At 36.7% G+C, this 56,349-nt stretch overlaps 4 protein-coding genes and 1 long non-coding RNA gene across 6 annotated transcripts; 4 read left to right on the forward strand and 1 right to left on the reverse strand.

Annotated features, from left to right (window-relative positions):
* The first annotated feature begins 5,690 nt into the window (after positions 1 to 5,690).
* Positions 5,691 to 7,385, forward strand: LOC147381150 (B3 domain-containing protein REM8-like). Of its 2 annotated transcripts, none has more exons than XM_086430792.1 (4): positions 5,691 to 5,836; positions 5,942 to 6,278; positions 6,630 to 6,688; positions 7,032 to 7,385. In XM_086430792.1, the coding sequence occupies exons 1-4, from the start codon at positions 5,765 to 5,767 to the stop codon at positions 7,287 to 7,289; spliced, it is 726 nt and encodes a 241-aa protein (XP_086286918.1). In that variant the 5' UTR covers positions 5,691 to 5,764; the 3' UTR covers positions 7,290 to 7,385. The 2 variants fall into 2 exon arrangements, with proteins under 2 accessions (XP_086286918.1, XP_086286919.1); XM_086430793.1 differs by having other exon boundaries at positions 5,942 to 6,269.
* A 6,522-nt stretch (positions 7,386 to 13,907) lies between these two features.
* On the forward strand, positions 13,908 to 29,647 carry LOC147381151 (B3 domain-containing protein REM8-like). Its single transcript, XM_086430791.1, has 4 exons — positions 13,908 to 14,228; positions 16,087 to 16,417; positions 16,985 to 17,100; positions 29,301 to 29,647. The coding sequence occupies exons 1-4, from the start codon at positions 14,142 to 14,144 to the stop codon at positions 29,553 to 29,555; spliced, it is 789 nt and encodes a 262-aa protein (XP_086286917.1). The 5' UTR covers positions 13,908 to 14,141; the 3' UTR covers positions 29,556 to 29,647.
* Positions 29,648 to 31,213: 1,566 nt separating this feature from the next.
* Positions 31,214 to 33,736, forward strand: LOC147381152 (uncharacterized). The gene is made up of 3 exons (XR_015174744.1): positions 31,214 to 31,735; positions 33,346 to 33,372; positions 33,456 to 33,736. It is a non-coding gene; the product is annotated as an uncharacterized LOC147381152 (long non-coding RNA).
* A 1,625-nt stretch (positions 33,737 to 35,361) lies between these two features.
* On the reverse strand, positions 35,362 to 36,513 carry LOC147381153 (protein FAR1-RELATED SEQUENCE 5-like). Its single transcript, XM_086430789.1, has one exon. It carries the CDS (start codon positions 36,511 to 36,513, stop codon positions 35,362 to 35,364), a length of 1,152 nt encoding a protein of 383 aa, XP_086286915.1.
* A 9,039-nt stretch (positions 36,514 to 45,552) lies between these two features.
* LOC147381154 (B3 domain-containing protein REM8-like) lies at positions 45,553 to 48,391 on the forward strand. The gene is made up of 4 exons (XM_086430787.1): positions 45,553 to 45,688; positions 46,235 to 46,299; positions 47,721 to 48,014; positions 48,287 to 48,391. Exons 1-4 carry the CDS (start codon positions 45,553 to 45,555, stop codon positions 48,389 to 48,391), a joined length of 600 nt encoding a protein of 199 aa, XP_086286913.1.
* The last annotated feature ends 7,958 nt before the right edge of the window (positions 48,392 to 56,349 follow it).

Raw genomic sequence — 56,349 nt, forward strand, 5'->3', positions numbered from 1 at the left:
ATACCTAACAAAATCAATTGGGGTTTGTTTGATTGCACGGAAAATTAAGGAAAAATTGAAGTTCCATAGAAAATGACAATTTTTCAGTGCTTGACGCATCAAAAACTCAAAATTTGAGCCAAAAATGATTTGCCAACGCCCCCCTGATTTTTCTTAACTAACAGCAAATCATTTTCTTATCCCATCCCCCTTCGAAAATGATTTGCTAGTGTATATTCTCAAGGCATGGATGGTTGCGCGATATTTACCTTGATACCAACAATGGATTCTTCAAGAAACCAAACTCTTAAGAAGAAAACATTAGAAAATTAGATTTTGGAGTATTTGTTTATAATATAATTGAAATTTAGAAGAAACAGATAATATTAGTTGGCCTTAAAAAGAAAGTGGAAAAAAAAGACTTGTATTTAGATTTTAGTTTTAGTTAAAATACACATTCAGTTTTATATGCGCATGATTAACATTTAATTAGACTACTATTATTATAAATCTTTACTATTATAATGAGAGAAAGTAGAGTAGAAATTGTTTGATACCAAAATTTGAGTGGTTATAAATACCCTCACTTTTATATTTACATTTACTTATAAGAATTCATGATCATTTATGGTAAAACAACAAAAAAATTGCAATCTTTGTTGATCCTAAAATCACAGTTAGTTAATTTTCAAGTTACTGAAATATCCTTTTTACATGTAATAGTAAATAAAAAAAAACATTTAATTAATATATTAAGTAATAAATAAATCCTTCTAATTCATGTGCATTTGCATTGGGGTGTACATTTTACCCGAAATCTAGATCGAAAAAACAGATCGAACCCGAATCAACCTGGTCCGAATCGAAATCGAAAAAATTCAGTTCAAGTTCAGTTTGACCCCTTGAAAACCGGATGGAATGAAAACTCGACACTCAAAACCGAACCCAAATTGATAGAAAACTGAAAAATTTTAAAAATAAATCTGAAATATTTTCCACTCACCCCACCTTCTATCTTTATAGTTATACAATTGGCAACAAAGTATTTATTTTATAGTAGTGAATAGTTATCCTTCAACAGAAAGTTTCTTCATATATAGGATTGTACAATAGATTACAAAGTAATTATTTTATTGTAGTAAATAGTTACCAAATAAAAAGCAAAATGTTCTATCTTTATATTTTAAACTTTCTATATATACGATGGGCAATAGAATAATTATTTTATAATAATAAACAATCACCAGTTAAAAAAGTTTGTTTCTAGCTTTATATTTTGTACAATTGGCCACAACAAAACAACAATTTTATGGTAATAAATTTTCATCAAGAAGAAAATAACATTAAATAATAATTAAAAAAATAGAGGTTTTTAAAATATATTTTAATGGAATTGAACACCGGAAGAAAATGCAAAATTTCCAGGTTAAGTTCGGTTTTGGTTTGGGGTTTTGAATGAAAACTCAGGTCAAAACCACCGAGCCCCCAAATTTTTTATTTGGTTTTGGGTTTCGCAAAATCCAAACCGAATCTGAAAAATTGATTCCATTCGATTCGGGTAAACCAAATGTACACCCTAACATTTGCCACCTTCTAGTAAACAAAATAAACTCACAAGTCAACTAAGCATAAAAAACACTTCACTTGGTAAAACTTTTAGAGTTGTGGTAGAGTAACATTACAACGTTTCACACATTATTTGATGTGGAGGTGCCCACAAAACCATTGATGCTTCTCACTCTTATCTTGATGAAAAGCATATACGGTTCTCTATATGCATTCACATTAGCAATATGTGAAACAATGTAAATTTCAATGTTACTTCAGCATTTTCCAAGATTTTAACTCTTACTAAGGGTCATTTTGTTCAAATGAATTACCACATTAACAATCCAACACCATGGCTTTCTAAATTTTATGTAAAATCTGTTTTTTTTTTTAAAATTATAAATCTTTTGGACTTGATCCAAGGTAAGGGTGTAAATCTTAACACGACACGTGAACACGACTTAAAAATGACATGAAATTAGGGGATTTAAATCAAGCTTAATTGGGTTTGGGGTTGTAATAGTATCAACCCATCTAATACAATTACTATTAAATGGGATGGGTCTAGGTTAGGGGCATCAATCCACTTAACTCGTTTTATTCTATCATTAACGTGTCATTTTAAATACATAAAAAATTATTTAATAATTTTTTAAATTACCTAATTTTTGTGATAAAACTTAGTTTATGTTTTGTGATGCTTAATTTATATTGGTAGTAGGGGTGTCAATGGGTACCCATATAATCGAAATCAAACTGGAGCCATAATCGAAAATCCCGATTTTGATTCCCTTTCTATTGGAACCGATTAGAGTCGGGTTTAAAATGGAACCGAATTGACAGGAACCAAAACCGTTAGGTTCTATCCAATAGGTACCCGTAGGTAACCGAGACTGATTTATTTTGTCATTTCTTTTCATACTATAGATGATTTAAGAGATTTTTAATTTAAAATAAATGTACGTTATATAAACTTTTTCAAATTTTCATATAAATTATTGATTGAAGCTTAAAGTGAGTTCTCTTCTAAAAATGTATTACTGTTAACTAACATAAATTTTTATTTTTGAAAAAAAATCATTAATTTGTATCTTTACTTTATAACAAATTATAACTAAGTTAATAATTTTGTTGATAATATGTTAATTATTTCAAAGGAAAAAAGGTTTACACTAATTTGAAGTACTTTTTTTCTCCTCAATTCTTGAGAATGTGATTTTTTGACAGTTCTATTTGAATCCGAATTGGAACCGACAAGAATCGGAATTGAAATAAATATAATGGTTATGGCTCTACATTTCTTACGAGTTAGGAATTGAACTAGAACCGACTCATTGACACTCATAGTTGGTAGATATTGATTAATGGTTGTGCAACTTTATTTTAAGAAATGGTATTTTATTTTGGGACAATTATCCAAAGACCTATTTTTCAAAAATATGTACCAAAGAGTCCATTTTGAAAAAAATTATAGACTCTTCAATACTCATTTTTATCAAATATTAGTCTAAAAAGAATTTTTAAAGCGAAAATACCATAATTACCCTTTCAACGAATTTTGAGGTTTAAAGAAACATGCTTATTTAAGAATATTTGAAGTAATCCTATATTTTAAAATTAATGACATGCACCTTGATTATCGTCATCTCTTATATATCAGATGAAAACAACAAAGAAGATCTAAATGAAAAAAAAAAAAAAAAAAATTCTTATTTTCTTTTTCTAAAACTAGTGATTTTTAACTAACATAGATAATTCTTTTTCTAAAACTAGTGATTTTTAACTAACATAGATAATGACTAGTTTGATCTATGTATACTAGATTTATTAAAAAATTATAAATAATTAAAACATTATTTGAAAACTCAACTTCAATTTTCATCAAACTGATTCAACTTAAAAAACTAGCAAGTCTACTTAAACTAGTCAAATAAAATTATATTGAATTTATAAATATTTTAATAAATAAAAATATATTTATATTTTATTTTCACAAAAATATTAATAAACAAATAAATGGGTTAAGTTTTTTATTTGATTGGTATATTTTTAGATTAAACCACTTTGTAAAGTTGTTAAAAGGGTATTTTGAGAATTTTTCTTGAAAAATCTTCAAAAGATTCTTATTAGGTGAATATTTTATTTAGTGGGACTTAAATGGTGTGTATGATTTTCTATGGGACTAATCGGTACATATCCTAAAAAAAGAGTCCAGTGACAATCATGTCCTTTTTATTTTTGGTGGGGGGGAAATATAACTTATTTTTTCCAATAAATATGTTGTATAAGAGTCAGATCATATATACTTATTTATAAATGGGTTGGGGTTGGGTTAAAGTTTTTGACACGATTATTAAATGAGTTGGATTCAGGTTTGGTAAATTTTTATGATACCCTTACCTTAACACGATACGATCACAAAACCATTGCCACCCTTAGTGTAGCACTAACAATGATCCAATTTTATCCGCTATCTGGTCCAATTCAATTCGAAAAAATTGGGTTCGAATCTAAAATTAGGATTTTTAGATCGGATTAAAAATAGTAGATCCTGTTGGTTTTGGATCAATCCTAATTTAATCCGAAGAAATTATAAAAACCATTATGTTTTGAATCGTGATAATATGACGTGCTAGGTGGCATACTCAATTGACTCCATGACGTGACAAGTTCGGGAATTGTAGATTTGTACGCCACGGGATACACGATTACACTTCCCCATAAAAAAGTGTATCTTGAGACATATAGATCTACGATTCTTGAACTTGTCCAGGTCTGAGAGTCGATTGAGTATGCCAGAGATCTTTATGGGTTGGGATTCACGGTTCTCTCAGGATATATATTTTATGGGGAAGTGCAATTTTATATCTTGAGGTGTACAGGTCTACAATCCCCAAACTTATCACATCAAGAGAGTCGATTGAATATGCCACGTGGGGTGGTCAGATTATCACAATTCTTCTACTTTTTTCCCCCCCTCATCATCCTCAACTTCTCCCACCAAGTGATTGTTTGCTCACAGACCAACACCATTGTGACATGTGGCATTGATGACATAAATAATAAGAAAGAAATTTCTCTCTCTTGCCCATGGTAAAAAGTCAAATTTCCTAATAAGATCATCTTGTGGCATTCAAAAACATGATGCAATATAAAATTGTTGTAGAGGATGAAATTCTATGAATTTATAAAAAGAAAAAATTAAATAGTTTTTTTTTCAAATTTATTTTAATTTTAAATTTGGGTATTTGATAGCTGTCCATTTTCAACACTATTGATCAAGTTCCATTTTTTTTTTTTTTCATCATTTTTTTATCACGAAGGTTTTCATGAAATCTAAAAGGTTGTGGTGTTGATTGCCAATATCATAATCCATGTGAGTCCCACGGTAGTTTTTAAGATTTGAAATCTAAAAATAAAGATTTCTGCGCAGTGGATGTGTGGGCAGTAAAAAGAAATTTCCTTCTTATTATTACGTCATCAGCGTCACATGTCAAACCAGTGGTGCTTTGTGAGCAAATTTTGCTTACAGCGTTGTGAGCAAACAATCACTCCCTCTCCCACCTAATTTCTCTCCTCTCTCTCTCTCTCTCTCTCTCTCTCTCTCTCTCTCTCTCTCTCTCTCTCTCTCTCTCCCATTCTCTCTACATGGTTGGAATTTAAGATTTCCATTGAAGCTCTTTCTAAATCTGAAACGATACCAACATATCCGCCATTTAAAACTCCGTTAGAGTTCGATCTAGATTGAGATCTAGGTATGGATCCATGGCAAACGCGTCGAGAATATTGTTAAGAGATCTGCTAGGGAGAACCTACTTCCATGTTGACCATCTCTCTCTCTCTCTCTTGATTTTGTTCGCCTATAGAATTTTGGCCTCTATAACCCAGAAGAATCGGATCATGAAGTGAGCCCAAAGAGAGTGAAATCCTTATTTAGTAAGGCTTGTCATACTCATCTTACAAGCCATCGTACGGAAGGAGAACCAATGCATTGGCGTGAATTTATTATGGTCAATGTCTCATAACTCATAAGAGAAAGAAACCCAATGCCATTGGCCGTGAATTTATGATCAATGTCTCATAACTCATAAGAGAAAGAAACCCAATGTCATTGGCCGTGAACCAGTGATGTCAGTGTCACACTGTCATGAGAGAGAGAGAGAGAGAGAATGTTAAGTAGTCTTCATGAATCTGAAGCGCTAGCTAGCTCTTCACCTCTGGAGAGAAAGAAGAAGGGATGGAGAAGACATCAACAAGAATCCAACGACACTTCTTTAAGCCCATACTTTCTCATTCCACCTTACAACTTGTGAGTCTCTGTCTCCATTGTTTATTTATTTTTTACTTTTTTTTTTTTTTTTTTTCATTTGGGCTTGAAAATCAACTAAGAAAACGCAACAATGTTTTATTGCAGTCAATCCCCAAGGGATTTCTGAAGTACTTAGATGGAGAGAAGTGTAATGGAGAAGTGATCTTGAAGAGTAATAGAAGCACTAATGGAAAATCATGGCGTGTGAAGATGAATAAATTTCGATTTGAAGAGGGGTGGAATGATTTCTTCAAAGATCATGATCTACATGAAATGGATTTACTTGTGTTTGGTTACGAAGGTGGAATGGTGTTCAATGTCATGGTGTTTGATGCTACTGCATGTGAGAGAGTATATCCACCGTTGGATTTCAAAGGGAGTGATCAGAAAGAAGAACTAGTAGACAAGAAGCAACCTATGAAGAGTTTTGGATGTAAGTTTGGTAGGTATTTCTTTAAGAGAGATTCTATTGCTAGAGACTAACTTTTACTAATAGCACCGTAATCCATATGATAACAAACAAGAAAGAATTATTACAAATCTTTGTCTGCTCTTAGTAGTAGTTGGTGTGGCAATAGAAACTCTCTTCTTTAATTGATTTTTCTTTAGGACTATCAATGGACTGGGCCTCGTTGTGCCATAAACTTAGCCCAAATGTTCCAGAATGGGCTGGGCCAAGCTTGGCCCATTGAAAGCTATAGCCCTAGTTGAAAGTCATTTTGAAGTTTAGATTATGCCTTGGATGCATGAGAATGTTGTTGTTGATAATTTATGTCATTAATGTGTTTTGTAGGTTCAATTGCTACTCCTCAGTTCACGTCAAGTATCCGTAACAGCAGTAGAGCTTTCATGGTGAGTTAAATTTCTAGTGGGTTGGAATGGCGAAGTTTTAATTTGTGCGTTTTATTTATATAATTTTAGACACATGGTTTAACATCAAATCGAGATTCGTTAACAAAAAATGGTGCTAAGCTAATGAGAGCTTATATTGCCGCACAAACTTTTACTAATGGGACTCCAAAATGTGCTCTAATTCTTAGGTGATTTACATATTAATTGGGGTGGTGTTAGCACAAGTTGGTATGGTAATAGAATCTCTCTATCAAAGTAGGCTTTGATAATTTCACAAATTTAAATTGAGTACAAGAAGGCATTAGTGTTTGCTTGATATAATGGTAATGTTGTGTGGATACAGTACTTCCCGAGAAAATTCTCGAGTTCCAATGGTCTCATAGGAGGACGACGCATAATGTCCCTTATAGATCATGAAGGTCGGTCTTGGGAGGTGATTTTGAGGGACAATAGTGCTGGTCAAGCTTGCATTGGATGTGGTTGGCGTGATTTTTCAGATGCAAATGCCCTAAAAAAGGGAGATAGTTGCACTTTCAAGCTCATATCAGCAGGGTTGAAACCTGTAATGGAGGTTACTATCTCCCGCTTAAATACAACATGAAACTACTTTCTTTTATTGTGTAAGACTTATGTATTTTGCCATGTAGAAAGCAATGACAAAAGTTTTAAATTTTGTGAACATTTGGACCTTTTTAAAGAGAATTATAGGTTTTTAATTTGTTCTATCTTAAGATTTGGGTCCCCTGGCTGATAAGGTTGTCAGCTTCTCGTATTCAAAAGGGCTTCTAGTTGTTAATTTTGGTGTTTGTTGAACTCTTTTTAGTTGATGATTTTTAGTACTTCTAGACTGTGTTTATGATATTAATTTAATATCACCAAACAACCGACTGCAAATCTTTGGAAGTGATACAGAGAAAAGTGCTTCCATAGGAGCACTTTCCTTGGAAGTGATACGAGTAACATCTTGTACGTTTTTTTATTAACCGTATATTACCAACTTAGTTAATTGAATGAGTTCCTTTCTTATTTTCTTTGATCCATGATTGAGGATATACCCATGGGTGGATTAACAGTGGTAACAATTATACTACAATTGAAATAGTGTAGGTAAAATACCCCAAATGTAGGGTTGTAGCAAAATAATAAAATCTTGAGAGTTCGAGGTCGATCAACAGGGATTATATAAAAATTGAAATAAAACTTAGATGAGGTGAAAGAAGAAGTGGCTTAAACTATGAAAAAGATGAATTTTCCCACCTTTATATGGAGTAAAAATTAAATGATTTAAAATAAAATTAAAAAAAATTAAGACATTGAGGATCCACTCAAAAATCACAATTTATTCATTTAATCTTTTTTTCCGATTAAGTTCGAATAAAGATTCTCCTTAACTGGATGATATAACAATTAAATTTGAAACTATTTTCTAAAATATTTTGAAAAATATAAGATTGTCACGTGTTGTACATTCACATATTACAAGGATTTTTTAAGCAATCAATATAACAATCATTGTAAACACTCCATTTTCGCACTCGCCTGATTAATCAACTCGTCAATCCGATTGTAACGGTTCCCAATGATGGATGAATATTTTAATATTTTTTATTTGTTATTAGATATGTTTCAGAAATTCGATTAAGGTATTTCAAGTAAGTAAAACTTTAGAAATCACATTACGTTAGGAAAATATGACCCAAAAACTTAGAAATCATCATTGTGAGACAAAAAAAAAGTTTTACGTGAAAAATTACTTAAAAATGATCAAATTATCAAAATACCCCTAATATCAAAACCTCCCTAAAGCCTACGTTATGTTTAAAAAATCCTTGCGAACACATAAAATAGTAAATTAAAACCATATAAACTGTTTCGCTAATTTTCACCAAATTTGACAAAATTATGAAAATACCCCTCATAGGGTCCGCGACCATTTCATGCCAAAAACCCATAAATGACACAAACTGATACTCTCATTGAATTCCTTATGAAAAACTAATTTTAAAATATCTCAAAATATTGAAAAATGACTTCAAAACAAAAAAGCCCTCTTTGAGGGCAAAACGATAATTTTTCAACTTTAAAATTTTAAAATTTTGAAATTAATAATTAAAATATTAATGAATGTAAAGTGAAACCTTAATAAATTGAATTTAAAATTTTAAATAAATAAAATCAATTAATTAAGCCCACAGGCCAAATTTTAAGTGGTGGCCCACTTATTTAAGTGGGGCCCACCTGATATTTATTAGAAGGCCCCTCCATTTAGGGTCCCAAAGAATTAAAATATAATCAGGGGGGTTCTCCAAAAAAATTAAAAAATATTCTTTCATTGTACGTAAGAATAAAAACACTAATTAACTTTATCTTAAAGAGACTTAGTCAAGTTGAAAAACTTCAAAAAAATTCTATAAATAAGAGCCTCTACAATCGAATCTCGCAGGTCAAGAAAAATCTTAGGAAAGAGAGACAAAAAATTCTCCTAGCCTTTCCAAAATCCTAAATCTGAAGTCCTAAATCCTTATTTAACACTCAAAAATCCATAAAAAACATTTATAAACCCTCTAAAGACCTAGAACATCCGACAAATACTCAGATATAAGAGGGGAATATCTCATCTCGAAGATCGAAAGCTGATCCAATGATGGAGATAAAAGCAGGAATACTCATACGAGGAACGTACTTTGCCAGTACTGAGGGAATCGACCGTCACAATCACCCAGGTAAATATTTATTTATTTATTTTATTGTTTAGGTTATTTTTTTTAGCAATATAATTTTTGGGAAAAATAGATATCGACATTTGCTGGGTGGGATTGGTGCCTAACACCTTCCAATCCCGTAACGTGATCCCCGGACCCATAATTTCATTTTCGTAGATTAATGTTATTTATCGATTTTGAGTCATGTTTTGATTCCTAAATTGTAAAACTAGGTGGTGACTCCTAAATACTAAAAAAGTGAATCCGTAACTTGCGGATCGAGGGCGCTTTCAATTATTTACAATGAATTAAGAAAAATTTTCAAACTTTAAATATAACGATTGTATACAAAAACTCAAAAAGAATTTATAGATATAGAATTAATAAAAAATAATTTAAATACATTAAATCAATCCAAAAATAATATAAACATATTAATCCATCAATATTGATCGAAATAAAATTACAATTTTTGAATTTCATCACTAATCCTAGATAGGATTTTAGCCAACAATTTCTATAGACGAGTCCATCAAAATTATTGAATAAAAAAATAAAATAAATAAATTAAAGAGGACGAGATATTAGAGATGAAAATTGGAGAAAATGAAAATAATGAAAAATTTAGAGAAATAAATAATGGTAAGGAAATGAAAAAATAATAGAAATAAATTAAAATAGAAGTTAAGAGATGCAGGAGGAAAGAGAATTTAACATGTGGAGGAAAGATAGAGAAATAGAAATAAGAAAGATACGAGAAAATTTTATAAGATTTTCTTAAGAATTTCTAGAAATAGGAAATGATTTGTTATCTTTACGTAAGAGAATATCTAGATATTTCCAATTTTTTTAAAAAAAAATTATTTTTACTTTTTATCCCTTCCTTTAACTTGTCTCATAATTACTTCCCCACTTACATATTTTATTCACAAAAAAATCAATTTTTAACATTTTTCTTATATTTTGAACCTCAACACCTACAATAATAAAAATTCAATTAATTAGGTCATATTAATCAAATTAATATTAATTAATTATCATAAATTAGGAGTAAATATCATCAATTTATGCAATTATCATGCCCTTGTAAGAAAGTACCACGTCGCCTAGGTATCATGACCTTGGACTGTATATAAATCTAAGGTAATCCTCACCTTACAAGTTGGTTTTGTGAGGATGAGTTAGGCCCTTGGGGTTTTACATGGTATTAGAGTAGAAAATCACAAGATGTATGAGACAAATTACATGGGGGAGCGTAAACGATAGTCCCACATTGCCTGAGTATTATAACCTTAGGCTATATATAAACTAAGGGCAATCCAATCAGATTTGTAAGGATGAGGTAGGCCCATGGGCTTCTACAACCTCCACAAGACTTTTCCTAGTCTTAAGAATTCATGAGTTATTGCATAGATAACAACAGTGGATAAAAAAATCTGTTGTTATTGTCCCTACAATTTTTTTAACTCTCATTTGTCCCCTCAAATATTTTATACTCTTTCTTGCTCTCAGATGGGCAAAATCCTGGCTCCGCCACTAGATATACATAGGCATTTCCTATATAAATTTTATTTCTGTTCCTATCATGGTTCTAAAAGTCGTTTTGATGTCTCGTCTTGTTCATGAACGAGATCAAGTCATCTTGGATGCGTTTTCTTATATGTTTGAGTCGTCTCATTCAACAATGAGAAAAATGAACCAGGATTTTAAATCCCATCCGATACGTTTGACTTGTTTATCTGTCTCATTGATGGATGATATTGAGACGTATCAAACGAATTGTCTCGATCTCGGACGAGATTTAAAACCATACTTCCTAGCCAAAGCCGTTGGATGTGAATAGAAAGTTCTTAAGATATTAGTCAATCCTAATTAATTTGAGTGGGAAATTATGTATCTAAATGTTATTGGTTGGGATTTGTGGAGACATGTCATTAGATTTACTTTCATATTGATGAGATGCATTTCATGTGATTTACTATGAGGCTAGTGTTTTTCTTTTACTGTGATTTAGAGATACCCTTTTGTTTTCAGACTTATGACATGTTCATTGATATGGGTTTTGTACTAGAGACTAACTTAAGATTACCTAAATACCCTTCTTTAACCTTTGGTATAAATTATTTGTAACTCATTCAAATTCGATAAGTCCATGGTCTTCAATGTATCGTGGAAACTGAATTCCTTATTTTTCAACCTGGAAATCCTTTATTATCCTTATTCCAAAAATCCTATCTCGTTATAAATTAGGGGGTTATGTCAGACATTACTAGCCTAACAAAGTTTTTTAAATATTTATCTAAAGGGTTATATATCCATTCTGGTATTTATTTATATTTTTATCACAATGATTTGCCTTATGCTGATCATCTCTTTATTTTGTTGTCTTTGTGTATGCTAAGAAACATGGTGTTGGTTGTGGAGGATTGTGATTTAGTTGATTTACCATTCAGATTATGTGGGCGCCTTTCTCCTCATTACGAAGTGGCTTGATCATTAGAGTGAAATCACAACCTCACAATCTATGATTTAAATTGAAGTGAAGATTGATCCTGATGTTCATTATCACCACTCTCAAGGATCCAAGGGATATGGTATTTGGTCCCCACACCTTCTTTGTGGACATGATCAAATCTCTAGCCCTTGTTTTTTTGAGTGGTTGGACCCAGTTAACTAACCAACCCAATCAACAAACCTACCAAAATGTGGTCAAAATCAACACGTAACTAGGGGTGGCAATTCTTAATTGGGACATAATTGTGTTGATCCTTCCTGGTTATTAAACGAAACATAGTATTTACATTAGGATCATCAGTCTGTTTTGACCTATTAAATTATCATGTCATTAATGTGTCATGTTGACTCATGCACAACCTGATTAACATATAACCCATTTAAATCATGAAACATAGGAGATATCTGAAATATACATAACTATTTAATAGGATTTAAAACATATACTCATTTTTAGAGGTTTTCACTTTATAATTATGGCATATTCACTGTTTATGTGCCTGGGTCAAAATATCATTTATACAAAATGTTTTGGTTTTTCCACATCACAAAATTAAAAAAGCATGAAATTGAAAATATCAAAAGTTTTAGTGATTTCTCTACGAAACTAGAGAAGAAAGAAAAGGTAGAGAGAAGAAAAAGGAAGGAAGGAAAGAAGGAAAAGAGGCAGAGGGAGGGGATGGGGTAGAGAAGTAAACTAGGGCTAGGTCATCGGAGTTACGCTGGATGGTTCAATTTCGAGGTAATTTCTTTTTCCTTATTCTTTTTTGGAAAAAAAAAAAAAACAATGGTTGGGCAACTATTTTCATGAATGGCAGGCCTCTAGACCTTGGTCTTCTTTAGAAGACATGGGTATTTAGATAAAAAACCAAACTCCATATTTTGATACATATTTGAAATACCATGTGTGTTATATATGAGATGTCTTGTATTCTATTGGCGCTACGTAGAGTTGTGGGGGTGCAAGAAGCAGTGCCCTTTCGAGGGTCAAACTATATTTTAAGGCTATGAAAAGAGTAATTGTGCAATATTTTTTTAAGATTTTCTATTTTAGGAGGTATTATTTTTGGGAGATTAATACGTTTTAGCAACACCTAATTTATAAATAGAGATCTCTAAGGTTATAAAACATAAGAGAAAATAGTGATTGTTTTGGTTCCGATCCGCAGACGTCATGGTTTTAAAACTCGTTTTGACGTCTTGTCTCGTCCATGAACAAGATCAAGTCGTCTTAGACATGTTTTCCAATACGTTTGAGTCGTCTCGTTCACCAATGAGACAAATGAACTATGATTTTAAATCTTGTCTGATCGTTTGACTAGTTTATCGGTCTGGTTGGTGGACAATACCGAGACGTATTGGACGAGTCGTTTCAATCTCGGATGAGATTTTAAATAATGGTTGACGTAGGTACACTGTCGAACAACATAAATTCTTGTATTTTGTGCAATTTTTTTTTTCTCTTTATTATTTGAGTTTTTCACACTATATTCTCAAACTCAAGACATGCCCCTTGACCATATTCTATTGTGAAAGGTTAATTTATTATATTGAATGTTTCGGTACCTGGATCAGAACAAGATTTTAAACCTTGATTATGCGTTTAAATTTGAACACGACACAACTGAACCTATATATTAAAGAGTTGTGATGAATGCATGCGGTTGGGTACGTGTACATCAGCTGCGTACTCAACCGCATATCAAGACCACGTGCATTCATCATTATTCTTTATTAAATGTATTACAGGGATTGTATTGTGTTAACTGTTTATTAAACAGGCAAAGCTTTTGACAAGATTATTAAATGGGCCTGATTCAAATTGGGTAAAATTTTCAAATACCATTCTTCAATCCCGCCTGACCACATCCATTGCCTTTCTTATATATAACAGCCCCAAAAATCTGATACGTGTCATTATTGATTTGCATACAAGGATGATAGGCAGTTTCCCTTTGAGACAGAGAGAGAGAGAGAATACTGGAGAGGTGGTTGGGAGGAGGCATATTTACTCTCGAGCGGAGAGAGAGAGAGAGAGAGAATACTGGAGAGGTGGTTGGGAGGAGGCATATTTACTCTCGAGCGGAGAGAGAGAGAGAGAGAGAATACTGGAGAGGTGGTTGGGAGGAGGCATATTTACTCTCGAGCGGTACTGGCCTATATGGGGAATAGAGCGTTAGAAAGGTTGACTTTAAAAGGTAAGCTGGGGAGAACATTCTTCCACAAGGCAACAACAAATGTCGAAGACAAAATTTCAACCTACCAAACCCCATTTCTTTAAGCCCATACTCCCTGGTTCTGGTTCATCATCCTCTTCACAACTTGTGAGTCTCTCTCTCACTCTCTCGCATTGTTTCATCTTGGTTTTAAATGATAGTTTTAGACTTCTTCAGTTTGAGTAGAAACTTGATGGATCGACTCAACTTGTTGGTATTTCGAGATGAGTGTTGCAACTGATAGACTCGGTAACCAAGGTCGAATCACTTGATTGGACTCGTGATTAATTTTGGTTATTTTCCTTTATAAGATGGGAATATTTTGGTTATTTTATTTTTTAACCTCTTCTTTTAGAGAATGTTCATCTTCAAGTTTTGAGTTTTGTTTGGAAAAGACAGCTGGTTTGGTGGTCAAAAGAAATTTCACAAAATATAATATTAAACTGTTGAACAGCTTTTGCTCGCCTGATATGGAGTCAGTCTTTTCTTTATTATTTTATTGGAAACAGTTCTCCTACTTGTAAGATTTCAAATCTTATTAAGGGTCTTAGATCTTAAATGGATCACCAAATTGGCAATTCAACACCATAGCTCTGCAAATTTATATTTAAAAAAAGTAATTTTTTTCCAACGATCCAATACAGTGTCCTGCTCCTATAAAATAGGAGAGGTGTTTACGTGGCACATTTTAGTTGGTGTTTAAATACCTCATGCTCCTAATCTAGCCGTTCATCCAGCCAAGGTGTTTGAATTCCAACAAAAATGTGCCTAACATTTTTATAGCAACGTGACACTGTTCTCGATTGCGACTCTTTTTTTCTTAGGTTTGATCAAAGGTTTTGAAAACGGATGGTTACTAGCTTCCACCAAGCTCCCAAGTTAAAATTAAAATTTAACAATAAGAAATTACTTTTGTTTTTTTAAATTTTTCTTTCAAAATTCTTGAAATTATGTCTTGTACATCCTTGTGACATCGGATCAGGTTTTGAATGCCACAGGTCAGCTCAATTACCCCAAATAGATTTTAGTAAGATTAGGCTTACTCTTTTATTTTGTACTATTTTAAAAGACTAAGGTTTACCTTGCTAACTTATTAAGATTTCAAATTTTACTAAAGGTTATTGACATATGAGAAAAAAACATGATCCCGTGCCTCAATGATGCAGAGGCAAAATTCTATGAATTTTGAAAAAAGATTAAAATTATTTTTCATTATTGTATTTTAATTTTGGAGTCTTGTTAACATGTACCCTAGGGGCACACATTAACGTGCAATAAATACACTTTGGAAATTGGATTTTGTACTAAAAATACTCTTAAATATTATTATTTTTACCAAAATACCCTCAGATTCTTAATCCCAAGGTGCATTTATTGCTCTTTAACGTGCCTAAGAGCACACCTAAACAAAGCCCTTAGTTTTAAATTTGAGAGTTTGGTATCCGCTAATTTCCGAAACCTTGGCTTTTATTATTGTCGTTATAATTTATAAGATTGCAAATAAGAGATAGTTCTTCTGTCATGTAAAAATAATAGTTGTGATCATGGTTTTAAATCTTGGCCGAGACAACGAGATGAGTTGTCAAGTCGTCTCAAAGACATGGTTTATTCTAATTCTAAGGTTTTCTTTTTTCTTTTTTTTTAAATCTCGTTTGAGATGAGTCAAATAAATCAGATATCTCATCCGAGACGACTCGGTCTCATTCATGGACTAGACATCAAAACGAGTTTTAAAACCATGGTTGTGATAGAAAATTTATAACCAATTAAGTTGAAAAACCTAAGATTTGAGGGAGTTGCTTCAACTTTATGGGAGAATATGTACATTGAAAAACTCTACCCTCAACCCTCCGCTGAGACTCTCGATCAATCCGACCGTTGAGATCATAGAGATTCTCAAGAAAAAAAATTATGTCTATATGGATTTGAAAACGAACCAAGTAAAACTAAATATGTTTTCTTGCAGTCGATACCCGATGGATTCCTTAAGTACTTAGATGTAGAGAACTGCGAAGAAGCAATCTTGAAGAGTAATAGAAGTAGTGGGAAAGCATGGCGTGTGAAGGTGAATGGGTTTCGATTTCAAGAGGGATGGAATGATTTTTTCAGAGATCATGATCTACATGTAGGGGATTTACTTGTATTTAGACATGAAGGTGGAATGGTGTTCAATGTCATTGTGTTTGATGATACTGCATGTGAGAGAGAATATCCACCGTTGTATTTAGAAGGGAAGGATCAGAAGGACGTAAAAGAAGAACAAGTAAGCAAGAAACACGCAAAGAAGAAATTACGGGGTAAGTTCTCTATGTATTTCGCTAATATTCAAAGTCTTTCAAAGGGAAATTAGCGGGAAAATGATTTCTGTTGAAAAATGTAATTTTCTGGCATGTGATTACGCACTTTCCCTTGAATTCTTTTTCCTAGCAAAACAAAATGATTTTCTAACCTCTTAATATCATTTCAGGGCTGTGATTTTATAACAAAATCACTTATGATTTATATATATATTACGGTGTGATTTTATAACAATATCACTTATGGGGTTATTTCAAATTTTTTTGCGATAAATACACTTTGGAAATTGAAACACAAAGGTATTTTAGTAAAAAGAAATTTTTTTAAGGGCATTTTCAGTATAAAGTCCAATTTTCAAAGTGTATTTATTTCACTTAGGGCACATGTTAACAAGATCCTTCGACATTTTCCTAGGTGTACTCAAATAGCGGGATTTTTTTTTTTTTCACACAATTCATTTTTCCATGGAAATCATTCTCTCTCTTACAAACCCAAAGTCTTGATCATAGGCATGAATGCAAAATGATGTTGTTAATGGTGATTTATGTAATTAATTTGGCTTATAGGTTCAATTAATACTACTTCTGAGGTTATACAAGGTGAAAAGTCCGGCTGTTCCGCACCCAAACATCCTCAGTTTACGGCTCTTATCAAGTTTTATAACTCCAATTCTCCTATTGTGGTGAGTTTAATTATATTTTTGAGTAATTATAATCTTTTTTTATAAAATAAAAAACTAAGGATGGTTTAGACATGCCCATGGTTTTAAAACTCGTTTTATCCATGAATGATATTGAGTCGTCTTGGACAAGTTTTCCGATACGTTTGAGACGTCTCCTTCAATAATGAGAAAAATGAACGTGGGTTTTAAATCTCGTTTGATACATTAATTTATTCGTTCGTCTCGTTGATGTGCGATACCGAGATGACTCGGAAGATACGTCTCAATCCCGGACGAGTTTTGAAACCATGGACATGCCCCGCACCTTTTGGTCAATATTTAGAGATACCCCATATGTTTTTAAACTGATGACATGCCCCCTTGACATAAGTTTTATCAAAAGGGACTAATATAAACTGATCAAAATGCCCCCTTTCTCCAATTTCTCCAACTACTAGGTAAATCCCCTTGATTTTTTCCAATAGAAAATCTGTCATCTTTAATGTCATAGAGAGCCTTCAATTTTTCTACCTAAAAACCCTTCATTCTCCTGAAAATCCTCTCATTCTTGACATTTTAATTTGAAGTAGATGTATTCTCAAGTTTGAAGATTTGACCTTAAAAATATTTCATCTTCAAGCGTCTAATCTTAAGGTAAGCTATTTTTAACCTATTCAATCTCATCTTAAACCCATTATCTTCAATGTTTTTTAAAACCTTTGTTTTTTCTATCCAAAACTTCATTTGTATTTGTCTGAAAATCCTACATTGTTTTTGAGATTTGAATATTAAAGTCGATAGAATCTCAAGGCTGAAATTGAAGGTAGAGGTACCTTACCCTAAGTTTGAAGATGACTTGTTTTTAGGATAAAATCAAGATGTTGATGATGAGGATATTTAGCTTGAACCCATCATTTTCAATGTCTTGTAAAAACCCTTAATTTCTGACCCAAAAATCCATCTTGCATTTTGAAAATCCTATCTCATTCTTAAGATGAATGTTGAAGACAGAATCTCAAGGCTGAAAATTTTACTTTACAATGATTGGTTTTGGAATAGAAGGATAAGATGTTGTAGATGAGGGCTTTGATATCATTTCAATTAGTCTCTCATGAAAGACTTAAGTCAAGGGGGATATGTCCTCAATTTGAAAACATAAGGAGGTATGTTTAATATTAATCAAAAGATGGGGGCATATCTAAATCACCCAAATATTAATTATTTTATTAAAATATACAAAAATCCACTAGACTCAAGAAGATTTACTCATGACAAGGTTGTTAATTTCAAAACATAGGACAAGTCATATCAGTTGAGAACGCAAAAGAGGATCCACATTATAAAATCCCACGAGGGAGTTACTTGAGCCTCTAGATAATTTTTAAAACTATGCTAGGAAGTGGAAGGAGTGCTGTTGATGATCAACTGAACCTCCCTTTGACTCGATTTGTATAATCTTGGGGGGTCACCATCATTTTATGATTTATTTTAGAAACAGCCCTCTTATAAAATTGGTGATATTAGGTTTATCCTTTGCAAAATGCAAGATTAGGCTTAATCCTTTTGATTGTAACTCAACATTGCATGTTGTTGATGATTTAAGGGTGAAATTTTGAATTATTTTTTTTTCTTTCAAAATGCTTTTCAAATACTTAAATTATTAAATCAAAATTTCACTCTTAAATGAAATCATCACGAGAAGGCAACCTTGACTTACAGTCAAGGGTGGTAAACCTATCTTTGCATTTTGCAAGAAGATAAACCTAACATCACCAATTTTACTGGGGTTGTTTCTAACTACCCATCTTTTTAATACTAATCTTTGCTTGCCTTGCAAAACATAAGACTAACACTCTTGCCTCCACATGTTCTCAAAATGCATCTTGGTGATAGAAAAAAGGGGTCTGTAGATGCAAGAAATTGCTCCACACTTTCCTTCTCTCTTAGCTCGGGCGGACCTGCAAATCAGCCTACTCCGACGATCAAGTTAGACAAATTGATCGATGTAATTTGGTTGTTTTAGAGAAGAAGAAATCGAACCTCTTTTACCCATAGCTCCCTTCCTTTTATAGGTATTGATCTGGTTTGATTTCTGCGCCATCCTTTGAGGTGACCTAGGGCAGTTAGCTCACTCCCTGACATGTCAGCTGCAGGAGTTGTTGTAACTGCCCTACCACTTCTGGGATGACGTGAGTTGTTAATACTGTCAATCAACTGTTGCATATGTCAGATCCGTACAACCGACCTATGCCGCCATTACCCGTACTACCTAACCTATCGGTGACTCGAGTTCGAGCTCAATCATCCATTTGCACCCGAGGAATTCAATCTGCCAGGCTTACATATCAGCCCATCCGAGCTTTGGAGATAAGTCCGAGTTCAAATTTTCGCCACGTGTCCTTGATTCAGAATTTCCCCCACAATACCCCCTCTCGAGGATTCGGGCGGATTGCTCGGGTGCTCGAGAATATTAAACTGGGAAGTTGACACATGGCAGCCTCTCATGGGCTCTTAGTTGGGATTAATGATTTCGTTATGGCGAATCGTCATCTAGCCTTTTCATTTTTCGAGGGCGGCGATCCGTTGGGCTGTTATCGTAATGCGCGTCTTGTCTGCTGGTTTAAACGGCGCAATTATTGCATAAAGTACACGTGGCGCCCGGAGAATGGCTCGGTCCGCGTGAAAAAGGGGGCGAACGGTCATATTGGATTTCTCAACGTTTAATGCTTCATCATTATTGATCTGAGAAACCCCGTCCGTTGATCCCAAGTGTACATCTCGAGGCCCTTCTCGTCTATAAATATCCCTCACTTCTAATTCCCAACTCCACTTTGATCTCCCTTGCCGTTACTTTGCCCAATCGTTCCTTCGCAGCCCTTTTGTCTTCACGCACATTCCTGATCGTGCCTCCGCTGCGCCACCGCTGTGCCATTCCGCCGATCGTTGCCCAGCGACCAGGAACCTCTAGCTTTTCTTTTAAGAGGACACAGCGTAAAAGTAACCTGGTCAAGGTCCCTCCTCTCTCCTCTGCCCCTTCCTTTTCACCTTCTCTCTTCTAAATGGCCAGGGGGAAGTCCTATTCCCCCGTTCGCCCTCCACTGGACACCGTCCGGGATACCTTGGGTGTCCCTAGCGGCGTGGGTCTGTCCTATGTGGACGAGACCTTTGTTCAGCGCGAATGCTCCCCAGGTACCTCTGTGGTATACTAAGGGCAATTGAAGGCTGGCCTCCGAGTTCCCCTTAGCAGGCTAACTCGAGAGGTTCTGAACTTCTTCAAGAGGGCTCCCGGCCAGATGAGTGGGAACTTCTTCCGTCTCATTCAGGCCTTCGAAAAATGCCCGAGTAGGCCGGGCTTCTTCTACGTTTCCAAGAGGAGAGGGAAGCCGTCCTTGATCGAGCATCCCGACTCGAATAAGGAATGGTTTTTATTTCCTATCCAACTGTCCGGGCAGTGGGAAAGCGCTCCCGGGGACAAGCTCCCTCCCTTGACGCACCATTTCTTCAACCCTCATGGTGAGTCTCGTTTTATTCTCATTATTTAGCTTTTTATAGCCTGTATCTACTAATCCCTTGGAGCTAACTTCTCTCTGCTGTGTCCGCAGGTCCTACCAAGGACAAATTCCCTGGGGAGTCGGTGGTGATAACGCACTAGTTATCGAACCCCGACCTCTTCAGTTACGTTGTCGAGCTTCTACTTCCACCACTCCGTCCTTCAACCATGGCGCTTCAGTCCAAGCGCCCTCCCCCAGTCCTGGGCTCCGACTCCGAGGACAAAGTCACGGAAGTTGCGCCCACCCCAACTACTGGGGCCCCAAGGGTGGGGGGCTCCGCTATCGAAGAAGAAGAAAAAGAAGAAGAAGAACACCAGCCTCTTCTCAAGAGGCTGAGAAGGGGGCCTCATCTTTCTAGAGCCCCAACGCCAGCGCCAGTGCTGCAGCTGCCCCCTCCTCCTACTGTCGACGAAGCAGGCCAACCAGCCGAGCCTTCACACGCATCCTCGGCTGGTTCGACTAGAAGGGGAAATCTGCCCCTTCCTACCCCCTGGATGGTGCAGCCATCTGTCAGGGGAAGGCCGGTGTCGGATAGGGACTCGACCTTATCCGACCCGTCCGTAGCTAGGGCGATTTTCGACGCGTCCGCGCTTCCGCGGGATGTGGAGAAATTACGCCGTAGTTTTGTCGGCGATTCGACAAAATTTTCCAATGAAGCGTTCCGAGCTTTAGCTATGGTAAGTCCCTTACTTCTCATTTTCTTCATGACTTGATACTATTTTTCTGCGTTTGTACCCTTCTAATGCTTTTCCCTTTCTTCCTTCCAGGCCTAGCATGCCGTGGCTAAACTCATTGAGGCTAGCGATACCTCCGTGCAAGACCTCAAATCCGCGGAGGGTCGCATTCTTCAGCTCCAGGCTGAGAGGGATATGGCTGCGGCCAGCTCCCAAAAACTCCAAAAAAGCTTGGATAGCGCACTATCCGAGCTGGAACAAAATAAAGACCGCCTAGCTCTGGCAGAGGGAAAAATTTCATCATTGGAGGAGTTAGTCAAGGCGAAGGAGGCGGAGCAAGACAGGGCTCTTCAAGACCAACTTAACTCCCTCTAAGCCCAGCTGGATTCCTCGAAGGAAGCTTGGGAGGCGGCTTACAACAAGCTGAAAGCAAAGCTGAGGAGAGTCGAGGCTGCTGCAAAGAAGCCGGAGGCGATTCCCGAAGTAGTAACCGTCGCTACCCCCGAGCCACCCGTCGAAGATCCAGCTGCTCCTTCTGAGGATCAAGCCCCCGATAAAGCCGAGGCCGTGACCGAAGCGGACGCATAAATGGAATTAAGTTTTTGTAATCCCATATGTAAACCTTCTCTCGATATTAATGGAATTAAGTTTTTGTGTCAATTCTTGTGCGATGCGCTTTCTCTTACTTACTTTTAATACACCCTTGGAATGATTACTTTTGTCATCACATTTATCTAACTCCTCAGTTTTGCTCGGCTCCTATTGAGGAACCGAGGCTTCCCCTTAGTCCAACTTCATAGTTGGGCTTGGTCCCCTTGGTGGGACCAAGGCTTTTTCCTTCAGACCAACTCCTCAGTTGGGCTCGGCTCCTATGGAGGGGCCGAGGCTTTCCCTTTGTCCAATTCCTCAGTTGGGCTTGGTCCCCGTGGTAAGACCAAGGCTTTTGCCTTCAGACCAACTTCTCAGTTAGGCTCGGCTTCCATGGAGGGGCCGAGGCTTTCCCTTTGTCCAACTCCTCAGTTGGGCTTGGTCCCCGTGGTGGGACCAAGGCTTTTACCTTTAGACCAACCCCTTAGTTGGGCTCGGCTCCTATGGAGGGGCCGAGGCTTTCCCTTTGTCCAACTCCTCAGTTGGGCTTGGTCCCCGTGGTGGGACCAAGGTTTTTGCCTTTAGACTAATCCCTCAGTTGGGCTCAGCTCCTGTTAAGGGGCCGAGGCTTTCCCTTTGTCCAACTCCTCAGTTGGGCTTGGTCCCGTGGTGGGACCAAGGCTTTTGCCTTCAGACCAACCCCTCAGTTGGGCTCGGCTCCTGTTAAGGGGCCGAGGCTTTCCCTTTGTCCAACTCCTCAGTTGGGCTTGGTCCTCGTGAAGGGGCCAAGGCTTTAGCTTATGTAGCAGGCATAAGCGCAAAGATGACTTTATTGATAATATTTCTTTAAATTGAATACATTCCATGGCGATTGAATTACATCCCCTGCCGATGTCTCCAAGTAGTACACGCCTGTTTCCCCGACTTTGCGCACAATGTATGGTCCTTCCCAGTTATAGCCGAGCTTTCCACTATTGACTTCCTTGGTGTTGGAAAATACCTTTCGTAACACCATATCGCCGACTTTGAACTCTCTGTGACGTACCTTCCGATCATAAGACCTTTTCAACACCTGTTGGTACCGTGCAAATCTCTTTATGACCATTTCCCGCGTCTTATCCAACCAATCCAAATTCCGAGCCACCATTTCATCGTTGAACTCTGTCTCGGCCACTTGCGTCCTCGTAGTAGGAACCTGTATCTCGGTGGGAATAACAGCTTCCGTTCCATAAGTTAGTGTGAACGGGGTGAAACCTGTTGCCCTTCTTACCGTGGTCCGGTATGCCTATAGGACGCTGTGTAGCTCGTCTACCCATCTTCCGTTATGTTTCGCCAACTTCTTCTTCAAGTTCCCGATGATTGTCTTGTTGGATGCTTCAGCTTGGCCATTTTCTTGTGGATACCTTGGCGACGATTGTAGTGATCGGATTTCGTATTCCCTGAAGTACGATTGCATGCGGTTGCCCTTGAACTGCGTTCCATTATCAAATATCAGCGCATAAGGGATTCCAAAGCGCGTTATAATGTGCTCTCAAGTGAATTTGATAACTTCATCTTCCCTAATCCGTGCGAGGGGGACAGTTTCTACCCATTTAGTAAAATAGTCTGTAGCTACTAGGATGAATAGCTTACCTCCCTTTCCCCGAGGTAGAGGTCCAACAATGTCCATACCCCATATCGAGAACGGCCAGGGTGATTTCATAGGATGGAGTTCGCTGGCCGGCTGTAGATGCATAGGGGCATGTTTTTGGCATTGATCGCAGGTCCTCACGTACTTCTTACAATCTTCCTGCATCTTGGGCCAAAAGTATCCCTGATTGATAACCTTATTGGCGAGCGACCGTCCTCCAGAATGATTGTCGCAGATTCCCTCGTGGATTTCCGCCATTATGAGCTCGGATTCTTCCTTAGTAAGGCATTTGAGAAGTGGTCCCCCGAAGGACATCCTATACAGCTCCTCCCCAACGAGAGTATATTTGCCGACCTACCGAAGCAATTTTCAGGCTTCCCCCTTGTTTGCTGGCAGAACCTTTGAGTGTAAATACTGCGTGAAATCTTCTATCCATCCCGAGGTTCTTTCAACCTGTGCGCATTCCCTTTCCTCGTGTTCGATGCTTGCTTTAGGCAGGTATTCCACCGGTAAAGACCGTCCTTCCGTTTCCCTAGCATTAAGGCAATGTAAGCCAACGAATCTGCATGCCTGTTCTCATCCCTCGGGATCTGGCATATCTCCACTTGGTCGAACTTCTTAATCTCCCGCTTTATTAAGACTAGATACTTCGCCATGCGTTCATCCTTTGTTTCAAATTTCCCATTGCACTGGTTTGCTATAAGTTGGGAATCGGTACAGAGCTTTACCCAGTCGATTTTCAACTCGCTCACCATTCTCAGCCCGTGGATGACTGCCTCGTACTCAGTTTCATTATTCGACGCCCCATACCCGAGTTTGATTATCTTTTCCAGTCTATCGTTGCTTGGCGTTACAAGTATTATTCCCACCCCCGAGCCTGAGTAATTCGATGAACCATCGACGAAAATTCTCCAGCCTGCCTGTTTGTCCCACAACTCCACTTCTTCCGTCCTTTCGTCTTCGTTCTCCAATTCTTCCCAGTTCGGATCCTCAATCGGAAAATCAGCGAGGAAGTCTGCCAATACCTGTCCCATTAATGCTGTCCGTGACTCGAATTGTAAGTCATACTCGCCGAGGATTACAGCCCATCTCGCCATCCTCCTTGACTTTTCGGACCTGTGCATTATCTCTTTCAATGGGCTGTCCGTCACAACTCGGACACGGTGTGAAAGGAAGTACGGTCTGAGCTTGTGTGCTGAGTAGACGAGCGACAATCCTACCTTCTCCGTCCTGGTGTACCTCACCTCCAATAGGCCCAACATTTTGCTGACGTAGTAGATAGGGTATTCCCGTCCCATATCAACTTTAAAGAGAACCGAGCTTACTGACGATGAACTTGTTGCCAGGTAAATTCCCAACTCCTCTCCTTCTTCCGGAGAGCTAAGGATCGGTGGCTGCCCCAAATACTTCTTTAGGTCGCTGAACGCTGCCTCGCACTCCACACTCCAGGTGAAATTCTTCTCCTTTTAAAACAACGTGAAGAGCGGACGACATCGATCGGATACCCTGGAGATAAACCTGTTTAGCGCAGCTATTCTCCCTGTCAATTTCTGCACCTGCTTTTGGTTAGTTGGGCTCGGTATTTCTACCAACGCCCGGATCTGGTCTGGGTTGGTCTCAATGCCTCTCCTGGTAATAATGTACCCGAGGAATTTTCCAGAGGAGACCGCGAAAATACACTTCTTCGGATTCAGCTTCATTTCAAAACTCTTCAGTCGATCAAAAGTTTGCTTGAGGTCTGTCAGATGGTCTCCTGTTTTCTTGTTTTTTACCAGTAAATCGTCAATATATACCTCCACGATCTTCCCGATTAATCCTTCGAACATCTTTGTCACGAGTCTCTGGTAAGTGACCCCGGCATTTCTCAAGCCGAACGGCATGACCTTAAAATAGAACAACCCTTGCTCGGTGATGAATGATGTTCGTTCCTAGTCCTCCACTGCTAGGGGGATTTGGTTATACCCCGAGTATCCGTCCATAAATGACATTCTCTCATGACCAGCAGTAGCATCGACCAACCTATCGATCCTTGGCAGCGGGAAGCTATCATTTGGGCATGCCTTATTTAGGTTCGTAAAGTCGATGCACACTCTCACCCTCCTTCCTTCTTCGGTACTGCCACTATATTCGCTATCCATTCTGGGTACTCTACTTCCCTGATAAACCGAGCCTTTAAAAGCTTCTCGATTTCCTCATTTACCCCCTACCTGAGGTGCGGAGACAGCCTCCTCGGCTTCTGTCTAACAGGTCGGAAACTTTCATCGACATTTAGTCTATGGCACGCCATCGAAGGGTCTATTCCAGGCATGTCCTCCAATGACCATGCAAACACGTCCTTGTTTGCCCTCAGAAGTTGGAGCAATGCTGCCTTCTCCTCCTGCAATATTGTGGTACCAACACTAACTAGCTGTCCTCCGTCATCGCCGAGGTCCACGGCTTTGACTTCTTCAACTGTTACCTGCTGCTCCCGCTGCGGCTGCTTCTGTAATTGCGATGAAGCTTCATTCCCAGTTGGTGGTACCTTTCTCTTCTTCTGAGGAATGGCCTAGGGGCCTCGGTCTTGCTTCAAAGCCAAGTGAAAACACCTCTGCGCCATCTCCTAGTCACCCATGATCTCCATTATTTCTTCCTTACCCGGAAAACGAGTAACTTGATGATAGGTTGATGGGACTGCTCTCATCTCGTGTATCCACCTTCGTCCCAGGATCGCGTTATAGGCTGAATCCGCATCTATTACCACGAATCTTGTCATTACCACTTTTGGCCCTACTGTGATCGGGAGTGTGATTTCTCCTACCGAACTGCTCGGAGCACCATTGAACCCATAGACGAGGGTCGGTGTTGGTTCCAAACTCTCTGAAACCCCCATCCTCTTTGTCGCGCTTAGGAAGAGAATGTCCACTGCGCTTCCCGAATCCACCAGTATTTTACGGAGCTCGACGTTTCCCATTGGGAGTGCGATCACTTATGCGTCCTGATGGGGCCTTGCCGTTCCCCTCAGGTCATCCTCTGTGAACACAATTGCCCGAGAATCCGCTCCGTTGTTCGTCGTTCCTGCTGTCCGTACTCCTGATGCCACACTGTTAACCCCGACTATATGTCGGATCTTTTTTACTCTTTCCCGCATCACCTGCCTAGATGGCACTTCGGCCCCCAGCACCCCCGTGATGGTATGAACTATTATGCGTTCTTCCGTCTCTCGACGACCTCCTTTAGTCAGCCGTCTTTGTTCGGGCTTCCGTTCGGCTCTCTCGGCAGTTTCCCCTCTTCTTCCTCTTCCCGTCGAGACATAACCTTTGAGCTTCCCTGCTTCGATCATATCCTGGATGATATGGCGCAGCCTGTAACAATCCTCAATAAGGTGGTCCTCAGCCTCATGGTACTCGTAGTATGGTTTTCCGGGTTTTCCTTTATACCCCCGTGGCGGATGAATGAAATCGGGTTCCCTATTTATGTGCCTCAGTATCACAGATAGTTTTTCATTGAGCGGGGTATACGCCTGGCCTCTCTTCCACCATGACTGCTCGCTCGAATCTCTCCGCCTTTTTTTGCTTTCCTCCCATCCAAGGTAAACCGGTACCTTTGTAGCATCCATCCCCCCTTCGCTGCTGGCCACCGTCTGAGCGATTCGTCTCCTGCCTTTCACGGATTCCTCCACGAGGATGTACTTTTCCACCTTTGTATACAAATCTTCTAAACGAGTTGGGTCAGACTTGATCAAAGACTCATGCAACCGTGTTCCCGGGATGACTGCTGCGATATACGCCGCGCAGGCTGTTGCCTCATCCATACCTTCTACATCCAGGGCCTTCGTTCGAAAGCGAGTTACAAATGACCTGATACTCTCCCCGGGCTCCTGTCGAGGGTTAAATAGAGTGTTAACTCCGACCTTCTTCCTACGCAAGTGCACGAACTGCCCAACAAACGTTTCTTCTAGCTCGGAAAAGTTCGTAATTGACCTAGCTGGTAAAGCCTGGAACCACATCATGGCCCCGAGCCTCAAGGTTAATGGAAATAGCTTGCAAAGTAACGAATCATCGTTCTGGTACAGCACCATCTGACTTCTGTAATGCAGAATATGGTCCATGGGATCCAGTGTTCCGTCATAGGTTTCGAACTTCGATATGTGGAACGATCTAGGTGATTCTGAATTCATTATTATCGACGAGAATGGTGTCCCTTTGAGTTTCCGAATTGCATTCCGTACCTTTTGTACGGGATCCTTCCCTCGTGCGAATTCCTCATCCCTCCTCCTGAGCATCTCCTCCACTTCCTTCCTCGTCATTGTTTCTTTAACTTCAGAGCTTCCTTGCTGCGTTTTGACTACTGCTGAGTCTTCGGTCCAGTCTGCCTCTGTCCGTGCCGTTCGGACAATATGATCACTACTTTGCTCTGCACCTGGCCCTCTTCGATTTCCGCGCGCTCGCCTAGCCTTTGTCTGAGCTCTTCATTTTCCCTCCTTATGTTCAGTATCTCATCATTCTGTTTCTCCAACCCCCTGCGCATCTCCTCTCTCATCTCAATGAGTAAGTTGTACATTGCAAGCATTGGGTCTTGCGCGTTTGGAGGTGAGTCTGCCGGCAGCGGATTTGATGGTTCTCCACGATTTTCGCCTCTAGCCCTTCCCATCTTGGTCGTTTTTCTCCTTGTAAGTTTTCCACGGACGGCGCCAAATTGTAGATGCAAGAAATTGCTCTACACTTTCCTTCTCTCTTAGCTCGGGCGAACCTGCAAATCAGCCCACTCCGATGATCAAGTTAGACAAATTGATCGATGTAATTTGGTTGTTTTAGAGAAGAAGAAATCGAACCTCTTTTACCCATAGCTCCCTTCCTTTTATAGGCATTGATCTGGTTTGATTTCTGCGCCATCCTTTGAGGTGACCTAGGGCAGTTAGCTCACTCCCTGACATGTCAGCTGTAGGAGTTGTTGTAACTGCCCTACCACTTCTAGGATGACGTGAGTTGTTAATGCTGTCAATCAACTGTTGCATATGTCAGATCCGTACAACCGACCTATGCTGCCATTACCCGTACTACCTAACCTATCGGTGACTCGAGTTCGAGCTCAATCATCCATTTGCACCCGAGGAGTTCAATCTGCCGGGCTTACATATCAGCCCATCCGAGCTTTGGAGATACGTCCGAGCTCAAATTTTCGCCACGTGTCCTTGATTCAGAATTTCCCCCACAGGGTCTATTTTATCTTAGTAACCTCTTATAGATTGGGGTGTGTTTTCACAAATGCGAGGCCAAGAAGTGTGCGCCAAAAAGATAGAACTTAACCGGGTACCTAGTTTTATATTGTGTATTAGAGGGCACCCTAGACGTAGTAACAACAACAAAAAAAAGATAAACACGTTTAGAAACGCATCTTGTATTTTTGACGATTAAAAAGTGTCTTTTTCATATGTAACAAAAAAACGTCGTTTTATTCTCTTAATTTTTTTTTTTTCAAAACAAAAACAAATGAGAAAAGGAAACTTTTTTGTAACGTGGGATTTAATACAGAATAGAATTTGGTGATTCATAAAATTTAAAAATATCGGATTTGATGATAATATCTTGATTTTATGAATTTTCATTAGATGTATACATTTTTTTTTTTTATTTTAAACTTTTAATAAATTTTTTAATTTTTAATTTTCATCATTTTTTTTCTTGGTTTTCTACGTTTTTCGAAGTTTTCTCTTATCATTTTAAATCTGTACTCTGACTTTGTGACCATGGAGGGCGCTAGTATCTTCTTTGATGAAATGATGGTGTTGTGTGTGTACAGTATATCCCAAGAGAATTTGTGAATTCCAATGGACTTGAAGGCAAACGTTGCAAAATGTCCCTTAACGATAAAAAAGGAAGGTGTTGGGAGATGAATTTGAGTGACAGAGGTAACCGTGGAGCTTTCATTACAGGTTGGCGTTATTTTTTGGCTGCAAATGACTTGAAGGACGGAGATATTTGCACTTTCAAGCTCATATCAATAGGGTTGAAACCGGAAATGGAGGTCGACATCTCCCAATTAACTACAACATGAAACTACCCTCACTTATTTGTTGTTTTTTGGGATCTATATATTTATATATGCAGAGAGTTTGATGGATCTATGACTAATTGTTTTTTGGGATCTATATATTTATATATTTAGATTTGGCTTGACCATTTTCAGTTGTTTTGTCCTTGTTTAATATTCTTATAAACAAGTTATAAGTAGAATAAATCCAAAAGATGGGTATCCAAGTCATGGTTTTAAATCTTGTATGAGATGAGTCATCCTATTCGTCTCGGTATTGTCCACCAACGAGATGGATTGGCAAGTCGTCTCAAATCTGATGTATCTTTCTAAAATCATTTGATTGTGTCATTGTTTAATGAGACGACTCGATCTCATTAATGGATGAGACAAGACATCAAAATGACACAACATGAAAAAAGCCTACATTTGTCGGTTCAAGGCTGTCGAGTTTCATAAAATTTGACGAACCAAGGCATCAAATTTTTCATTATCAATTTTTTTTTTCGACGGATTGAAACCATTAAATTAATGGAGGATGGGAGAAATTTGATGGCTCTAACTCATCAAATTAGGGATCATTAAAAATTTCAATGGCCATAAGTCATTAAAATTCACTATTTAAACTTTGTGGGCTTTGGCCCGTTGAATTGTCTTATCAAAATTTCCAGTTTTCACATAATGTGAGTTTTAAAACTTTGCTCCAAGTGGACCCAATATTTATTTGATCTCTAACATCATTATTCAGAATTGAATAAAAATATGACCAGGTTCACGATGGTAGAGCTAGAACCAATCAGGTTTATGTAGAGGTCAAAGAATTTCACTTGTAGAGGCTGAGTTAATGGTGCTGAGATGAAATTACCAATATTATATATAATAAGAGGATTTAAAAAAATCAATTGTCTATAAAAATAAAAAGATTTATAAGAAAAATCTTTTAAAAGGAAAAAAGATGGTGGATTAGCTTCTTGCAACTCAAACTTTCAGAGGAAAGAAGTGGAGAGACGAACTAAGTACAAATCCTAACAATTAGTCTTATGCCATTTTGACCAAAATAATATTTATTTTGAAAAACCCCCCAAATTTATTTGATTTTATGAGTTTTAAAATTAGGATCTGTTTAAGCGTATAACGGGTTGGTGTATCTGTGAAAGAGTTTTTTCTTCCCAAGATTTTATATATAAAAGAATAAGTTTAGCCTCATTAATTTGGTAAAATTTCAAATCTTACTAAGAGTTGTTGAGTTCACTGTATGGCATCCTAAGACACGATTCGCTTCCATAGGCATATAGAGGAAAAAATTCTATTAACTTTTAAAAAAAATTAAAAAGATTTATTTTTAGCATTAAATTTTAATTTTAAGTTTGTGATTTTAGTAGCTATTCATTTTCAAAACCTTGGATAAAGCCCCACAAATATATATATATATATATATATATATATATATATATATATATATATATATATATATAGGGGACGGTTCAAGGGACGTGCTGAAAACCAGCTGAGAAACTGACGGACGAGAGACGTTAGATTTGAGGGAATGGACGGCGCAGATGGTTCAACACGTCCGTTCAAATAAAAGAAACGGAGTTTATTTTATTTGAAAATAACTCCCTCGTCTTTTCTTTTTATTTCGTTTGTTTGTTTTTTTTTTAATAAACTCTACACTAACCATCTCTGTTTTTATGTTCTCTCTCGACAGACATGTTGCTGTTTCATAAGGTTTTCAACGAAGAAGACGAACTCAACCTCGGCTGAAAACCCATTGTTGCACCTTTCATTAAACACCCTCTGTTTTCTCACTCAACGGACGACCCAACCGTCGTTTTCCTTCGACCCAACCGTTTGTCTCTTCGTCTCTTCTGTAAATCCAAATCTCTTCGTTTCCTTCGACGATTCTCACAGCTGATCTTCGTTTTTCTCTCGACGGAAACCCAACTCTTTGTTGCGTTTGAACACTGAAACCCAACTTTTCGTTTCTCTTCTTGACAGAAAACCAAACTCTCCTCTTGATTGAAAACCCAACCCATTGTCTCTCTTGATCAACTGAATCACAGGGAATAGGGAGAATATCATGATCTCTCTCTCAATCGAGAGAACCCAAAGCGAAGTAGAAGCGAAGTAGGAGCAACACATTGATCTCTCTCTCGATCGATCGACGATTTCGAAGAATCCGAACGATTTTGGTACTTGCAGAGGTGACCTTTGATCCCAAATTTTTTTACATAAAAAGTTTTGATTTTATCTGTGTTTTGTCCATTCTTGAGTATTTTTGGCTTTCATCATTAATGCATTTTTATAATGGGGGAGGTTCATGAGCCATATAAAAACAATGGTTTTTCAAAATATGGGTTAGAGGTTTTGGATTGAGCTGATTTTTTGCGAGGATGGTCACTATGATGAGAAGATCATCCTCACAAAAAATCAGCTCAATCTGAAACCTATAAATCCATCAAAACTGATTTACAAATTATTGGCAAAAAATCGACGGTCCACATTCTAAATCACTTTTAATGGGGTTAGAAGTTTCAGATTGGACTAAGTTTTTTTGAACCCATATCGACGGTCCACATTATAAATCCCAAACTTCTAACCCATATTTTGAAAACTTATTAATGTTACATTGGCAAAAAAGTGACCGACAAAAATTGGCAAAAAATCGACGGTCCACATTCTAAATCACTGTTAATGGGGTTAGAAGTTTCAGATTGGACTGATTTTTTTTTTCGGATGATCTTCCCATCATAGAGATCATCCTCACAAAAAATCAGCTCAATCCGAAATTTCTAACCCATATTTTGAAAATTTATTAATGTTACATTGTTTTTACATATGTTTTCTCATATGTCCCTTGATCCGTTCCCTTTTATATTTAATGAAATATAAATATTCGACTTTTGTTTGACGATATTTTATGGGTTGAATTGTTTCTCGATATTCAACTTTTGTAATAAAATTTTTTACAAACAGAACCTTGTATACCATTGTTTCTAGATTTTCACCTAAAATTATGTTAAGTGAGGTATCTGATAGGGGGGCGGTTCAAGTGCCATATGAAAAAACAACAGTTTTTCAAAATATGGGTTAGAGGTTTTGGATTGAGCTGATTTTTTGCAAGGATGGTCACTATGATCGTTAATGCATTTTTATAATGGGGGAGGTTCATGAGCCATATAAAAACAATGGTTTTTCAAAATATGGGTTAGAGGTTTTGGATTGATCCATTCGTGTATGAATTTGTTACTGCAGCACACAAAGAATTTGTTGAGGATTTATCCAACTTTGTATGAATTTCTCCCCTTCAAAGATTCTTTTTTATTTATTTATTTAAATTTTTGATTAAGAGAGATTGAAGATTGTACTCTATCCCCAAAAATACAAGTCTCTCTCTCTCTAGCCCTCTCTCTCAGTAGTTTTATTGTAACTTATATCAGAATTAGTCTAAAAGACCTTGCACACAACATCCTTCCCAACTTTGAAAATTTCACTCCATATCCATACTAGATTGTCTGCTTTAATAATTTTAATGGGTATTGTGTTTTTATTAAGAAACCCAACCCTTCCTTCATCTCGATAGACAAGCTCAAACAAAAGAAAAGCATTATTTTCTATTAGCAAACAAAAGCATCAAATTTAGTCATGGCTCTTTTCTTATTAGCTCCTCCAGGCATGGCTCTTTACTCTATAGTAGTATATGTTGTTGTAGTCTCTATAGAAAAATTTATCAAACCAATCTGTATTGAGTCTTCTTTTACATGTAATTTTTTTGTTTTTGATATTTTATTATTGTTAATTTTTTTTATTGTAGATGCACTGCTGAGGGTTCAACTACGGGGTAAGTCCCATCCCAAATTTCAATTAAGAAAAATTTATAACATATGATGAGTCTTAACTGTCACTAATTATTATTTTGAACAGATCTAAGATGATAACTTCGGGAGTTGAGAACGAAGGCTGCAAGTGTGGATCAAACTGCACCTGTGACCCTTGCAACTGCAAATGAAACAGATGGGCAAAAGAAGACATATTTATGTCTCATCACATTTAGTATATGTTTGTATGGGGTGTGGGAGTTCTTTTGAAGTCCTTGCTTCAGGCTATTTGTATGTGTTTACTATGTGGATTTGTCTCTTTTCTTGTATAAAGAAATAGCAAATACTTTGTCATGCATGTGGGTGGGATGAATAAAAGGTGAATGGTTTGTGTTAATGTTTTCCTATTATGTTCTATGTCGATCTAATCAACTTCCAAGTTCCAATCCTTGGATATGCTAGACAGCCCAACTAGATTCGAATGAATTTTTTTCTTATAACAAAGGAACAACAGATCCAATTTAAATTGAACTTCATTCAGTTTCAAGAACCAGTGATCCAAATTGAATAAGAACTTTTATATGTGACTGACGACTAAATTGGAAGGGTTTGAATGAATTTTTGCTTCTTGTAAATTAGTTAGTTTTTTATTGTGCATTTAGCTTTTGTTATAGATTTTTGTCACAGTATTTTATTGGAAGTTCTCCTTGTTTCAACTACCGTGAAGGTTATGTTGAGTAAAACAGGATAATTAAAGTACTAAATATTTCACATACCCAATGTTTGGATATCCGAATATGCTCTCAAACTAACACCAAAGATGGTCACTGCTCACCACCACCAATTCCTTGACATTCTAGTTGCTTCTTGGATCAAAACATTAAAATTTTGATTATTAACTTTTAAAATCACTCTTTCAATAAAGAATATGCTAGTTTTGTTTCGTAAAGTTATACACGATATCCAAGCAACTTCAGCTTTTGACCCATTCTCTACATCTTCCAAACAAAATTTTGGTATTCAAAGGTCCTTTTATCGACAATGCAACTTCTATAACATTGCATGAAAACCTTTTCTCAACAATAAAATATGGAAGTCTGTTCTCATGAATCTGCTAATATTGTCTCTATCAATAAGAGCACACATCTTCAAATATTTTCTTCAAACTTCTATTGTAAGCCTTTTCTCACGCTTTTTAAGTGATTTCTGCATTTCAAATCCATTCAAGAAAACCTGGAAAAAAGAAAAGAAAAGAAAAGAAAATTTTACCCCCTAAAAACAGTTGACTGTACATGAGAATGAATACACAAATATACATGAGAATGGCTGCCCTCTTCGCTACAAAATACTAAAAACAATGAAATACTAAATGGGTACAAGGACTTCGAATCCAATGCTACGATAACCTGCAAAATGAGCACATCATAAAAATGTCAAGAGTTTTGGATCACCCAAGATGACGAGTATAGAACATGGACGAATCACCCAAGCTTATTCTTTTCAATAATCAAGGAATCAAACACAATCAGATTGTCAAGAGTTTGAATTGCCTTTCCAAAGGCCAGCATAGAACATAGATGAATCACAAAAGAACAATAACCTTAGAGACAAACCAAAAACAAACTCTTAACGTAACATCTACCATTGATAATTAATTACAAAGTGTGCTAGGAATAATAACCTTAGAGACAAAGCTAAATGCACAAAATCAATTAATTACATTGTTATAAGTGAAGCTGAAGCTGAAGATGATGATGAATCAATCAGAAAATCCAACCCTCTCCTAGCTTAAAAATAGAAACAAAAACCCTATGACCACCCGTATTACACACCAGATCCGTTAATGCTAATTTCCAACATGGTCCATTTCAAAACCTGCAGAATGAAATCTTAATCAGTAATTAAAATGGCATTAGCATAAAGCAATAAATACATCCATACATATCTGAGTGTTCATATAAAACTCTTCAACCACTTTCAAAGAATCACATAGAATAAGAAGGTAGAATCCTCTATTCATACTTGGGAAGGAAACATGGTAACTTCTCGGCGAACTTCTTCTCAATGTGCCATATACAAAGACGATGACGCGTGTTTGGAAAAACTTTGACAATCGCATTTCTCATTGCCAAATCTTGATCAGTGATTATTGATTTTGGATGTCGTCCTCCCATTGCTTCTAGCCAGGTCTCAAATAACCATATGAAGGTCACCTCAGTTTCATCTTGTAGAAGTGCACCCCCAAATTGTATAGACTGCCAGTGGTGGTTTACTCCAGTAAAAGGGGCGAATGGCATATCATACTTGTTTGTACGATAAGTTGTATCAAATGTCACCACATCCCCAAAAGATTGATATGCCATTCGTGACCTAGCATCAACCCAAAAAAAATTAGTTGCCCTCCCATCGTCATCACACTGTATTGCATAAAAAAATTGTGGGTTTTCAAGTTGTTTCCGTTTGAAGTACATGAGCATTGACTGTGCATCTCCCCCTTCTAACTGCTTGTGTCTAACATTTCTCAAATGATTGTAACAATCCCTATTATCGAAACCAATCGTATCACCACCAAGGATTGCTGAAACTTTACCAACTGACAGATTTTCTCTCTGGAATGCTTCAACTAAATTTTTAGCTGCTTTTGGCATGTTTCTATTTGACCTCATACTCATTCTCCTCCCTGGTGTAACTACCTTGTGATTATGGTTGTCTTTGAAAACCGTCACTTTCCATCGGGTAGTATATACATCATGTATAATTCGCATTGTCGCCTGACATCCACATTTAATAGTTGAAGTACTCCTACTTATCTTTTTCACAATTTCATTTCCGATTGTTGCCTCAGTTTTTTCCATCTTTGGTGTGTATTTGCCTTGATGTGAACAAACAAGTGTCATCCCGGTCACCTCATTTGAACCCCTTCGTGACTTCGCAGTATCTCGAATACGAATCCAAAATCCATTCTGACGTCCGTAATCTTCATAATATTTTTGAGCTTCCAAACTAGAATCAAAAATCATCCCTACATATGGTGCTAAAATTTCGACATCTTTGTTTGGGCTCTGACGTTCAATATCCTTATCCCCATCTACTTCCATTGTTGAAGATCCCACAATATCATCAATAGGCACATCACCCAAATTTTCAACACCGATAGTATCCATGATGGATTTCTCTAACTGCTAAGAGACGAAGACTTGTATTTTCAAATTCAGAAATATGAAGATTTTCAATATACAACAGCAACAATTCCATCTCAAAACACTTTTATCCATATTCTACTCATATAATCCATCTAAAATCCTATGTTATGACATCAAAATCTATTGAATATGATTATACTTCTATATAACCTAAAACTCACATGTGCTTTGGAATATTAAATGCACATGCATCACACTGCCACAATCAATTGGGATTCATCTCCACATTAAGGAAATAAAAAGGTTTCACCATAGTCAATTCCTCGTGCTCTTATTCAATGAGTAGATCTCGATGAATTTGATGTAGGCACAAAGGGCCATGTTTAAAGTGCAATATCATTTTACAAATATTCCTGAATAGCATAATCTTTCTAGATAATTGTAAGGAACTAACAGCAAATAAAAACCTACAAGATTTATTTACCTAATTCAAATGTAAAGGCAAGAAAAATAAGCATGCTTGATATTCCATAAGAATGTAAAACTAACAGATGGGTCAGGTTCAAGGGACATATGAGAAAACATATGTAAAAACAATGTAACATTAATAAATTTTCAAAATATGGGTTAGAAATTTCGGATTGAGCTGATTTTTTGTGAGGATGATCTCTATGATGGGAAGATCATCCGAAAAAAAAAAATCAGTCCAATCTGAAACTTCTAACCCCATTAAAAGTGATTTAGAATGTGGACCGTCGATTTTTTGCCAATTTTTGTCAATCACTTTTGATGGATTTAGAGGTTTCTGATTGAGTTGATTTTTTGTGTGGATGATCTTCTCATCATAGTGACCATCCTTGCAAAAAATCAGCTCAATCCAAAACCTCTAACCCATATTTTGAAAAACTGTTGTTTTTTCATATGGGCCCCCCTATCAGATACCTCACTTAACATAATTTTAGGTGAAAATCTAGAAACAATGGTATACAAGGTTCTGTTTGTAAAAAATTTTATTACAAAAGTTGAATATCGAGAAACAATTCAACCCATAAAATATCGTCAAACAAAAGTCGAATATTTATATTTCATTAAATATAAAAGGGAACGGATCAAGGGACATATGAGAAAACATATGTAAAAACAATGTAACATTAATAAATTTTCAAAATATGGGTTAGAAATTTCGGATTGAGCTGATTTTTTGTGAGGATGATCTCTATGATGGGAAGATCATCCGAAAAAAAAAAAATCAGTCCAATCTGAAACTTCTAACCCCATTAAAAGTGATTTAGAATGTGGACCGTCGATTTTTTGCCAATTTTTGTCAATCACTTTTGATGGATTTAGAGGTTTCTGATTGAGTTGATTTTTTGTGTGGATGATCTTCTCATCATAGTGACCATCCTTGCAAAAAATCAGCTCAATCCAAAACCTCTAACCCATATTTTGAAAAACTGTTGTTTTTTCATATGGCACTTGAACCGCCCCCCTATCAGATACCTCACTTAACATAATTTTAGGTGAAAATCTAGAAACAATGGTATACAAGGTTCTGTTTGTAAAAAATTTTATTACAAAAGTTGAATATCGAGAAACAATTCAACCCATAAAATATCGTCAAACAAAAGTCGAATATTTATATTTCATTAAATATAAAAGGGAACGGATCAAGGGACATATGAGAAAACATATGTAAAAACAATGTAACATTAATAAATTTTCAAAATATGGGTTAGAAATTTCGGATTGAGCTGATTTTTTGTGAGGATGATCTCTATGATGGGAAGATCATCCGAAAAAAAAATCAGTCAAATCTGAAACTTCTAACCCCATTAACAGTGATTTAGAATGTGGACCGTCGATTTTTTGCCAATTTTTGTCGGTCACTTTTTTGCCAATGTAACATTAATAAGTTTTCAAAATATGGGTTAGAAGTTTGGGATTTATAATGTGGACCGTCAATATGGGTTCAAAAAAACTTAGTCCAATCTGAAACTTCTAACCCCATTAAAAGTGATTTAGAATGTGGACCGTCGATTTTTTGCCAATAATTTGTAAATCAGTTTTGATGGATTTATAGGTTTCAGATTGAGCTGATTTTTTGTGAGGATGATCTTCTCATCATAGTGACCATCCTCGCAAAAAATCAGCTCAATCCAAAACCTCTAACCCATATTTTGAAAAACCATTGTTTTTATATGGCTCATGAACCTCCCCCATTATAAAAATGCATTAATGATGAAAGCCAAAAATACTCAAGAATGGACAAAACACAGATAAAATCAAAACTTTTTATGTAAAAAAATTTGGGATCAAAGGTCACCTCTGCAAGTACCAAAATCGTTCGGATTCTTCGAAATCGTCGATCGATCGAGAGAGAGATCAATGTGTTGCTCCTACTTCGCTTCTACTTCGCTTTGGGTTCTCTCGATTGAGAGAGAGATCATGATATTCTCCCTATTCCCTGTGATTCAGTTGATCAAGAGAGACGATGGGTTGGGTTTTCAATCAAGAGGAGAGTTTGGTTTTCTGTCAAGAAGAGAAACGAAAAGTTGGGTTTCAGTGTTCAAACGCAACAAAGAGTTGGGTTTCCGTCGAGAGAAAAACGAAGATCAGCTGTGAGAATCGTCGAAGGAAACGAAGAGATTTGGATTTACAGAAGAGACGAAGAGACAAACGGTTGGGTCGAAGGAAAACGACGGTTGGGTCGTCCGTTGAGTGAGAAAACAGAGGGTGTTTAATGAAAGGTGCAACAATGGGTTTTCAGCCGAGGTTGAGTTCGTCTTCTTCGTTGAAAACCTTATGAAACAGCAACATGTCTGTCGAGAGAGAACATAAAAACAGAGATGGTTAGTGTAGAGTTTATTAAAAAAAAACAAACAAACGAAATAAAAAGAAAAGACGAGGGAGTTATTTTCAAATAAAATAAACTCCGTTTCTTTTATTTGAACGGACGTGTTGAACCATCTGCGCCGTCCATTCCCTCAAATCTAACGTCTCTCGTCCGTCAGTTTCTCAGCTGGTTTTCAGCACGTCCCTTGAACCGTCCCCATATATATAATGGCTAACTTTTTGGCAAAACATTTTTCAAAACATGAGTTAGAAGTTTTAGAATGGGCTGATTTTTGGTGATGATGATCTCCTCACTCTACGGTGAGGAGATCATCATCATCAAAAATCAGCCCATTCCAAAACTTCTAACCCCATCAAAAATAGTTTACAAAAAATAGACGGTCCACGATTTTTCAACTTGTAAACATGGGTTAGAAGTTTTGGAATGGGCTGATTTTTGGTGAGGATGATCTCCTCACCATAGAGATTATCCTCACCAAAAATCAGCCCATTCCAAAACTTATAACTCATGTTTTGAAACATGTTTTGCCAAAAAGTTAGCCGTTGAACGCTACCCTATATATATAGGGAAATGTTCAACACCCTACACTTTACCCTACGCTTTACCAAACGTGTTTTATCCTACATGGGTTAGAAGTTTTGGAATGGGCTGATTTTTGGTGAGAATGATCTCTACAATTAGAAGATCCTCCTTACTAAAAATCAGCTCATTCCGAAATTTCTAGCCCCATGTTTATAAGTTGAAAAATCGTGGACGATCCATTTTTTGTAAACCATTTTTTATGGGGTTAGAAGTTTTGGAATTGGCTAATTTTTGGTGAGGATGATCTCCTCACCATAGAGATCATCCTCACCAAAAATCAGCATATTCCAAAACTTCTAACCCATGTAGGACAAAACACATTTGGTAAAGCGTATGGTGGTGAACGGGACCCATATATATATATTTGAAACCAAGTGTTTTCAAGAAATCTAGAGGACCATGGTGTTGGATTGCAATTTTTCCACATTTAGCTGAGTCCTTATGACTATGAATTAAGTTTTTTTTTTTTATCCCAAGAATTTATATATAAAAATGGAGTCCAACTACCCTTATCAATCAAGGATTCCACCCTTATTAAGAGTCCTTGGTTTCACCTTGTAAGATCCAAAAACATGATTTGATGCTTCAAGGTTGTAGACACCTTAATTTGAATGAACCCCACTTGAAAAAACTCTAAAAAAATGTACTTTATAAAAAAATTCGTCAATGGGCCTAAGGACCTAAATTTTCGAAAATTGACATTTTGATCAAACCAAAAGTTCCTAAGACCCCGAAAAGGTCTCATGGACCCATAATAAGATCTTATAATCCCACCACCTTCTCAACCTTTCATCATTCTAACCTTGAATTCGGACACATTTTAAGCCCACCAAAGATCCACTAATCTTCAATCCCCTGAATCCGATTTTAGCCTCACTTAACTCTAAGCCAATGCAACCCAACTCTAACCCTAATCCTAGACTCAAACCAATTCTAAAACCTAAGCCATCACCAAGTCAAAAGCCCATTATGATCAAACATACTCAAGTTCAAACCCAAATCCATGTCCCTATCCATATTCATACCCATGATCATAACTAATCAAGGTCCATGAAACCCTTAATCATCAAGGGGGACACTTGTCATCATCACTACTCACTTCTCAAATTCTTCTACCAATCCCATTATCATTTTCAAAAAACTAACCAACACACACTCATGTCATACATAATATACTTTCATCACTATCTCAAAAGCTAATTAACCCACACCCCTTCTCTTTAATCAACTCACCTAACACACACCCCAAACTCTTTTGGATACTTGTCACCATCTCTTCCACCCTTCCCAAATATCCACAACTACCCCCTCACATAACCATTATTTTAATTGACACCCACACCCCTTAACTCCACCTAGCACTCAACCCATATTGATTGAAAGATCCAATCTACTTGGATCAAGAATGATCTATTTATACTACCTTCCACCTATACCCATCTTTAACATTAAAATGACAAACCCCCAATGCCTACACCTCATGCTATTATCCTTTAATCCTTTACTTTTGATATTTCTAATCCTAAAAGCAACCCAAGAAACCTATAAAAATCTCCCATCCCTCTAAAAAAAAGCTCATGCCCTCAAGCCTTAAGAAAAACTCTAAACTCCTCAACCTTACTTTACTCATCTCTCTCTCTCTCTCTCTCTCTCTCTCTCTCTCTCTCTCTTATTAACTTTTTCTTCTCTAAAAGGAAACTCATAACAATTCTAATAAGGACTTAAAAAGAAAGAAGAAAAAAAAGAAGAAGAAGAAGGAAACAAGGTCTCAAAATAGGTTAGAGACTAAAATATTGCACTCCCTCTCTCCCCTCTCCACCTCCCTCTTTTACCCCCTTTCCTTACTTCTTTAATTTTTTTTAGAAAGCCCTAAGACGTAATGTCAACCGTCCCTTACCTTTGGTAGATCAGACTTTGATTCGATCTAAATGTAGGAGTTGAAATCTCTTGTTCAAAATAAAATCTTAGCATCTTTAATCCCCATCCACAATTTGTACACATCACAAAAAAATATTTCTGAGGCTATCGATAGTTGAGTCATTCTCATTCTATGAGAATAGGCCCATAATCACAAAACCCATATTTTTTCAAAATCGCGTGAGTTTGAGGCAAGACATAATATGATCTCTTCTCTCAATGAGATGACATTCTTAGTTTAAGTCAACATTAAAAGCCTCTTGTATTCGAGGGCACAAAACCATCATTTAATCAAATTTTTTAGTTACGTTTTTTAAGGTTACCACATTTTGATGGAGAGAGAGGGGTTCCTAATACCTTCTTGTCTCTTTAACCGAACCCTTACCTAGATCTTAGGTGGATTGGTGTCCTAATCCGTACGAGAGTCACTATAAAAACTATTTTTTTCAAAATCATATCCTAGAAACCCATTCACACATTTTTTATAAAAAGAATTGTGGCGATTCCAAATGCACGTAGTGGTGATCTTTGGACTCAAAAATCTCATATCTAAAAGGGTTGTAGAGGACACAATTCTATGAATTTTGAAAAAAAATATTTTTCACCATTGATTTTAAATTTTAAATTTTGGAGATAAGTGGAAGTTCACTAACCATCCATTTTCAAAACCTTGGATCTGGGTCCAACTCAAAACTAATTGGCAATTAATGGAGAGGCCCAAGAACTTATAAGGAGAGAGAAAAGGCAATGAGTGTCCGATGTAAGACTAAATTCAACTTCAAGCCTAAAGGAAATTGTTTGTTGAAATTTTTTTTTTTTTATCTGAGTTGTTTGATGAAATCTAGAGAATGTGGTGTTGGATTTCTAATATGGTAAATCCATTTGAGCAAAACTACCCTTAGTAAAGTTTAAAATATTACTATGTTGGTAAAGAAAGTGTTTTTCGTAAAAATATTTTGTAGGGGCGACACACCATCTACACCGTAGTACAATTACTTCAACCCTTGTTTGCAAAACATTTTTTGAAGAGTAAATTACCATTTTGTGAGCTGAATTTAATAAATTTACGATTTTAGCTCACCGTTCATTTTTGTCCTACATGGGTTAGAAGTTTTGGAACGGGCTGATTTTTGATGAGAATGACCTCTACGGTGAGGAGATCATCCTCACCAAAAACCAGCCCATTCCAAAACTTCTAGCCCTGATTTTTGATGAGGATGATCTCTACGGTGAGGAGATCATCCTCACCAAAAACCAGCCCATTCCAAAACTTCTAGCCCCATGTTTACAAGTTGAAAAATTGTGAACCGTCCATTTTTTGTAAACCATTTTTGATGGAGTTTGAAGTTTTGGAATGGGCTGATTTTTGGTGATGATAATCTCCTCGCTGTAGAGATCATCCTCACCAAAAATCAGCCCATTCCAAAACTTCTAACCCCTATTTTGAAAAATGTTTGGTGCTGAACATTTTCCTACATATATATATATATATATATATATATATATATATATATATATGAGTTGCGTTATTACGACCCCCTTTGCGACCCCCTTTGCGACACACCTTTTTGTCTTATATGGGCAAAAATGTTTGGAATGGGCTGATTTTTTGTGAGGATGATCTCTATGGTGAGGGGATCATCCTGGCAAAAAATCAGCCTATTCCAAAACTTCTAGACCGTCCGATTTTTGTTGAAAAATTATAGACCGTCCAATTTTGTAAATCAATTTTGATGGGGTTAGAAGTTTTGGAATGGGATGATTTTTTGCCAGGATGATCCCCTCACCATAGAGATCATCCTCACAAAAAATCAGCCCATTCCAAACATTTTTGCCCATATAAGACAAAAAGGTGTGTCGCAAAGGGGGTCGCAAAGGGGGTCGTAATAACGTGACCCATATATATATATAAGTTTTTGTGGGGCCATAGCCCCTTTGTTTGAAAAACTTTGAAGCAATCATCCTGCTTCAAAATTTTGAAGAAACCCTTTTCTTTGGATTACATGTGGCATTTTTAAGGGAGGTATTCAAAATATGGACGAAAAAGGTAGGGGTGTAAAATAACTTAAAATGCCACGTGTCTTATAAGGAAGAGGGTTTCATCAAAATTTTGAAATGGGCTGGTCGCTTCAAAGTCGGAGTCCCCCCCTTTAATCTGCATAGTTCCTAGTTCCGCCCAAACAGATGGATCAGGGTACCCATTGACTACCTTAATCCTAGGCAATGTGATAAAAACGAAAGCACTTAACAAGTAACGGACCAAAAAATCTTACACCTTTGGAGAAGCGTATTTTGGGAATATGTTGAGTGTTATTTAAGAGAGAGAGAGAGAGAGAGAGAGGTCGTTGGAACTTGCAATCACAAATGGGTGGCTTTTCACCTCCCTTCATTCTAATTATAACCACAGAGAGACAAAAGAACCAATGTGTCAAAACCTAAGATGGAGAAGACATCAAGAAGAATTCAACCTATAACTCGCCATTCTTTAAAGCCCATACTCCCTCGATCCACCTTACAACTTGTGAGTCTCTGTCTCTCTATTGTTTTCAAACTTGGTTCATCTTTCTTCTCTGGGTTGACTCAAAACTCGACCGGCTTGACTCATTGGAATTTCGAGATGATAGTTACTCAGACTTGTTTGATTGGGAACTTTTTTGGCACACACAAAAGTTGATTTTATACGGGCCACAGCGACCCGTTCTTTATTAAATTTTGGCTTTAAAGACAAATGCAACAAGGTCAGTAGTGTGGACCCTATATCACGTTGACTCGTTTGTGATAAGAGATTATTGTTTGATATTTGAAAAATATATCAGCCAACTAGGTTTATTCAATCTATTTCAATATTTTTTATATAAATGACTACTTAGATATTTGTTCTTTATATAAAATAAGGTTTTGTGCTTGAATACCGAATAATTCACTTCTATAATAAAAAATTATTATTATTTAAATGGTAGGGATTTCATTGATCCATCAAAGATGACTTAGAAAAAAAAACAAGAAATCCTAACTACTAGAATGCGCAAACCAATTACTATCGAGATTTTTATTAGGGATATGAGAGATACATCGTTGATAGCAAGGAGTCGAGAGTGAATGATGTGGTTATATTTGTTTATGATTTTGTGTGTGTGTGAGTGAAGTTTTTAAAGAGTTTTGGAGAGTATTTTTTTATGATTTTGTGGGTAGATGGGATTGGGTACATAGTATAGCTTTATTGGGTTTGGTCATCTCGACCACCCTTTCATGAATGTATTTTCTTTACTTAAAAAGAAAAAAAAAAGTGTGTGTGTGTGTGTGTGTGTGAGAGAGAGAGAGAGAGAGAGAGAGAGAGAGAGATCTTTGAGATTAATAAATTTTATCCCAATTATGAGATTTCGTGTCTTAATATTGGGATTTCGTACTTTTTCGTTCATCATTAAAATTGTGTATGTAGAAATCAAAATTGTGTATGGACGTTGAGGTGAGATGTGCCATGGGCTTGATTACTAACTTTCATTTTTGTTGCAGTCAATCCCCAAGGGATTCCTCAAGTACTTAGAGAGAACTGGGAAGAAGAAGCCATCCTGAAGAGTAATAGAAGTATTAATGGAAAATCATGAAGTGTGAAGGTGAATAAATTTCGATTTCAAGATGGATGGAATGAATTCATCAAGGATCATAATATACATATAAGTGCTAGTGTCTTTGGACACGAAGGTGGCATGGTGTTCACTGTCACGGTGTATGATGCTAGTGCATGTGAAAGAGTATATCCACAGTTGGATTTGAAAACATATGATCGAACGAAGGAGAAAGAAGTACAAACATGCAAGAAACATTCGAGAAGGAATTATACGGGTACGCTTCCTGTATATTTCTTTCATTAGCTAGGTCTGTCAAAGGACCGTTGAGCTGAACCATAAACTATTTGATGCTAATCAGGGTGACTGGTCTACCGAAGGGAGAGCCCAAAACAAAAAAGAATAACCAGGCCATCCCATGGTTTAAAACTTGTTTTGACATCTCGTCTCGTCCGTGAACAAGATCGAGTCGTCTCGGACAAGTTTTCCGATGTGTTTGAGACGTTTTGTTCAACAATGAGAAAAAATGAACGTGCCTTTAAAATCTCGTCCGATACATTGACTTGTCTGTCCATCTCGTTGTTGGGATATACAGAGACGACTCAGACGATACGTCTCGGTCTCGGACGACTTTTGAAACAATGGTCCATCCTTGATAGGCACTACAACACTACTTAAACCTGTCTATGTGGGCTGGACCAAAACTTGGTCGTTGACAGCGCAGTGAAGCTAATATTAATGTTAGAAAAGTATAGATAATAGGTACGAATGCAAGATGATGTTATATTGTTAATTGTAATTGGTTAACTAATTTGGTTTGTAGGTTCAATTAGTACTCCTCTGTTTACGTCCACTATCAAGCAATATAACTGCATTGGTTCTCTCATGGTGAGTTTTTACTTAGGGTATGTTTGATTACACATGGAAAATAGGGTGGAAAATCAATTTCCATGGAAAATGACATTTTTCAAGTGTTTGATTGCACATGGAAATAAAAATTCATTTTCCACCCCAATCAAAAAGTCCACCAAAACATGGATTTCACTTTCCCACCCATATGGGTAGGAAAGTGAAATCCACCCATATTTTCTATCCCCAATTCTTCCCCACTCATATCTTCTTCTTCCCTACCACCACCACCATTACACTAACCTCGTCGTCACCATTGTCACCACGCCATCACCGTCACCATCGTCATCTCCTTCTCCGCCATCATCATCTCCGACCACCTTCTCTTTCTCTTTCTCTCACCTCCTTCGTCACCGTCACCACCAGGTTCTCCCCCCATTTTCCTCATCATCTTCTTCCTCACTTACCTCCGTCGCCACCATCACCACCACGTTCTCCTATCTTCTTTCTCACTTACCTCCATCACCGCTACCGTAGCCGTCGCCTTCGCCGCCATCGTCTCTATCGCCGTCGCCATATCCTCCCCCCTCCTCCTCTTCTTCTTTTTTCTTATATTTTTTTCATGATTTTATCCAAGTAAAATCAAATAATGGAATTTGATTTTCCAACCCTACCTATGCAATCAAACATACCCTTAATTTGTTTTAAGGCTAACCCTAGAGTTCTTCCATAGGGTGCCACAAGTTTACTCAAGTGTTCTGTCTTTGTTTTATGTACATTTTAAGGAAAATCCTGGGAGCCTTTTTTTTTTTCTTCACTGCATTGATTTGATAGCCATACATTAGTTTCCTTGATATACAAGTAAAAAGGATCGCACTTCCACATCAGAAATGTGAGAATCGCGGTAAATCCCAATGTCACCCCAACATTACTCATATTTTAAGGGTGAATAATGCTGAAGTGACCTCAAAGATTAACCCTAGTTTGCACTTTGCCGATGTGGAGATGTGTATAAATTCTAGATGTTTTTCATTGAGATACGAGATAATAACATCTATGTTCTGTGCACCTCCACGTCAGAAAAGTGCGAAATGAGGTCTATCTTGAGGTAAGTTTAGCACGACTCTTTAAGGACACATGACAATTTTCTGGTCCTTTCATGAGATCTAATATTGTATGTTATTAGATCTTTATTTTAGTTTTTTTTAAATTATATAAATATCATTTTATATTATGTTTTCTTCAAAATTTAAATTATATATATAATGACAAAATATGATAAAATTAGATTTTCTTGTTAATTTTTTTAATAAATCTTTAAAGTGATAATGCTTAAACCCTAAATTTTGCAATACATGTAAGTTTGAACAAACTACTTACCTACTAATTTAAATTGAATTAATACAAGATGGCATTAGTATTTGCTTGATGAAATTATGGTATTGTGTGGTAACATGCAGCATATCCCTATCAAATTTGCGAGATCCAACGGTCTTAGATACGAACACTGCACAACTACCCTTAAAGATCATAAAGAAAGGTCTTGGGATGTGAACTTGGAGTATAGCAAGGATGGTCGATCTTACATTAGAGGTGGTTGGCATGAGTTTTCAAATGCAAATGATTTAAAGAAAGGAGATGTTTGCACTTTCAAGCTCATATCAACAGGATTGAAACCAGTTATGGAAGCCACCATCTCACCCATTAAACTTCAACATGAAATGACGACTCGCGCTTTGTTGCGTGTGGCCAATGTACTTAGTTATATGCGGATGTCGTTGATAATGCATCTATGGCATTTAATTTTTATATTTCGTAATACTTTTTGAGCCATTTTAATTAACTTGGCATAGTAAGTGATCAAGGTCTAGAAAGTCGTTTCTAGAATCCTAATTACATAGACTTTATCAGTAAATTATACACTAAACCCTCTAATTGTATATAGTTCGTTGTTAGTACATAATAATTCGTGTTTTCCATTTAATTATGTAATTTGAAACTAATTACGGTTATTTACGTGTAACAGGAATTATTCGTAAAGTTTCAAGACGAATTAAGAAAAATTGAAGTTACCACTGCGATCCAGGATCCAAAAGAAAACCGTGAATCAAATGTCAAGTCAATTGACTAAAACTTCACGGCGGAGCCATGGTCAATTGTGGCGGTGCGGTCAACTAAGAAAGTCAAACCTCGAGATTTGTACTGAAGCTTGGCGACTGAAAGACATTCGTATTTAAGTAAGACTTTTGAATTTTTGTAATCACAGAGTGTCTCCGAAATCCTAATTACCCAATAAACCCTAATTTTGTATCTTTATAAATAGAAGACCATATCAAAGAGCTTCTCATCTTTTGGGGGGGGGGGGGAAGAGATCTTTGGAGGGATACCTCATCTCCCTGGAGATCAATTTTTATTATTTTAGTTTATATATTTATTTTATGTTTCTTAATTTTACGAAAGTTGTAAGGAGGTTCTGTCGGTTTCAAGTCAAGCAATAAATATAATTTCTTTTTTTCATCTCTCTTCTCTTTCCTTATTTTCTTTACTTTATTTTTGCTTTATTGTTCTTACAATGATTGTTGGCTAAATCTCCGTTAGTTCGGTTGAGGAAGCCGGAGCAAAATTTGTTAGTGTTTTGATTGTTCTCGAAATTGCTTCATAATTTTATTGTGATAATGTTAGGTTTGTATTATTAAGTTAACCATTGAATGTTTCTCAAAGTTCTGATGTTTCTCTTTTTGATAAATTCAATAAGAATCATACTTTACAGAGAACAGTCAATATTTATCTAATAATCATGGCCTGAGTTAAATATTAGATAAACAGATAACGTAGGTTTTTATTATTAGGTTGAATATTAAATATTTCTCATAGTTTTGATGGTTTCTTTCTTTGATAAGTTTAAGAAGAACCATACTTCACAAAGAACAGTTAATGTTTATCTAATAATCTCTACCTAAATTATTGTATACTTTTAATCTCGTTTATATGTTAATTACTTGATTTTTCGATATACAAATATTAACTTTGTTTAGTGAATCGAGATAAAAAGAGAACCAGAATTCACTGATAAAACTTATGAAGGTAGATCTAATTGATCTATACTTCTCTATCGTAACTTTTTTAATTTTTATTTTAGTAGTTTATTTTAGATAAATCCTCTCTCACAAACTGTTTTTAAATCGCTTGTTAAACTTGAATTAGATTGGAAGTAAAATTATTTGAATTAACGTTGTCTCTGTGGTTCGACCCTTGTTTATCAAGATTTTCTTTTGTTCATTATTTTATCATCATCTACAACTCAAACAAATTGGCTCCGCTGCGGGGGACAATGGTGTAATCCATTATTTTTTTTTATCCGAAAATCTGATTTGATTTTCTGTCGATCAAAATTTTTATTTCAGAAAAATCTGAAAAAAATACTGCTAAATTCCTGAATTCAACGTGAACAAAACCCTAAAATTTGAGTTAATTTCATCAAAAAAATTTCACGCCGCCTGAGTCAACTGTGGCACCGCGGTCAAATCTCGAGATTCGCACTTCAAATTTTTGCAGAAATTTTCTTCAGACTTCTAGATTTCAATGAATATATAATTTTTCTGAAATTCTAATTTTGATTTGTTTTCTGTTTTCAGCCGAAGGATTCAACGAGGAACAACGTGGTTGGAAAATTTTATTCCACCACCCGGATCCGATTCTTTGACGAAGAGCATGAATTTATTTATTTTTAAGTAGAACTACAGTATGATTTTCTTTTTAGAAGTTTTAATTAATTTATTTATTTTAATTTAATTTTAATTATTTCGAGAAGGCTCAGATTGTAATAGAATTAAGGGAGGACGATAGTGGGACGTAACTATCTCGGCTCCTCAGGTTCGTACACTGAGTTTGGTGTTGATGGCCCGAGTCGACTCAACTCGATTATCACCCGTCTAGAATAGGAGCTAAAACTCTAAACCCCCATGCATCCCCTGTAAGTGAGTTTCTGTATTGAATTTGAGTGAGTTAACTTCACACTTCCGATTGCACTAATAACATAAGAATCGGATTTCATCATCGCATTCTTTTCCTATTAGGAAATTAATTCACACAAGTACAAATTTAATTAAAATATGATTAGACTTGACCATAGGTTCCATCGAGCTCAATAGGCAAAGTTAGCCTGAGTTGCACCAATTACACTTCTTGATCGAAGTTAGTGCCTAAGCGAAATCCTGCCCCGCTGTACCCTATTGTACAAGGGGGATATATTACGTCCATTCTAGGAGAAGATGTGATTTAAGAGTGTCCTTGCTCAGCATCATGCGCTACCTCTCATCTGGGGATTAAACTGACTGATTTTGATTTCAAAGAACTTGGTTTGAGGCTCAAGTTATCCCTTTGAAACTGTTATGAGCTGTCTAGTCTAATATGAACCCATCAAGCATGTATGAAATTCCTCCCTATTATCTGTGTTCATCACTAATACATGTTAGGTAGGATATCTCAAAAGAATCTACTTGAACCATTCGATCCCGAGAACACAAGGGATTAAAAGAGAATTTGATTCCTCACATATCTCTCAGCCACCCGAGATGGCTCAACCGATTGCCTCACCTCAAAAGATCTAAGAAGATCAACGAACTCTAAACGAGTTATTCACACCCACTACGGCAACTCCCCCTTCATGTATCGCCTTGCCAGCAACTAATGTGGCACAATTCGAAATTAGGGCAGTCACTATCAATATGCTCTCTAAATTTCATAGGTTCGAAAGTGAACAACCCTATAACCATTTGAACAAATTTTTGACCATATGTCAAACCTTTCGAAATGGTCACCTCGATGATGAAAATGTCAAGCTAAGATTGTTCCCTCTATCTCTAGAAGATCATGCAGCAGCATGGTTGAATTCGATGCCTTCTAACTCGATCACTACTTGGGATGAGTTATCCCGTAAATTCATAGCTAAGTTCTTTCCAATGGAAAAAAACAGAACAAATAAAAAATGCCATTAGGAATTTCAAGGGCAAACCTGATGAAGAATTTTTCCAAACTTGGAAAATATTTAATGGCCTACTTGTAAAATGTCCACATCACGGGATTGATAAAGCCCAACTGGTCAATTTCTTCTATCGAGGTCTTACGATAGTCCAACGTATCCTTTTGGAGTCTATGCACAAAGGAAAATTCATGAATTAAACTCCAAATCAAGCTTACGATTTCCTTGTAGAACTCGCTGAAAATGCTTGAAACTGGAACACCAATTTAGGAGACTCTGATAGGAGTGACTTTGGAACTAATAAACTAGGAATGTACGATATCAAAAGTGATCTTGATCTCAAAAATGTAATGACTACTCTGATTAGTACTATGCAAAACTTAAATAAAAAATTTGATGCTTTCAGCATCAAAACTAGCCAACAAGAAGTACATTCTGCACTCCAAGTAAATTTAGAGATGTCTTTCACATGTAACATATGCGAAATTTTTTACCACCTCACGGAGAACTGTCTTATAGCCAATACAGGACAAGTCAATGTCATTGGGTCATATAACACTTTTAGGAAACTCATTCCAAACTCGTATAATCAAATTTAACAATAGGTTTCACCCCAATTTCTTCTATTGTCAGAACGAACCTATCCAACAAGGTGATGCTTCAGATTTTTAAAAAGGCTATGATAGGTAATCTTAATCCAATACGAATCTTTCTTTGGTTCCACAAGCATCTTACTCTTCACCTCACATGTCTGATCAAAAGGTGATTGTTGTCGACCCTATGACCAACTATCCTCCTCCAGTTGCACAAACAAACTCTGCATTAGAAACAATGGTGACAGAAATGTTCAAGTAACAATAGAAATTCATGCAGGACCAGGATCAAAGGAGTCAAAGGCACCTTGAACTACCTTTAGAAGAAGGGCAAATTGATCAATTTGAAACTGAGGATATCTCAATATTCGAAAATCCATAATTTTTTCAAAATAACCTTAGTAACCTGTTCTAATCTTTTGAGGATTTTGATGATTATCCATCAATAGTTGATAGCCCCGTCTCAATTGAAGTTCAAATTCAAACCAATAAGGTTATAGTTCCAACTGAAACAATGATGGAAATCTAACTAGGTCAACTCACTTTGCCTTTAGAAGAAAAATAGAATAATCAGTTTTCAAATGAGATAGTCCTTGAGAGTCAAGTTGTTTTCCAAATTCCCAATGTACAAGTATATCCGCATATCGTTAGGCTTAAGAGATTCTTTTATTGTATTTTATTTTGTGTAGTTTTATTTTTATTTTTTTGTAATTAGTGAGATTAAGAAGAACTTTCAAGTATATATTTCCGTTTTTCTCCTTTTATGTATATATGCTCTAAAGTTTTTTTAGATAGGTGGATGATTTTAATTCATGTAGTTTTTATATTTTTATTTATTTATTTTTTTTTATTTATTTATTTATTTTTTTTAGATATATAGGTCAAGAATCATATTTGTTTTTACGTAGGCTTCGTTTTTTTTGTATTTTATTCTTTTTGCATGTTGATAGGTTAGGAGAATATTTTCCTGTTTCCATCTTTTTCATCTTTATTTGTTATTGTTATTATTTTTGCATGTTAGAAGGGGTAAAAGATTTTTTTTTTTTTTGTATCATCATGATCATTACGCTCAATTCCAATTTACATGCTCTGTGATGATATTTGGACTCTTTGTATAATTCTGGGACTTTTTCATGTGGTTAATGTATCTTTTGGCTTGATAAACATGCATGTCATTGAACAATAGTTGCTTTGGAAAGATCGAAAGTCATGAATGCATGCCCGTTTGATTATTTTGAAAGTTGGTTGAATATGGGATTCTTTATTATTTTGTTAATTTCCGATTTGAGGATTCATCATAAATTCATAATTCCCTGAGTTGGAAACTCCTATTTGTAATCCTATTGGAAAATTCGTATTTGGGAACTTTCTGATATAAAAATTGCATATTTGCCTATTTAAGGAAGGAATATATTTATAAATTCCTATTTTAGAAATTTTATATCTCATCAATTTCCAATTTAGATGACTTTGTAATTTCATATTTAGAAAGTTTATGAATTTAGAAGTTTCCAACTCAAAATTGTGATTTTTGAAAAATTTCTATTTCCGGAATATCCATTTTTTTTTAAGAAATTTCCAATTTGGGAATTCTGCATATATCTCTTGAATTCTGATTTAGGAAATTTTATATTCCTAATTTGGAAATATTTTAAGTCCCAATTTGACAGGTTTCTATTTGAAATCCTCTTATTTAGGATATTCTCATGATTTTCTATTTTGGACAGTTTAAGGAATATTTGCAGGTGGAGTTTCTTAATTGATGTTAGATCATGGAGCTAATCAGGGTTTTTTTTAAATCCTTCCATATTTTGTGGAATCCAAAGAAGGATCATGTGATAATTGGGATAATTTTTAGTCGTAGGATTTGATTGGAAAATCCCACATGAATTGATGATGATGATTGGACTGTGACCTTGACTGTAGTCTTTGTATGTTGACCATAGGATGACTTTGGATCGTAGTAGAGACCGATCATCTTGATCGGGCGGGTTCGGTGCCTGACACCTTCCGAAACCCGTAATCTGACCCCTTACCCATATCTTTGATCTGTGGACCGATCCATATCCGTTTGGAGTTATTTATGGTTCCTAGACCTAAATTAGGTGGCGACTCCCATTTCTCAAAAGTCCCCCATTAATAAATCGGACACCTATCCACTATTGAGTGAGAAAGGGTCGAGGCGATTTCAGTGGCGACTCCACTGGGGATTTTAGGGTCAAACTTGACCCGATCCAAGACTATCCTTAGGTGGACCTTTTGCTCGAGTCAACCCAGTTGACTCATTGAGACTCATAGATTAGGTTAGATTTTGTCCTTTTTTTCATTGGGATGTGATTAGATGTAATCAATTATTGTATTCGTTGTGATTGGTTTGATGATGGGATGAATGTGATTTGTATGATTGGATATTCGCGAAAATGCCCCGGACGCACTTTGTCCCTCTGCACACACTCACGAGCATGCATATGCATATTTGCATCATAACATGTCCCTCCAAACCCCGTAGCCGGATCCAAGCTAACCTGGTCCTTCGGGACACAGGGGATGACAGTGAACGCTACAACTTCAGTACAGTACCTTCGGGTATATCAAACTGGAGTACCACCTACTGCTTGACCAAGTAAAACTGGGATAGTATATTGGTGTTTCGGGCTGAAGTGACCTAAGCTTTGTCCTAACCTAGCCTCAATCATATAGTGAGCTAGGCCACGACTCGAAATGACCAAAAGTGCTCCCGGGTTGCTTTATTTAATTTAACCAAAAGGAAAGTGGGTGGACCGATCCACACCATTCAAATTAAACCCGCAATATCGGTCCAACCCAAGGGATGTAATTGACAAGATGTGCCGGCCCATTTTTTTAACCCATTAGCCCGATTGGTAAATCAATCTTTAGATCGATATATCAGTCGATCGAGTTAATTGGTTTAATAAAATGTCAATGAGGTGATATATTATTCTTTTGAATCCATTGGGTAGAGTCGGTCGAAATCTGGCAATCAAATTTCTATACCAGTTTTACTCAATGGATCAACCTTTCTTTAAATCAAAATGAATGACTCACATTAAAGATCGTATCAAATAAAAATGTAGACTTGATTTCTTTTAATGTGTCAATGATAGAAAGTAATTATTTGTATAGATGGCTCATGATGATGTACGATTGTTGATGGATCAAGCCTTAGAAACATTTACCACTGTTGAAAAATACAATTTTGGTGCATATGGACTTCAAAGCGTATTCTCCCTCAAGTCAGTGAACGTCAATTGGAACCTCTTATGTGCCGCAGCCAATTTCTGGGATCAGGACTATCATATATTTCGTTTTGGGTCAGTCACACTTTGTCCAACTCACGAGGATTTCTGTAGCATCATGGGGATAAGTACATCAGGCCCAACGGCCCATCGGTTATTACCATCTCAACATACAGAAGAACTCGCAAGAGGATTAGGGGTTAAGCCTAAGAAAGCAAAAAGATTCATCAATCATGGTTCACTAAACATGAGAAGACTCTTAGAAGTGCACCGAACCCCTAAACCTGAGCATCCCGGGGATTTCGCTCCGGAATCTCATAGGAAAGCTAGAGATTTTACCTTATGCTTGGGGGTATTGTCTACATACTTCTTGGTTTCCTTTAGGATGGGTCATCAGTTACCTGGTTTCTTTGCGGATATTGCCGGACAACTCAAAAATAGGGCTAACCCAGTTCCTATAATACTCGTCGAGACTTTTGAGGGATTATCTAATGAGAATGCATCAGAAGGAGCAGGGTTTAGAGGAAGCCCATACTTACTTTATATATGGCTGTGCATTAGACTCCGCATTACAGAATTCCCACGAATTACGAAAGATAAATGGGATAAATTCACAGAAAATGACGTATTAGTGGACTTTGCATCTGTGGGAGACTGGAAAAATTGGCTTTCAAGTTTGACTGCTCGGGATGTTAATTGGGATAGATTGGAATCGAGGACAGATGAAGGCATCGTGCTTGCTTCAAAGGGATATGATCATGTAACGCTTACCGGACTATTGAATACATCATTTTATTGCCCGAGGATGATACCAAGACAGATGAGGCTCCCTTCATGGATCCCCATACGTCCAAGAAATCAATACCCTATTAAAGAACTGAACAGGCAACTGGTGGAACATATAACTACAGCTTGGGATCAACGATCATTTGTGGAACTCGAGGACCAGCAAGCATTCAAGAAGCAGAAAAGAGGATAGAAGAACATGTTTGAAAAAGTAGGGTCCCAGATCGAGTCATTTTCATTCTTTGTAATAAAGGAGAGTCTCCTCATTTTTTTTTGTTGAATTGAATGTTATCTTGTTTACAGAAATAATTCAGAAATTGGTACGAACTTTAATGCATAAATAAGGTCCTAATTGATAATAAATCACCTCGTCAGACATAAACTTGACCAACACATCTCATCAATTACAAAATGAGGTAATAATGAAAGAAAATGTTATCAAGAGGGAACGTTTACCAATTATTAATTTACC

Source organism: Akebia trifoliata, unplaced genomic scaffold (assembly GCF_017979445.1).
Source record: "Akebia trifoliata isolate Shusen 1 unplaced genomic scaffold, ASM1797944v1 Contig00719, whole genome shotgun sequence".
Taxonomy (NCBI): Eukaryota; Viridiplantae; Streptophyta; class Magnoliopsida; order Ranunculales; family Lardizabalaceae; genus Akebia; species Akebia trifoliata.

Excerpts from the sequence above, each read along its gene's own strand:
- LOC147381150 (XM_086430792.1), top strand. The coding sequence starts at position 5,765 with ATGGAGAAGACATCAACAAGAATCCAACGACACTTCTTTAAGCCCATA. Across the intron at positions 5,837-5,941 it reads CTCATTCCACCTTACAACTT|TCAATCCCCAAGGGATTTCT; the intron begins GTGAGTCTCTGT and ends GTTTTATTGCAG. Across the intron at positions 6,689-7,031 it reads ACAGCAGTAGAGCTTTCATG|TACTTCCCGAGAAAATTCTC; the intron begins GTGAGTTAAATT and ends GTGTGGATACAG.
- LOC147381151 (XM_086430791.1), top strand. The coding sequence starts at position 14,142 with ATGTCGAAGACAAAATTTCAACCTACCAAACCCCATTTCTTTAAGCCC. Across the intron at positions 14,229-16,086 it reads CATCATCCTCTTCACAACTT|TCGATACCCGATGGATTCCT; the intron begins GTGAGTCTCTCT and ends GTTTTCTTGCAG. Across the intron at positions 16,418-16,984 it reads CGCAAAGAAGAAATTACGGG|GTTCAATTAATACTACTTCT; the intron begins GTAAGTTCTCTA and ends TTTGGCTTATAG.
- LOC147381153 (XM_086430789.1), bottom strand. The coding sequence starts at position 36,513 with ATGGATACTATCGGTGTTGAAAATTTGGGTGATGTGCCTATTGATGAT.
- LOC147381154 (XM_086430787.1), top strand. The coding sequence starts at position 45,553 with ATGGTGTTCACTGTCACGGTGTATGATGCTAGTGCATGTGAAAGAGTA. Across the intron at positions 45,689-46,234 it reads TTCGAGAAGGAATTATACGG|GTTCAATTAGTACTCCTCTG; the intron begins GTACGCTTCCTG and ends TTTGGTTTGTAG. Across the intron at positions 48,015-48,286 it reads CTTTGTTGCGTGTGGCCAAT|GAATTATTCGTAAAGTTTCA; the intron begins GTACTTAGTTAT and ends TACGTGTAACAG.